The sequence below is a fragment of the Carya illinoinensis genome, chromosome 3, assembly GCF_018687715.1.
Source record: "Carya illinoinensis cultivar Pawnee chromosome 3, C.illinoinensisPawnee_v1, whole genome shotgun sequence".
Classification (NCBI taxonomy): domain Eukaryota; kingdom Viridiplantae; phylum Streptophyta; class Magnoliopsida; order Fagales; family Juglandaceae; genus Carya; species Carya illinoinensis.
The window spans coordinates 51,880,095-51,950,999 of NC_056754.1; the positions used below are offsets into that span (position 1 = coordinate 51,880,095).

The following is a 70,905-nucleotide window of genomic DNA, read 5'->3' on the forward strand; positions in this document are numbered from 1 at the left end:
TGCAATTATACTTTTTCTTAAAAAATTATTTGTATCTTTTATTATTTATGTGTCAATCATCTAGCAAAAATCTTTGTGCAAGGGAGCGAATAGATTGACATGATTGTGCCACGTTAGGCCTAAACAAATGTTACCGTGTTATACTACACATCCTCTATTATCACACCCGAATGTAATAAAAAAATTTATATTTACAAGTCAGTATAAAAAATACACCATGAACAATATTTAATATAATATGATTTATTTTTAAGTTAACTTTAAAAATTTAAATCTTATAAATTAAATATTAACATATAAACTATGTACTTGCATCAAATTATAAGTAGAATAATTAAATAAATAATATATGTTATCATATCACGAAGGTCTTCGCATAAAGCCTGGCCAAGTGTAAAAGCTTGTGTAGATCCAGACAGTACCAAGTCACTGATTGGACCCAAAGCTCCGAATGTAAAGCCCGGTGCACAAGGAAGTTTCCTGCTCTCTGTATTTTCCTTCTAAAAAAACTTGAAATACGAATCCGCTCTATATAAGCCGTTGCTTTGCGCCTCCACGGACCACTGTATCTTCAGACGCTCACCACACAAGCTGAGGCTGTAATCTCCTCGAAGGCTTCGGTATGCTTTCAATCAAAGCTTTCTCGCGATTCTCTTTTCCTCCTTTTTCTTTCCAAATCCCATCTGGGTTTTATCAAAATTCATGTTTATGTGTGTTCTGTGTTCTCTCTAGCTCTCTCTTTTTTTGTCTTTCTGATCATGGAAATTGTCTGGGGTTCTCATGTGCTTTGATGGGATCTGCTGCTGCTAAAATCGGTTTCGTGTTCTAGTGCCGATAACGCCTAATACGAAATTTCTATCGAATTACAATCACTGTTATGGGAGATCTTCATGGCCAGCTTTTAAATTTTTTAGTCTTTATTTTTCTCTAAATATATAGGGATTGTTATGATTGCATCAGATTAAGATCATTGAATTCTTATAATTTTCTTGTTCAGGATTTGAGTGTCGATATTGTTGGCTGTTTCAAAACTTTTTTCTTTTTAAAACCATAATAGTAATTTCTTATAGTTGACTATTGTTTTATAAATAAAGCGATAGGACTGCCTGTCTCAGCCTTCTCCTTCATTGACAAGCACAAAACCAAACACTCCACGTCGCAAATGAAAAAGCGTATTTTGTAAGAGCACTTACATTCAGATTCAGGGATTTGCCTTTTGAGTTTTGTTAGTAGTATTGTAGTCGTTTTTATATTCTCTGTTTGGTGTTGCATTGTTGCTTACCTTGATTCAATCGTGCACATAACTCTTGTCAATTATGAGACAAAACATTCAATGTTGAAAGCTCCTTAATTGGTGAGAAATTGTGTTGTGTGGGACGTGAATACTGTTGGGGTGAATATATTTCTATGAAATACTTGATTTATAGTGGAAATTGATATTTATTTAGAGACTACATGGATTGATTTTATTTTCTTAAACCACATATCTGTTTGGAATGCCTCTAACTAATTGATATGTTCTTGTGTTTCGTTGGTTTTAGACCTGAATGTTGTTTTCAACATCTATTTTTAGTTCAAAGTGGTTTGTTTCTGTTTCACAATCTAATGTTTTTGGTATTCTTTCATCATCTTCTTAGGGATCACGCATTCAGTGGATACTAGAGGAATTACTTTCACACATTGAAGAATTTTAATTACACCGTAACATTATACAATGCCGAAGGACAGAAGAATTCGATCCATGCATCATCATCAATCTAGGACATGTCCTGTTCCTTCATGTTCCAAGACTGCCAAGCAAGACAAATACAAAAACCTCACCGGACTAGACAACGATGCGAACAAGGATGTGAATGAATGGGAAGAAGTCAGGTGCCCCATATGCTTGGAACACCCTCATAGTGCTGTCCTCCTGCGATGTTCTTCCTATGGAAAGGGTTGCCGCCCCTACCTTTGCAATACAAGCTACCGCCACTCGAACTGCCTCTCGCAGTTTTGTGCTTCTTCCAGTAAACAGCAAGAAGCCCATCCCTTGAGCAAGTCCAAGCTTGTATGCCCTCTCTGTCGAGGGCAAGTCAGTGGTTGGGATGTCATAGAGCCTGCACGCCACTTCATGAATTCCAAAGCAAGGAGTTGTCCATATGAGGCGTGTGATTTTTGTGGGACTTATGTACAACTCAGGAATCATACAAGGCGAGAGCACCCAGTAAGTTGGCCATCGCAGGTTGACCCTGCTCGCCGGCAAGAGTGGATAAGGTTGGAGCGTGAAACGGAATTGAATGATGCTATATGTCTATTCCTATCACAATTCCAATACATTGGATTTGAGGACATGTTACGTATACATATACTGCATTCTGGGTTGCTTACACCAGTTGAATCTCTACCATGAGGCTTCTGCACCGTGGAGATCAGATATACGTTTATGCTGAAACATAATAGAAATTTGTCAGCACTCATTTGGAAGGCATTAAGTAGTTTTCTTTTCTTTGCTTTAGTGAAAACAAGGCATTATTTTTTATACGCTATGGTTGTCACTAGTCGAAATAGATAAATTTGAATTTTCGTCTGATCACTTTGCTAATGTTTATTTTCTCGAAACTCAAAGTTCCATTAAGAATCTAAGATAGATGGAGCAGGCGGGAACTCTTATCAACTGTCACTTTTGTAAAGAGGGCACGTACCGGTAGTATGTCTGAGCACTTTTAGAACTAATTATTTTATTCCGACCCTAGTCTAATTATTTTGTACAGAGAGGTCTAGTTCAAATTTTAAAGGGGAAGAAAAAGGAAAAAAAGAAAGAAAGAAAGAAATGACTTACCAGTAAAAACAGGACGAATATAAGTATATAACCTGCAGAAGGGATTGTCACCTTGGTCTTAAGACTCATAACATATTGTGGAAAGCTACATTTTATACTTGCAAGAGAGATTTTTACCTCATGTATTGTATATATTAATATGAACAATGCAAGGCAATAAGATATCGAGTACTCTACATTCCCTAAGATTCAACACGAGGACTTCAAAAAGATTAAAGATTCAACACCCTGATATTCAACTAAAAATTATCAGCAGCTAACGTTGGGATCAAGTGGGGCAACTATGTACACACATAAACCTGCTCTCACCCATCTCAAGGGAGTGTTCTCAAAAAACGACTCCTCACCAACATGTATAATTGGCAATTCCTGAATCCCGCCTGCATCATTGCACGCCAGACCATGTTTCTTTCACTATCAACTCTTTGATATTTTCCGGGGTTATGTCTCTTGGGGTGAAGCGAGTGCCATCTTCATTAAGAATATCTATGGTAAAAAGGAAAAGGAAGCTTTATGAAACAACATAAAGGTATCATGGTAGATTTCATCCAAAGAAATGAATCTTGTTGGGGTTCAGTGGCTGATGCCAAGAGGTTTTGTTACCCTGGCTGCTTGTGGAAGCTAAAGTTCAATCATCATCAAGTCTTCTTTTTTGACGTTATTCCATGACTGAATGTGGGCTGTAAGCAGTGTCCCGTCTGCCTCTTTCCCCGACTTCTTTATTTTCGTGAATTTCATATGGTTTTTTGGAGATATGGGTGTCTCTCTTTCATCGGAGGTTGAAAGCTGGAAGAAAAGCAAGAATCTTCCCCTTGGTAACAATCAAGAACATTCTTTTATTTTGGTCGCATCATCTGGGACCACAGTTGTAACAGCTACACTTGCTCCTCCTAACCCTGATGAAGAATCTACCCAGAAACTGCCCTCGCGCAACTGAAAATTGACACCATTCAAGAAATCATCAAGATATTAAGATGTGGAGGCACAAACAGAGAAGAAAAGGACAAGACAATTTACAAATGTCAAATTTGTTGTCAGAGCTTCGGCTCCTTCACCAAAATAGAAAAAAAGTAACCTTTTCCTTATGAATGTCAATAGTTTCAGCTGTGAAATGATACTTAAATAAACAAAATTGTAAACTGCTGCAGAATAAGGACTGAAATTGTGAACAGTTTTTTGTCCACAATCAGCTTTTTACCATTATCCAAAAACACCACGGTCCTAGTTTCATAACACAGTTTGTGGGTCTAAAAAATCTCACCTTTGAAATTGTGATACTCCATATAATAAAGATAATGATAGATAGTGTATGGGATCTCACATTACTTAGGAAGGAGAAATTCTTGCTCTTAATAATGTTCCAATGGTATCATTGATTAGTCCTTTTGGAGTATAGGCCATGTGATTTGGGCCTTCCATTGGGGCGTTACAAATGATACTAGAGCCTATCCCAACCAGAAATATGAGTTTTGAGTTATGCCACCTACAACAGATAGACTCGATGAGAACGTCGGGAATTTAAAAGTGGTAGATTGTAATACCACATATGATAAGGATAAGAGTAGGTGGTGTATGGGATCCCACATTGCTTGTGAAAGAGAAATTCTTACTCTTTATAATGTTCCAATAGAATTCCAATTGTATCATTGACTAATCTTAGTATAGGCCATATGATTTGGGTCTTCTATTGGGACGTTACAAAGTACCGCTCAATTCATCCAAGTATTGAGGGAGATGCCAAGGCTTTGACCACAAAAAACATAGGTTTACTTGCACATACTTAAGTCATAACATGTACTTGGGCTAGAAATTATGACGCTAAACTGCTAAGCAATTGCATACATATTGTTGCAAGGTATCTAGTGCTTCCGGTGTTTCACTTTGACAAGAAGCAATATCAAGTTGCTCTTTTCTTTAGCATCAATCTAGTGACCTTTCTGAAACAAACATTCAAAAAGGAGTATCCAGATGCATCTGAAGTTTTGAGACTGATCTTCCAACTCGAAGTTGGACATCATCATCATTATTGGTCCAAGGTCAAAATTTAGTATCAGAGATTCACCCACTCCATATCAAGATTTTTATACGCCAGAACATCCATTCTGATCTATCAAGAGAAACAAAGATTCGAAAGAATTTATCCAGATGTGTTTAGTTTAACTGTCATTTCTTCTTTATTAAGTACGTATTCAAATAAAACATCAACCTTCCGCTTTTCGGCTTTTAATTATTTTCATTCTAAAGGAAGATTATTCTTAAGAGTAACCTGAGAAAACAATGATTGTGCACTGTGTTCATTCGAACCATCATAAGCTCATAACCCGTTTGAATCACGATCATAACTCATATTGTTTCTTGAAAGTCTTTACATTCCTTGTACTCTTTCCTAAGAAATAAAAACTTGAAAAATGTCATGATTTTAGTTAATAAAGGTGGTGGGTCTAAACACATCGATGTAGCAAGAGGAATCAGAGGAAAGGTACCAGCACTGAAGACTGCAGCAGTCGTGGATCCCTCGGAGGCTCTGTCAAACATATCATCAAACGGCTTCTATATCGCTTGATTTTGACCAGTGACGACTGAAATCTTGTTCAAGCCGAAAAGAAAGTGCCAGAAACAAAACCCATCTTAGTTACTGTTAGTGACGGACGTTCGGAGGAGGCGTTGATAAGGACAGTACCAACAGTTCGGTGACGAGTCTTACTGCGCCGGAGATGTAAGATTATCCGAATACCCGTGTCCAGGCCCGGTTGATCTTTAAAAAGAAAAACACTGTAGGAACAGATAATTTGACCGATAATTTGTCCTCTTATTTTGGCTTATAATATATTAAAGAAAAAATAATATATTTAATAAATTTATAAAACGTGATTTAATCAAAAGTCTATTTCTTTTAAAAATATCAAATTAAAATTTTTGTTGAAAAGTTCGCGTAAATAATTGTATATTTTCAAAAAATTAATATAAATAATTTTAAAAGTACATACATATTTAATAAAATATAAATAACTCTTAAAATATAGGATTTATTATTTAAATTATAATTTATAATATCTAAAATTATAAACTATATTTTTCATCCCAATACCAAATATTCACTTAATCTATAAGACACACTAGCTGTCACTGCTTGGTGGCAATTTTCTCCTAATAAATTAATAGTTCCACTACGTACAGTCTGGACGTGCAGCCGTGGAGTAAGCGTGCAGGTCACGTCAGTTGAATTGAAGAAAAGAGGACAAAATTAAAAAGTAAACAGAAATAGAAGAACTGAAAAGGAAGTTCGTGACCTTCGTCTGAAAACTAGTAAAAGAAATTCTGAGAGGATGGCAACAGGGGGACAAGGGTGGGATTGGAACCAGCGGAGAAGCGGATTGTAAAGCATGCCTAAGGCGCCGATGATGGGTAAGTTGCCGGTGTTACCGATGTCTCTGACATTCTTGACGCCTGGGAGTAGTTTAGGGTGGGAAGGGAATGGAAGAATTAAGGTATAAATGGAGGGATAGGCAAAGAGGAGAGGGGCGAGGGTAGGGAGTTTCTTAGGGGTGGCCAAAATGGTGATGGAAAGTCCACGGAGGGAGAGTTTGTGGGTGAGATCAAAGAGTGGGAGCATGTGTTTTTTTTTCAAAATATAAAGATATTGCGCACTACAGTCATACTGCTACATAAATCGCACCACAGAATTCCCATTCCTTGTAGCGCAGTTGGCGAGAGAGCAATCTTTGATGTATTGTATGAATTTTTCGTAAACGTATTAAAGAACTGAGTATAGACTCGTGGGCGGTATTGATTTTGGGTTTGGATTTGGATTTGGATTTGGATTTTGGGGATTTTAATGTAATTTGGAGGTTGAGGATTTTGGGATAGCAATCTTCGCAGGGAGAGTTTGATGGGTTCATGGGTTCAAAGGTGGAGAGAGTGAAGAGGAGGAGGGTGATGAAGTTGGAGCTGCTGCTTCTTCTAATTCCAGATTTCGAAGAAGAAGAAGAAGAAGAAGAAGATGTAGATGAGAAAAGCTTGTGTTTTCCATTAATGGAATGGTTGTCCTTAGGGAAGAAGCCTAGAAGCTTCTTTGCCTTCTTGTCACTGGTTCGGCTGATGGCTTCTGGAGGAGCAGGGGAGAAGGAGAGTGGAGGCGAAGTGGAGAAGGTGAAGGAAGAACAAGAATGGAAAATGAAAAGGCTTCCTAGGAGAAGAAAATGGTAACAGGCAAAGGGAAGGAGGAAATGAAACGCACCGTTTCACGCTTACAGTTTCATTAATCCACGTAGGACATGACTACGCCCCGCTTACTTATGCCGATTGAATTCAACATTTTTCATACATTAATAATGATAATTATTTTCAGACAAGTCCTTCTACGGGGTTGCTCTCTATACAGTCTCCCGACTGACATGGCAGTATATTTATTTTAAAAAATCAGTTAAGGAGCAAAAACGTAGAAATTGATCTAAATCCATTCCGATATACATTCGAATTCGTAGCCTCTGCTTGTTTCAAGGTTGACGTACTGTGGGAGGAATTAAAAATGGCCTTTCTGTTTCTATTTCAAGGTTTTTAGCCTCTGTTTGTTTGCCAGGAAACTGTAGGAATAAACGCATATATCCAAAATAAATAAAATTATGGGTTTAATCAATGAATGTTGCTTGATAGCTGAGAGAGCCTTAATTTTATGGTTGGGAAAAAGTCACTGCAAGTTAAATCACATGCTAATAATGGTGAATTGGAGAATAGCTGCTCCCTTGTTTTTATTTGTTAAATCTAGACAGTCGCCATCTTACCCCTCATTAGTCATTATCCAGATTAATTCGAAGACATGGATGATTTTGAGGCCTCCATAATTCCATTCTTCCCGCGGAGATGGAGTAGCCATGCGAAAAACAAAGCATTTAGTATCTAAAGGTTGCATATTTTCAAATGTTGTTATATCTTGAATTTAAATAGATAGACGCAACTCTTTTACCCACGAGCTTCAGCCTTATGTTAAAAAACTGGGAGGTGTGGGGTTTAAGTGCGGCACCAAATCATTACCAAGTTGGTTGTCAATTACCAGGAACACCACCTCAAGATACGTGTACAATAGTTTTCGGCGATGTGGAGGAGAGAATGACGGGAATGTTGACCGTTTCTCACGGAGACCGTTCGTAGGAATGAATCTCCAACTCCCATTGATCTTAGGAGCTCTTGAAATGGTCCACATCTAAGTTTTTATTACGTTAGAATTGCCCATGATAAACTGAACACGTGGGACACATAGCCACCAAAGCTTGATGAAAAATTTGGCTATAAATAGTATGGTTTGGTCTCCAAACTCACTTAACTCAATCCCTTTAGTCTTACACCATTTAAAGTAGGTTTAGTAGAGTTTGGAAGTGCCAAAACGAGAAAAAAAAATAGTAAGAAAGTGTGAATAAACATCAATAGCTGGAGGTAAGATTTCTTGTTTATTTTCAATTTTGATTCTTATTAAGTGTTTAATTCTGCATTATAGAATCATTATTAGCTTACAGGGAAGCCTTCAGGACGATGTGAAGTCGAAGAAGGAACTGGGATGGGAAGCATTTTGGACTATGTGGAAAAAAAAACCCAGGTCTCTAGCAGGAGTTGGGATGGAGGATTCGAAGAAGGCAAGAACACGGCAGGAGTTAGGGTTTCATTATTTGGGAGGAGTTCTTCTACAGGTACACGGGATGGGTAAACGGGGGGAATCGGCAATGCCATGTCAGCCGGTTTATCTTAAAAAAAAAGTGAGGCAAAAGCACGTAATGAGAGTGAAAGTGTAAAATGAAACTGGGAAAGAAGCCATTACTCTGTTTTTGCTGAGGAAAGCTAGATCGTCCAGAACACAATCCAAACCAGCCGAAGAAAGCCACCAAATCTGGGCTGGTGGTCGTCGTTGTGGGTGGCCGAAGCTGCGCCGGTAGTGATCGTCGTCTCGTCGTCATGGGTAAGCTGTTTATAAGCAGGTTCTTCTTCCAGAAATTGCTTTCATGCTTTGAGAAGCTGGCTCTTTGAGAATCATGTCTTGTTTAGTATTTTTTACATTCTTGTGAATTTCTAGTGTGTTTCTTACTGTTGATTCTTACACTTGATATTATTTGCTTTGAATTTCAGGGATTTGGGTTATTCTAATATCTGTGGCAGTTTAAAAAGTGCCCAAATAAACAAATAGAGACAGACGCGTAAGAGAATCTAGTTTCGAAAGTCTCCAAAGAAACAAATGCGAACCTTCATCAAAGTCTCCACTATCGGAGGCTAACAAGCTATTCTTCACAAACTCGGAATCCTCAAGCTTGGAAGGAGAAGTTCTTGCAGAGTTACCATTTGATCCATCCTTTTTTTTGTTTTTTTGATGATTGTGAGACCCAATGAACTTCATCCTCAGCTTACTTGGAGAAATAATACCAGTCTGCAATTGAAGAAACCAGACCAAAACAACCTATTAATCTAAAACTAATTTAGGAAGCTTCAAAGCTTGTCAAATTTCAAACAATTCATTTCTTACTTATAAAACACCAAGTGTCTCGGTATTCTTGTGGCTTTCCTCCTCTATTGAAAAGCAGAGTAATGGTTTACAAACAAAAATGTAAAGAAAAAACTTGGGGCGACAAAACTCAAGATTCTTGCTTATTTTTATTTTAACCGTGTATGTATGTATATCATATATATCCATTTGTACATAAAGAGAGTAAAAATCATTCCATCATTATAACCAGGAAAAAAAATCCATATTTATGAATAATTTAATTAACCCAGACTCCTTAGCTTCTCCAATGGAAAAATTCAATCACCCACCCAAGTAAATATTCTGAGTTGAAGAAAACCTACAACTCATACAAAATCATATTTCCCAAAGCCATTTCAAGACCAAACCAAGTGCAACAAATGCCATGTTTTGAATCCAAATCCAAACATTTCCAGTCCAACCCCATTTTATACAATGAACGGAAAAAAAGAACAACTTATCCCAAAACCCACATTAATGAAAGCACTTTCAAATTGAAAGGCAGAACTAGGGAAAGAAAAAGATTCAAAATTTCAAGTCCATACCTGAACTTTGTGTGTCCTCTTGTACTCCATTAGACCTCTCCCTCTCTCTCTCTCTCCAAGTCTCTGAACTTTCTCTCTCTAAAATTTAGCAGGGGAGGAAAGGGATCTAATGGCAGATGTCGGTGAAGACGTTTCAGAGAGCATTTGATTTTGATTTGTTAGGAGCTTAGAGCATTGGTATTGGATTATCCAAATGCCAATGAAATGCAAAATTTAACTCAATTACACATAAAATCATCTGCATCGGATTATCCAACTGTAAAATAAATGACTTTGAGTTACAGTAAATCAAACTCTACGGTCATATATGCAAGACTACTGTACAAAAACCAAACCTTATTTTTATTCAATAAAGTACAGCACCGGTTACTTTTTCCCTCGAAAGTTAGTTTCCTAAGGACATAATCGAGCTCCCTCATTCTCTCCTCTTCCCCATTTTCGTTCCCACTCCATTTCCTCTTCAATATTTTTGTTCAACCCAGCGTCCAAAAACTCCATTTCCTCTTCAATATTTTCGTTCAACCCAGCGTTCGAAAACTCCATTTCCTCTTCACCATTTTCGTTCAACCCAGCGTCTGAAAACTCCAAGAGGGATTTCACAACATCATCGTCCAGGTGTGTACATTTCATTTCTCTCTCTGATTTTCTGTGCTTCATTTTCGTTTTGGGCATTTGAGATTAAAAATGGTTTATGTCGCACGGTGGCTTGATGTTTCATTATCTAGGTTTTGTTTCTTTTCATCAGATTTGTGATAAATGTTGCTCATTTTCTTGGTAGTACTCCATTTTGTGGGGCGATTCCCTTGGTTTGTTCTATATGCAAGACTACTTTATATTCCCTTTTTTGCTTTCTACTTTTCTGTTTGCTTTTTTGATTATAAGCTTTTTGGTCTTAGCTTTTGTGATTGTTTTAGTTGAAAACCATTTTGTGGGGAATTTCCCTTGGTTTGTTCTATATGCAAGACTACTTTATATTCCCTTTTTTGCTTTCTACTTTTCTGTTTACTTTTTTTATTACAAGCTTTTTGGTCTTAGCTTTTGTGGTTGTTTTAGTTGAAAACGTTGTTTCAAGTGCTATTTCACCTTCCCTTGGATGCTGCTTCTCTTCAACAATAGAAAACCTGGCGAATAGCATTTGCTTTCTCCAAAATTGCAGTGACTTTGACATTTGTAGCATGTCCTAGTGTATGAGTTGGCTTTGGTGTCATTGTGCGTCTCAAGTTAAACGACTGAGATAGTATAGAAATAGCAGAAGTTAGGCAAAGCAAATAGTTACTGTTAGGATGTGTCAAATTTCGATGTTATTGTTTATTTGTAAAAACCACATCCATAGGTCAGTGTAATTATCCCCTTGTAAAACAGAATACCTTGGGGTTCATGTTCATTGGATTAGAGGGAAAATGAAAGTAAAGTGTAGCATTGCTAATTTATTCTGCACACTATCTCGTGCCTTGTTAAATAAGTTTATCATGTAGAGTCAAATTCTCAATGGGGTGTCTGTCTGTTTAGTCGTTAAAGGCAGCCACTTAATCAAATATGGTTATTAAATGTGGAGGAAAAATAATTAGTGTAGTGTGGTGCTTGTAAGGCCAGTGGGAAACGTGTGAATTAATTATATAGTACATGAATCTTTACTATTTCAAGTTTATTTCACTTGCATCTATCTGCCCTTCGCTTAGAGTTAGCTTAAACACTTGATAATTTGCCATTGCAACTGAGGTCTCTCAGCTCCACAGATGGCTCAATTCAAGCTCTCTCCAATTGATTTAGGGAAAGTTTTTAATCTCATGGATACAAGATGATTTGCAAGATAGATATAGATATATATATATATATATATATATATATATATATATATATATATTCAAGGGAGGGGATTCCCAATTCCTAATAATCGAAGTAAATTACTTATTATCCATTCTCACATACACATTAATTAGACAGCTTGGAGATAGAAGAGACTGATGGAAAACCTAAAATCAAGGATGATAAAGGACATTTATTAGGCCTTAAAGACTTGTTAATGAGCTCATGAGCTTGGAAGGTTGAGGGATGAGCTGGAATTGCTCCATTCTTTGTAGTACAAATTGCTCCACAAGCATTTGCAAATGTCAACGCCTCCCTTAGTTTTCCTTCATCCTGCATAAAAACATAAAATAAAAATAAAATAAAGAAACAAAAGAGAGAAAATTAATTGCAAACTCATGAAACCAAATCTTAAAAACTTTTTGTTTGAGCAAGCTCCTATTATTTTTTAGCAGCAGTCATTAATGGGATGAATTTCCCTTCTTGTTTGAGCAAGTTCCTATTATTTTTTCTCTTAGTGTTGCTATTATGTTTTTTTTTCCTGCTGCTGTTGTTTTTTCTTTTTATGCTATTAAAAGCAAATTCTCTGCAACAATACAAGGATGGATATTGATTATGTATGTTTAAAGCAAATTTTCATGCTGCTGTTTGTGATTATGTATGGATATTGATAATGATGCCATTAAAAGCAAATTTTTCTGCTGCTATTTTTGCTTTTTCTTGCTGATGTTTGTGATTATGTATGGATATTGATAATGATGCTATTAAAAGCAAATTTTTCTGCTGCTGTTTGTGATTATGCAATTTCTTAATATATGTTTAATAAGTTGATGTTTATATTGATGTTTTATGATAAATTTTAAACTATTCAAGGATGGAGCCTTCATTTGATGCGGATCCCTTTTTCACCACACTATTACAAAGTGGTGGGCAAGGGGAGGGCAGCACCCCATTCAATAGCATACATGGTAATGTGGTGGTCCAACTATCACAAGCTGAAAGTGAACGAAGGCCACCTACTAAAAAATCTTAACGAGGTGTGTCTTTCACCACAGAGGAGGATAATCTCCTTGTTTCAGCTTGGCTAAACATTAGCCTTAATGCTATTCGGGGGACTGACCAAAAATCCATACAAATGTGGGAAAGAATTTATGAATACTACCATGAGCATAAATAATCAAACACTCCTGAACGTTCGATTGCATCATTGACTAATCGATGGCAATCAATTCAAAAATGCACAAATAAGTTTTGTGCTGCTATAGCACAAATAGAGTCTTTACATCCGAGTGGTACCAAGGAGGTTGATAAGGTATTAATTCTATTTTTATTTTAGTTTTTTATATGCTTAGGCTTATTTGCATACTAACTTTATCCATTTATTCATTTAAGATTGAGAATGCGAAAATATTGTACAAAGAAAATGAGAATTCTTATTTTACCATGGAGCATTAGACACCAACCAAAATGACAACAACATCAGTCAACATTGTCAACAAGGAAGAAACCACCTAGAAGACGTCTAGCCGGTGCTAGCTTAACTCTAGAAGGCGACAATATGTTGGATGACAATGTGGAGGTCATCCATGAGAGACCTCCAGGAAAGAAGGCTGAGAAAGAAAGAGGAAGTCTAGAGATGAAATAGATGTTGAATTTAACCATGCTTTAGCTCGCTTGAATACTGACAGAAATACATTCAACGTGGAGATAAAGGAATTTTACAGCAAGGCGGAGCGGGATAGAGATGCAAATCTTGCACTAAAGAAGAAGAAGTTTGAAGCTAAAATGATGAAATTAGATCTTGATAGGATGAAACCAAAGCAGCAAATATATTTCCAACATCTTGAAAATGAAATTTTCAACGCTTTAATGAAAGCGTCTACAATCACATCGTCATATGAGGACCCATCCACACCTTTTGGAGGTGTGTAAGTATTTGTCTAGCTTATTTTGACATTGTAATTAACAGTAGTATATATTTAACGTATATTTTGTCTGATTTTAGTGGTCGTCTAGTCACATGTAATAGAAATACATGTGACTGGACAACAACTTTGTTATTGGACATTGTCTACATTTTTTGTGATGGGTAGTAACATTAGTGATTGGCTGACTTTTGGCTGACTTTTGGAGGTATGTGTATTTTTGTGATGGGCTAACTTTTGGAATGGTGTATATTTTTATGATGGACTGAAATGTATAACCATCAGTTAGTGATGATTTGTGCTTTTGTCAATGGTATTTTTTTGAGGTGAAAACGTAATGGGCACTTTTTTTTTCAATGGTGTTGTGATGTAACTGAATGTATTTGTGATGGACAGAAGTATTGTGTTCAGTGTTGGTATTTTTTGATTTGTAACTTAATGTATTTGTGGTGGGCATAAATATTATAATTGAATGTATTTATGGTGGGCATAAATATTATAATTGAATGTATTTATGGGCTGAAATGTATAATGCCCAGTTAGTAATGACTTGTACTTTTCTCAATGGTGTTTTTTTGAGGTGAAAATGTAATGTGCAGGTTTTTTTCAATGATATTGTGATGTAACTGAATATATTTGTGATAGGTAGAAATATTGTGTTTAGTATTGTGTTTTTTGATTTGTAACTCAATGTATTTGTGGTGGGCATAAATATTATAACTGAATGTATTTGTGGGTAGTTTGGTTTCAATTAATAGAAAAAAATTAAAAAAGAATTATTAAATTTGTAATATTTTATTATTATTTTAACTAATAGATGAATAATCTAATATGAAAATAAATTTTAAGTGCAATAGTCAAATGTAAAATCAAATCATATTATGTAAATTTAACATTTATATTTACATAATCTAATACCAATGCTCTTAAACACAGCGGTTGATCCAAATGCAAAAAATCATACATTTCATTTATCTACGTGGAGGCCGTGTACGCGGGGGTTACTCTCCCAAGTGCAAATAGCTTTTTTCAATAGGTTTTGCTATACAATTTCCCAACACCTCAACATCCCATATTTTTTTAATTTTTTAATATTTTTTTTGAATTTATTCTTTTTAAATTAATTTAATTTATTTATTTATTATTTATATATTAAATATTTGATAAAAAATAAAATAATAAAAATTAAAAAAAATATAGAATATTAGAGTGTTGGAAAGTTGTGTAGATTTTTTCTTTTTCAATTAGGAGAGAGGGAAATCGCGTGGGTCATGTACAACTGTACAAGAAGGAGGAACTGACTGATTCAAATCTTTTTTTAATATTTAAAAATTCTGCCACGTGGGAATGCCACATTAGTCGGGAGAATATCTCAACTGGAGCCATCGGTGGGCTTAGCATTTTTCTTTTCAGATTGCCTAATGTCTGACAACTTTGTTTTATATACTCATTTTTAACGTATTTTTTAAGCATTTCATTTATATAATTTCTTCGACCATATTTAATATAAGGAAAATGCTAAACATACTCATAAAAAATATAGACGGTTTTACATGTTGACATCATCAGCCCTTTTATTTTTATATTTTTTATAAAAATATGATACGATGGACAAAACTGTAAAGAAAGAGCATCTTACTTTTTCATTAGAAGTATTTTTCCCCATCTCTCCCATCTTTTGTGTCTTCTCTTATCTCTCGGTCTATCGAGCCATTCTCTTGATTTTTCATTTTAGCTAAAGCAAACCAAGCATGTACAACAAAATGAAAAGAGTGGTTTTTCTATCTGCACCCTTGACATCAAGCCTGAGAAGTGTATCAAGCATGAAGGCATGGGCATCACCACGGTTTGTCCTAACATTCATGCGGTTCCCAGTCTTTAACAATACAGGTCTAAAAGCTTTAAAAAACTGTCGGAGAAGGGGTGGGCATAAAAACTATGAAAAATATAATTATAAGCATAATTATACATTAATATATATATCAACTTAATGTGATTGATCAAAAAGTAGATTTTATTAAAAATAATATTAATTTAAATTTTAAATATAAAAGAATCAATTTTGATACGTAGATTAATATACAACTCTACTTGTATATAACAAAAATTTAAAAACTATTGGAGAAGGGCTGTGCTCTATGCCCACCGCCGAGGGGCTCCCGTTAGGCAATATTTATTTTTCTAACATCATTTTTCAAATATTTTTTAAATATTTTTAAAACTAAAAAGATTTATAACATTATTAAATAATATTTTCTTAATTACTAAAAAAATTATAAAAAAAAAATGGAGCGGAAGCTCCAACCAGTGGATCCCCAGCATTTTTCATTGGAGAAATGATCTCAAACGATTGTGGAGGTCTCAAACAAAAATGCCAGCCATGCATGGAATTCCAGTGCAAATTTTATTTATTTATTTAATAATTAAAAAAATATTTTTGTAATAATATTATAAAGTTTAAAAATATTAAAAAAATACATAAATATTTTTGTTTACACTGTCGGAATCCGAGTCATATTGTAGGGACACTCTTTTCCAAAACTCTTTCGTCCGTCCAAAGTCTCTCTCCTTCTCGATTTTCCCTTCTACCGTACTTCTTTTTCTTTATTTTCCCGTGAACTTGATCTCCATTTTTCCCTCGCGCATTTTCTCTTATACTAGGGTTTCATGTTCTTACCTTTTCTTTCCTGTCGTGATCTTCCAGGTAATAGAAAAACACGAAAGTCAAGCCGAAAACCAGCACTGCAGGAGGATATTTCTTCTCCGTTTCTATCATTTACCCCCCCCTCATCAATCTCAAATATGTTCTAGAGCTTTCTATGTTTCATTTTAGTCTTAGTTCCTTGGTTTTGTGATTGATTTTCTTTTTCTTTTGGTTTCTTGAGAAAAAGAAATCCTGAAATTTTGATTCTTCTTGGGCAGAACAATCATTCTGGTCTATTCAAAGTACTTGAGAGGATCTGGGCCTTGGTAGTCTGAAGCAATTATGCGATTTTGTGGTCTCTTTGGTCTTTGCTTTGTTTGGTACGGGCCGTATGGCTTGTGTCGTGCTTAAATATCATTGAACTTTTGTGGAGTAGGAGAGGCAGAGATAGAGGAGAAGGTAAAGAAAGTACATCATGTTTTCTATATTTATGGGATCTTGTGAAAAAGATGAGCTCTGTCTCTTACGTCTGTAGAATGTCAATATGCATGTTTAAAACTCATGCTGGAAGGTGCCTTAATAAAATGTAATGTTAATGGTTTGGACGCTCACTTGTTCTTTAAGAATACTTTTTTATAACTTAATTCTAGTAATTTATTTTTTGACAAAGAGATGGAGATGTCAACCTCCACCATGGAACATTGTTATTTAATAATACTTTTTATTATTCATTGAGACACCAATAAAAATGGCAGCAACATATGTTAACGAGTAAACCATCTGTTAACTCAACTCTAAATGGAGACGGCATTTTGGATGACAACACTGAGGTCATCCATGAGAGGCATCCAAGCAAGAAATTTAAGAAACTAAAAAAGAGAAAAGGAGAAATAGGAAGTCCAGAGAAGGATTAGATGCTAAATTTTATCATGCTCTAACTCGCATGGCCAATGACAGAAAGATGTGCATGCTGGAGATAAGAGAAGCAATCACCAGGATAGAACGTGATAGAAGTGAACAACTTGTACTTGAGAAGAAGAAGTTCGAAGTTGAAATTATGCAATTAAATCTTGTTGGCATGAATACAATGCAACAAGTTTATTTCCAAACTCTTCAGAATGAAATTTACGAGGCTTCAAAGAAGTTTGCAACTACAACTACACCTAATGATCCATCCACACCTTTTGGAGACGTGTAACTTTTCATCCAGCCTATATCGACGTTGTAATTAACATTAGTAGATGTTTAACGGACACTTTGTTTATTTTAGTGGTTGCCCAACCACGTGATGGAAATATATGGCTTGGTTGCAACTATGTGACCATATATGGTTTAGACACTTTTAACTTTGTGATTGGGCACTGTTTTTATTTTTAGCGATGAGCTGATTTTTGGTGATTGTGTTGATTTTGTGAGGGCAGAAATGTTACAAACAAAATATAACATTTTGTAATTGCCCCTAGTTCAGTCTGATTTTGTGCTGAAAATGTAAAACCAGATGTGCTGATTTTGTGATTTTCCACAGTTCACTCTCTGTCAATTGTCTTTGTTTTTAATTTTTGGTGATGGGTAGTGTTTTGATTACCTGCTGTGGATTGTAACATTGCTGTGAATTGTGGAATTGTAACACTGATCTGCCATTCATGAAAGCTTGGACTTGTTTTTTGCATCTGCTATTCTATTACAGGAAAGGTAGTGAAAGCACTTTGGGTCAATATAAGTTCAAAGCACTTTGCTCTGTGTGTTTTGTCAGTGTAGTGTTCTGTGTTTTGGGTGTTGGAATTGGAACGCTACAAAGAATTGGAACTGGAATTGGACTTGTATCTTGCATCGAGTGGGTTTTATTTTTGGGTCCACTGGATGAAATTTAAACACTTTTTTTCTTTACAAATACCCAATACAACGCAAATTCAAAATAACTGGATTTCGTCCGCCAATTAAATGAAATCTGTAAAATATGACAACTGACAAAAATAAATTAGAAAAAATATGTTATTATTTTAATTAATAGATAAATAATTCAAACCGGGAATAAGTTTTGAATGAATGAGCTAAATGTAAAGTCACGTTATATCATATAAATTATCACGCAGACTAGCTATCTTACGCTATCTTCGGGTGGCGGGTAGCGAAGGCTCTGTAGTCGTGAATCAGTTCATACTTTTTAAGGATAATTACTACTTTAGTATTGCTCATTTATTATTTATAAAAGATTTAAAGTTTTTTATTATTTTTTTAAAAAATATTTTTTTAACATCTTTAATTATTAAAAATAATAAAAAATATATAATTTTATTAATAATTACTTCTTTAATTATTAAAAAAATAATAATTAGATAATAGAAAAGTTGAACCCATCATTTCCCTTCTTTTGACTGGATGGTTACAACTTACATCACTGAGTGTATCGACTGCCGGGTCTTTTCTTGACGGCTGCTTTACGTTCCCATCGTAATCCTTTTCATCAATCATCATCATTACCTGCTATGTAACCATGCCGCCACCCTCGAAAATCCCATGCCCAAGCTATCGCGGCAGCGATCCCACTCCGAGCTCTGCCCCCAGGTTTCTCTCTCTCATCTTTTTTTCCCCGAGTATTTCATGTTCGGTTGTTTTTTATTGAATTGCATTTTATATTTCTTTTCTAACTTTTGCTCGATTTGCTACTGAAGTTCGGATTCATGTGCATGTTTGTCTAATCATATGCTCTTGAATTTCAGATTCTTCTATATTTGTCATTGGAAGTTGTCTTCTCCTTCTTTTAAAGTTTGAGATATATATATATTTTTTCTTAAGAATTTTTAAAGGTTATTTTATTTTAATTGATAATTGTAGACATTTCATTTGTATTGGATTTGGGACTCACGTTTATAATGACATGATCAAAGTTGAACACACACAGGTCAAAATATGTTGAAAAGCTAAACATGAAGTATTTTCATATTGAATCCTTTTAATTTCCTAGTCCAATTCTATCAAACCTATTATATTCAGGAATCCTCTGGACAGAAATATTACCAACAAGGAATCTCTGTGCTGCCCTGCCCACTTAGGAAGAGTGAGTCATGCCCATTACCCGGGAGGTGAAACACGTTGAAACTTACACTGTGGCTTGCTGTTCAGAATCCTTGATACTTCATCACGTCCTGCTTTATAAATGAAAATTTTGGATAGTACTGAACATTTTAGGGTCATCAGTAACAAGCTAGCTCGATGCTTGTCAAACAAATGTATTCTCTTCTGTAATATTGGACATCAATTCAGGTAAAAATGTCTATGTACGTGACCCTGCAAGCCAACCAAGTCCACGCCCAGCTAGGATTAAGCATGCATATTGCAGAGCAGGAAGTGATGTTACCAGCAGCTAAGCGTTCACAACTTGGGAGAGTTGGGTATGACAAGTTGGAGAGAGAGCCTTCAACCAGGATGAAATTATTTGAATTGGGGGGCACCATCTCTACACAGTTTATTGCGTTTCATGTGGCCTCTTGAACTGCTTGGTGGCGAGCATGAAAGCTCATCTTCCGAATATTTTTTGCAGAAATAATTGAAGAGAAGAGATTGATTTTGTAAAGAAACAAGGAAAAATAGTCTAAATGGTTTAAGAATGAGAAATGATATTTGTCGTCATAAAGTGCATAAACGTAATGCACTCATTTTAAAAAAAGTGAGTAAATATGAAATTCACATAAAAAAAAATAATCTTTTAATGTTGGACCCTACTTTTTAAAAGAAGTGTATGATGTTTGGATAACCATCACTGTATTTAGCATTACTCTTAAAGAATGGTAAGTGGATTGGGAAAAAGAGGTTTTTTCGTTTTATTTCCATTTCAAGGTGGGATAGGAAGGGGCTAGTCAAAACTTTGATCAGTTGAGAATTGGCCAAAGATATTAGGGCATGATTCCCAGTTAAGCCTTTCCCTCGCTTCCCAGTAACCCCCAATATAGCGGTAGGTATTGTTGCTGCTGTCCTTTTCAAACCATCTTGGTTTCCAACCCTTCTCTTGCATTCCCCGTGCCTGCAAAGTCATATTTGACAAGATTTCCATATTTTTATCATGTATGGTTTGAAAACAATCATATATAGATAATCTGGATAAATACACTTTTCACCCTCATACTAACTTGAGCATTGCACCCCAAACTGACAGATTGCCCTCTCAAAGCACTAAAAACTTATACTTTGCACTTTTATTAAGATCTGAGCATCAAGATTGCGTATGTCAATGGCCATAATTGAATTGGAGCACAAGGGTTAGTTTTTGATAGTTCGAGTGTGAAATGTCTTGGTTTTGGTAGTTTGATGCACAGCGTATAAAACTCCTAGTAGGGTGGTGTAATTTTCCCTAGATAATATTTAAGATAGACATGAATTATATACCTGTCGCTGTCTCTGTTCTAGCCGCAACTTCTCCGCATTGGCCTTTTCATACTCCCCATTTTCCAAATACCTCTGATCAGGTCTGAGTCTTGAGTCTGTTGGTGGCAACTTCTCCTGTTTATCAAATTTAATGACATCGGTAATGACACTATAATTTGTTCTTCCCATTACAAAGGGAAGAGGAAGAAACAGAAAAGGCAAGAACCTTAAGTCCAAGTGTAAGCTCATTCAGCGTAATGGCAAAGCGTGTTAGGTTATATCTGGTTGGATATTCGGATGGCTTGCTCCGTTTCCATAGCAAACAGGGTTCCAACAATGACCCTGACCCTTTCCCTTTCCCAGGATTATCGCCTGTTACATAGTGCATGCTCTCATCCCATTTTCCGATCAAAGTTGCCGTTGTTTTACCATTCTTATCTTGGACGGTACCTTGTACCTGCAATGCAACTTAAATTACAAACAGAAATAATAACAATGCTCTAGTTTTGCTAGAACGAGAAAATTATGCAATGCAGATGCTAACCAACTCACAAAGCAATGGAGATACATATTATATTGGATGCCAAGGAAACTTTACAGCCTGTGTCTTGGATCAAAAATTTTCCTCAAGCTTGTTTTCATAAGGTAATACCTTTTCTTGTTTAAGGGAAGATTTCATCAATAACATCTACTCCCACATCATCTGCTGACCTCTAGTATAGTTAAATCACCAATTCCATTTCTTCACTTTCTTCCATACCTTTTCGCATTCTTTTTTTCCCCTCGTTTTCTTCACTTATATGCTTCCAGCGTGCCAGGCCCCCTTTCACATCTTATTAACAAATACCAATCCCAAGGAGAAACAAATTATCTAATAAAAATACTCCCATTCACATATATGCACGCTCATCAAAACACATTGAAAAATCTCTTCACACATGCACAGACACATTTGCACTAACTTCCCAAACGCATGTGCACAGAGAGAGAGAGAGAGAGAGAGAGAGAGAGAGAGAGAGATGCACCTGGTGCGGATTTCTATCAATGATCGAGTGCTCCTTAAATTTTAGTTTACATGAGTAATCACAATTCCCCTCTATGCGCATTGTACCATAGTGGTCGCAGTAGTGTTTTCCTATAATGAGGTTGTAAATCGAAGTGGTTACCTGACAGTAGAGTGTCAGCTATTAGCAGTCAGCTTATGGAAAGTGGAACTGGGCATCTAAAGTAAGAAGAATACCTTGCTCCACTGAAAAACTTCACCATCATCAAACTCCAAAGTCAACAGACCAACAGGATCCAGCTGAATCGAACGACCCCAAAATTTACTTTTTAAATTGCTGTCTCCCCAAATTCTCCAGTTGCGCCCCTCACAATGGCATGCAATAATCATTGGGTGATGACTAACCTATCTCAAGATGAACAGAAAAAATGATTGAGTCTTAAGTACCAAGAGATAACACCAGAACATTTTACTATTTTACCAGATGAACCATAAAAAATGCTAGAAACAAACTATTTAACACAGTACAAATGAAGATACCAAATTCGTTAAGGTACAATACGAGTTTAAAACCTCGTTTAGTCATATAGATAAGATGAAATGAGAGTTGAAAATTGAATTAAACATTGTTAGAATATAATTTTTTATAATTATTTTTGTTTTGGAATTTGAAAAAGTTGAATTGTTTATTATATTTTGTGTGGAAGTTTGAAAAAGTTGTAATGATTAGATGAAATAAAATGGTTTGTGTAACCAAACAAGGCCTAAGAAAACACCTGCTGCCAAATATGCTAAACCAATTTCTTTATGCTATAGCAAATAAGTGGCACGTGATGAAGGAGATATTATGACATCTATGCATGGTTACAAAAAATCATTATTTTTTTATTAATAAAACAGAATTAGGATTTGCAGAGACATAATAATGAACTAAACACAAACTACATCAATTACTCATATGCAACTTTTTCTCTTAAATGTTTCGGGACACAAATAATTTCCCATTGTCGTTGAAGAAGATCAATCTTGATTACATTACTCACGAATACATTTGGATGTTAACCAAGTTGTCTGATTCTTAAAAGATAATGAAAATCGGTATATCCCCTAGTGAACTTGAGTCGTTGTGCCCTTAGAGTTTTTCTAATAATACATGATATTGTTAATTCTAAAAAAAAAAGATATTTAAATTCTGCTTGCCTCACAACATCACCAGTCCGCTCTAAGCAATCTTCTGACTCATAACTATTTTCTAACACATAGTTGACTCAACATCCCATCAAGCAATAAACTGAAACTCCTAATCCAGGGCTTCCATGATGGTTGATCCAGATATGTATTGCTGGTTTTATGTTATGTATATGATATTTCCTAATATATATAAAAAAGTATCATAGTGAAATGTATGGAACATCAAGAAACATTCTAACAGTGAAAAAATACCTTCTCGGAGATGAAACGAAGGCCTTTATCTGGAAAATCAGCTTCGTATGTCTCACCCAGTAACGGATTAAATGGTTTGCAAGTTCTTCCATCTGTAGAAGCATATCCTGATACTGCAAACGCTGCTACATTTAGAATCCTCATAAGGCCATTACCCTACATGTTTTTACCAAGGACGTTAAAGAAGTCCTGGAAGGATATAAACTGGCTGCAACAAAGGCATCACAGGGTTGTGCAAAACAATAAAAGTAACCAGTAAAATTAATCAAGCGAACAAAAAATGAGAAGTTGGACTCTTAAAAAAATATAAATACCAAACAAAAAAATGAAAGATGAATTTGGACTCTTGAATAAAAGATCAGATTATCAGAACCCATAATATGAACAGAAAAGAGCAGGCGAACATCTTGCCAAATTTGAAGGATTGAAGCCACCCACCTCCAAGGCTCTAAATCTAACAGCTTCAGTAATATGTTAGTTTTATGATTAGACAGTTTTTACAAACTTTCAAATGCTGCAACCGGCTGTCTGTAGCTGTGCACAATAACTAGCACCAGTAATGAAAAGAATCTAGCACAAGGGAGCCTTCTCACTTTTCTAGTACATTCAATACTCAATGAATGCTACTAGTTTAAGTATTAACAAAACGATGTACCAACATATAACTATAGAACACATGGAGTTGTTTGCAACTAAACAACTTTCAGGAAGGCAAGCAATAATAATATAAGTTTTTGACTTAAAAAACTTACCATTTTACCCCATTCATAGGCACGATCTAGCAAGTATGAGTATTCCAGATCTTCATAACATTTCTGTAAAGAAGAGATGGGCTCATTAAAATAAACTGGAAGGCAGACTTTGGCAAGATCCTTCCCAATATTATCTTTGATCATTGACCAAAGACTAATACCCTTTTCTTTTTCAACTGGTTCAGGCAATTTCTTACGGCGCCTAACATGAGGATACTCATGTCCAACTCTACTGAAACAATCAATGCCATATAGATCCTCTTCGTCATCAGAACCAAGTGGCGATTTCTGAAAATCGGATCCATTACTTCTAATAGAACTGGAAGAAAGAAAATCTCGAGTATCAAAAAATGCATTGTCTTCATCATCAGTTTCTTCGTCTCCCTCATGTCTGTCAATGTCATCATAAGAATCACTTGCACTTCCCTCTGAAATACATTTCACAAAAACATGCTGGGAGTTGTTAAAGTTTTGAACACAGAAGTACTTACAGGATGAGTAAATATAGCATACAAAACAAAAGAAATAATGCACGAGTCTATTATGGTTTCTCTTCTACAACTTTTAAAAAACAAGACAACGGGTTCGTCAGTTTATAACAGCAACTCATCAAACAGAACTCGGTTAAAAAGGGTAGCAAAACAATATAGAAAGAACCCTCAGAATGTCAAAATGTAACTGCAAAAAAAGGAGCGATTAAATGTATACAGTGACAAGACAAGCTGAACGGATGCCACTAAACATATAAGAGGCATACTCAGAAAGCAAGCTCTCTTGTAGACCCCAAATTTATGTTGAAGGATGAAACTAAGTGAACAGAGCATACTGCGAGAACTAATTCCTCTAAAATCCAAGTTAATTCACAAGACAATATATTGGAAAGGGAATCCAAACTCACTTTTTCTAAAGAATCATTTTTGTATAATTTTACTCCAATTCCTCCAGCATGAGTACATGCTAACGGCTTCAGATTTCCTACCTGAACTCCAAGGACTAGAGTCGAGAGAGATAAACAAACAAAGAGAGTCCCATAGTATTTACTCAGGTAGGAACTCTGGGGGATCAAAATCCCATTCTAACTATGTAAAAGGTTTTAAAAAACCCTAGAAAATAAAGTTAATGTCATACCGCTGTACTTCTCTTGCCTTGATCTAAAGGAACTTACTGGCTCCAATGCTTGCCTTTGACTCTCATCAACAAGCGTGTTCTCCAAGTCAACCTTTTCTGTCTAGATGAAGCAATAGATAAAAGGATTTAACAGCAAAAAAAATTGAAAATAAAAGACCCTCATAGAATCACCTCATAAGTTCTATAGATGAGAGAATGCTGATTCAAGAAATGGATTTCAGGTATGACAAATTTATATAACAAAACATCGAAGACATGAAAAAAGAATGAACAGAAAAAAGTAAAAATAAAAGAAGGGATAAAAATCAACGTCCAAAGGAGAGAGAGAAAAGTTCACCATGCCAAGCATTTTGACGATGTTATCTATAAAACGGTGGAATATTAAAAAAAAAAAAAAAAAAAGACACAATTTTAAGGCAGATGACAAAATCTTAGATTGGAAGATGGTGTCACTTTATCTCATTTTATCTTATTTTATAATTATAATTTTTTTATATTTTTACAATATAAAATATAATAAATAATTTAATTTTTTCAAATCTCAAAATAATAATAATAATATTTTATTTAATTTTTATCTAAAATCATTTTATCTCGTCTCTCAATCTAAATCGGCTGAATATAGATTTCTTTGAGAAATGGAAGAAAAAAAGGTTTAAAAAAACTGGTCGAAGTAGACATTTAATTACTGAAAACAATTTCTTCTGTTTTTTTTTAAGAAACATAAATTATCCATTCTGCATTCGGAAAAACCCACCCTTCTTGTTTTGCAAAAACCACGCAAGTACATATCACATTCCCGCCTGAAAGGAAACTAATGCAACTAAAATGTTTGCAGTCGCCCCACTTGTGACGCTATAAAACAAGCGCAATAACCCAAGTGAATGAAACCACACCACCCCGCCCCCCACAACAACACCAAACAAAAAAAACGAACAAGAGTGCAACATAACACTACTATGCTTGGTAGGGAAGTCTTTTGTAGGATGGAGAGGAGTGAGAGGTGACAGTAGAGGAAGAGAACATCAGTCTTGACGACGCCAACTCATGATCTACAGAAAAAACTAGAACCCAGGACCAAAGTTGACTATAAAACGAGTAAATTGAATCTCCACTAGCAGCTAAACCACGGAAGCATTATTTAGACACCCTAAAATCACTATAAATTCAGAAATGTAGCAAGGGTTGACGAAACATGTAATCAGGGCAAAAAGGGAAGACGTCAAGGAAATCCAGAATTTACATTCCCATTTACATATATTCAATAACTTTCATGTCCAGATTGTGTTAGTACATACTCTTGTACAACAAAGAAATAAAGTAACTTATATATAACGCTGATAAAACTGCGTATTATGTCCAGATTTGGTTCGAAATTTCACGCTAAATGATAAATGATGGAGTTGATTTTGAACAAGATGCACCGAAAAATGGAAAATAATAAAGTTAAAAGGCAGTAATTAAGTGAGATTGAAGAGGACTGATTTGGGATGAGTCAAGAGCACAATCTCAGATTGAGATGTCAAACCCAATCAGAAACTGAAAATGAGAATAAGTCTGTCAAGTGTAGATAATGCTACCTCCAAGTGACGCAATGTGTCAATGAGTAACAACTGCTTCTGCTTGAGGACCACAAGGTGCTTATGCATCTCTGAGAGCTCACTCCTCATAATGGTCTCGCTATCCTGGATGGCGACCTCGCTCACCCCCTCCTCCAACAGTCGCTGTCTCAACTTCTCCGTCGAAAACACCGCATTCTCCGCAGCGGGCGCCATCAGCTCAGCATTCGACACCCGCGGAAACATGTCCTTCACCGCCTTCAACGCTTCCACCCACGATGCCCTGTCCTCCCCACACTCTGCCCTCAGATGCAGCCTCTTCTTCGTCCCCGTGTACACCGAGAACCTCCTCTCGTCCGACTTACTCTCCCGAATTGAGCACACCTATGAACAACACACACACACACATCATCATACATCATATATATCACATCACATTGCAACAAATTTCCATTTGATATTGTTTCCGAAAACCGCTGTTTAATTAACGAAAACTGCTTCTAATCAGACCAACCTTGAGGTGGATTTCACCGACGGGTTTACGGACTCTGGATTGAGAGCGGGTTCGGCGGGAGAGTCGACGGATGGAGTCTTCGCCGATAACCTTCGATCCTCTTTCGGTTTCGTGATTGATCGTGATCTTATTAGGGCCGTGGATTTTGAAATAGGAAAGAACACCGTCCTGGAGAACGAACCACCGGGAACGCCATCCCCGGCCGTAGTTGACCCACTTGTACAGAATGCCGGAGATCCCATTCCCGACAATGTCGTTGATCACGACCCCCCGGTGATCCCGAATGGACAGCTGCCTAGAGAACCACTCCGACGCTGAGGATTTGGATCGCTGGATCAGACGGTTGTCGTGGTCGTCGTCGCCGTTATTGGTAGGGATGCGTAAGCTATGGGAGGACCCAGCGTTGCGGCTAGGGGTGGGTAGCGATCGAAACGACGTCGACCGGTGTTGCATGTTCAGGAATTCCGATGAGGAAGAGGAGGACAGATGAGTAGCGGCGGCGGCCTGGGTAGTGCGATCCGGTACGGGCGCGACGCAGCAGAACTGATACATGTTCTGGATCCGACGACTAGAGAATGATCATAATGAGTTGTTAACGGTGGTGGCTCGCCGCGAAAATCGGGCGGTAATTTGTGATAATCTGTTTTCGAAATTTCTCTTTAAAGTGATAACTATGGTTAAATTTCAAAAGTAAAAATTATAGATATATATATACACACATATATAAATATTTGATTAATTAAGAAATTATCAGGAGATGGCGACTCCGAAAACTCCGACGGAGAACGAAATGGAATAGAAGAGTTGGGGGACGCGGTTTGGATTTGACTGGTTTGCGACGACGACTTGGCGACGTAAGCAAAATTCCTCCGCATGCATGCGTGGGGGAATGCCAAAAGCCAAAAGGTCTGGTCTCTATGTATGATTCTAAAAGACCTGAAAACTGAATGCTATGAGCAATGTCACTTCTATCTTTACTTCATCTCATTTTTTTCTGCGAAAATTATACGAATTATGAGAAGTGTTATTTGATATCATGCACTCTTGACATAGTATAATCCATATTCTCTTATTCATTATAGATCAAGTGACTAAAGAATTATACAATTAATGTATACCATATCACTTTATTGGATATACTTTACGCACTAGTTTGAAAATAAAGTCTTTCTTCCTCAAAATATAAATTGGGTTTGCCTGCCTTTTTTTAATTCTTATTTTTTCTAACTTACAACTGGGGTGCATAGATTGGGCTTTTTGTCTTATTTGCAGACCATAAGATATAAAGTCTTTTAGATCACACGTGGACTACTCGAAGTCTCAATCTCGTTTAGATAGGCTTTTAGACTGTTTTGAGGCATTTTCTGGGCATCTTCCTTTGTTGATCATGGGCCCATTTAACCTTTGTGCTCGAAATGGCTTTCCAGTCCAGCCCAAAATTCTTTCCACACATATCAGTTATCTTAATCGAGAGAGAGACATTTTAGTTAGGCCTGAAAACTGATTCCATCGGAGTCAGTATGCCCAATGCTGACTCTGACTTTATCAGAGTAATCCAAACTCCGAATCCGACCCTTGTAAATTCTGCTTTGCCAAGTCGAAGTCGAATCTATAACCACCTGGCACCAAATCACAGATCTGTGAACACAAGATTCGCAACACCCAATCATAGATCACAAACAACCCATCACATATCACAACTAGCAACCGTGAACCACCCAATCAATGAAATCATCCAAAAAATAAACCAAAATGCATATGTAAAATCGGATTAAAAGCAAAACAATAAATCCAAAAAAAATTGACACAAATTGAGACTGAAGAAACTAGGATCAAGAGGCAGAGGGTCTTCTTGATGTCTGCACGACGGAGGAAGAGATCGAGAGATGAGCGATGGGTGACGAGTTGGAGGCTAGGGTTTTTTCAATGAAAGTTAGAAATTGAGGGAGTGAGGTTTTAGATGGGTCGAAGTCAAAGGGGTATTTGAAGGATGACTTTTTGAGGAGGAGGGAACAATAGGGGTGAAAAAAAAATTGGCGAATCAGTAAACCATAACTCATTGGTCCCATTCTAAATCAGTTTGGTCTTATACCGATTCATTTTTTTTCAAAACCGATCGAAATCGATCCGATTCCGGTTGTCATTTTTTTAACACCGAGCCAGATCGATTCATATAAATATATATTTTAATTTTTTATATTATATAAAATATATTTTATATTATAAATAATTTTATATCTAATATATGTAATTATGTATAAAATAGTATTGTATTATATGCTAAATTACTAATTAAAATAACATTAGATTTTAAAATCTTATATAAATAACTATATATTATCACTATAGTTTATAGTATTAATAGTTATATTAATACAATATCACTATATATTATAATATACTACAATATATTATTACTATATTGTTATATATTAGAACATATATATCATATTATATATGCTATATATATATATATATATAATATACCGAAAAATCGAATCGAATCAGACCGAAACTGGTAAAACCAGAAGTACCGGTTTAGGATTGTAACTGATGCAGTATCGATTATTCAAATCTCAAAATCGATATATACCGGTTCGGTTATAAAATATGTCCAAAACAGGACCGAACCGGACCGATTACACACTTAGGGAAGAGATTATGAGGCGATGGGCGATGGGCAACATGCTGGAGCCTAGAGGTTAGAGTTTTTTTTTCGAAACAATGAGGGATTGAAGGAGACTGAGATTGTAGGGGGCAAGGGGTTAAGATAACATATTAAAATATATAAAAAAAATAAAAAAACAATGCCGTTTTGCAAGGGAAGTAGAAATGCTAAAATATTCAACCAAAACGACGCTGTATTTATGGTAAAACAACGTCGTTTTGACTTTATTTGGGCTTGCTGCATCAATTTTCGGCCATTTTGAGCTTCTAAACCCAATTTCCCCTCCCCCCCCCCCCCCCCCCCCCCCCCCCCCCCCTTTGTTTCAAGTGTTTTGGGCCTTTTTTCCCCTAAATTCTAAACTGATAACACTAAATTTTATTTTAATCTTAATTTTTATTTTAGGTTTTTAAGTTTTTAACCCTAAGTATTTTTATTTATGGTTTTTATAATTGTTAGTATTGATTATTATTAGATATTAATTATATTTATCATATTATACTTTATCATACTATTGTGTCTAATTATATGTTATCAACTTATACACCTAAAAAAAAAAACTTATCATTATATTTATGATTTTTATAATTTTTTCCTTCACTCAATTTAATTGTTAGTATTAATTAATAACAATAATGATTTAAATTGACTTGTACTATATTATCTAAAATTTCAATAGAATTATTATACTAGTGTAATTATACATTGGTATTGCATATACTATAACTCTATAATCTAATTATACATTATTATAAATAGACCTGTACGATAGGGTTTAAATAAACAACAAAATGGCCTTTTGCAACCACTTCTTTTCCCACGACAAACCATAGTGAGAATTCCTTTTGTTATCAAACCAAGCTTGTTTGTGAAAAGTGAAATGAGATGTTGCAGCGACATGCTCAGCCATGAGAGTGTCTGTGGTAAAATTTTCCTTTTACAGCGAAAGTTAGTCGTCACAATAAAATTTCCTTCAAATATTCACTGACTATAAAGAGTAAAGTTTATTTAGACGAAATCATTTTTGTAAACAAATCTCTCTTATGTTCAATCATAACCCTTTTTCGCGAGGATAATAGAGTCTTCCCTCCCAATCTCATTCATTTTGGCTTTTCGGTGCAAACCAACAGAAGATCTACTACACAGTCAGATGTTTGGGCTGTGCAAATTAGGGTTGAGGAAATTAGGATTGATCGATTGGGGCTTCGACAATTTTGCACCGACCAGAGAGTTGGCGTCCACGACTTTGGCATCTCCCACGACTAGCATCCGCCCTTTTAGTTCCTCAGAAGACACGACCCTCCCTTCCATTGTGGCTTCATATAAACTTCGTCTCTTCTAAATTTATTCCCTCCCCTGTCGTGATATCATTGACGTGGAGATAAAGCCAGATTTGAGGTTTCAACAAGGCATAAAAAAGTCATCTCCTTGAAGAGGTAGCTCAAAGCCCACTGGTACTACTTGGTAAATCTCATTAATTTTATTTCTTCCTTACTCATCTTCTAATATCTTCTACATTATTTCAACTAATTTCATTTCAGGTAGACTCCCTTCACTTAGCTGTAGAAAAAGATTGCATGCAGTAACTAGTAGAGCTAATGAATGGGTCTGGCCACCTTGCTTCTGCCGACATGTAATAACTCAGGTAAGGAATTCCCATGAAGTGATGTTCACTATGATGTTGTCAAAACTCATGAATCCTTAGTGTATCTCTATGAGTGTGTTCTGTGGTGGACCCCAAGTTTCATCACTTACGGTGTTGTGATGTACGCGTTACGTAGGGAAGGGAAATTATCTATGGCCTGTGACTTGGCAAGGGAGATGATTAGAAAGGGGTTTCTTCCAACACTAGTTGATATTAACTTGCTAATTCAGCCTCTCGGTTGAGAGGGAAAAAGGGATGAGGCTAAAAGTTCATGGAGGCATGTCTGAACAAGGGATGTGGTAAATTTTACCACTTTAATTCATGAGTTTTGTCATAAGAATGATTTGGATGCTGCTCTCTCATTGTTTGATGATATGTCTTTGAGCAACAAACATCCTGATGACCCATGCTAATAGGCCTGCCAACCTAGTAGTGATGACCTAATAGGCTCTATTCTATTAATCAAAACCATAGTCGAAAGTATTACGACTTCGTCAAATATAGCCCACCACCTTCTCTAAAAGTCTGACTATTTTTTCCCAAAGGTGAAGGGAGAGATATGGAGCATACAAACAAAGACATTTTGCATTTCAAGCGCAAGAAGCCCTCCACCTCACCATTGAGTCTCTATCTTTCTCTCCAGTGGTTTGTGAGGCCAACTTGACATATATGTATCTGATTTTGAATTCCTTGTCTAAGTCCATGGGTGTTGGTATTTTGTGCAGAGTCCATACTTCTTGTTTGCAAAAAAGACTCAGTCGCTCATCCCCAGAAGCCCCTCCCTAATGGAAAGCCCCCCAAATGCCAAATGGATGAGATATTTTCTTCACTTGGTGTACACCACTAATGACACATGATTTGATATCACTAGCATGTATGTAGAAGAGTAAGAGATTGGTTCCAGCGAAGTAATTACTCTAAACTAACAGAGTAAGTTACCAACTTTGCTATTGTTCCTTAGTTTGTCATCTCTGAAATGCATTATAGACTTGTATTTGCCACTTGATAACTGGTTGCTGGATATAAGGTGTACATTTTAATTGGGTTTGGTCATTATATAAATAACTATATATAGTTGGACTGAATTTGGGTTAGCCAAAGAGTTTGTATTCATAAGGATTTATGGATATTTCATTGTAGTTTGGTTTATGTAATTAATGAAGATAGAAGAGCATGCTATGCCTTTATACATGCTTGTATTAAAAAATGCAAGTAAAAAAAAGGGTAAATGCAAGAAAAATGTATGGCAGAAAACACTACTTTAAAGTATTTTGGTTATGGTAGGTTTGTATGAAAAATCTAGTTATTATTATGATCCAGGAGTCCGGTTATTATATAAATAAAAATAAAGATTTTAATAGTGGTTGGAGTATGTTTAAAATGTGCTTGATGGTGCACCTTAGATAGATGTAAAAGATGGTCCAATTATTCGTTCTGGAATTAGCCTCCCATGGAGTTCAGTAACAGTTTTAGTGACACAAATACTATTTGTTTTGAGTTTTGTGGTTGTATGTTTGATGTGATAAATTTCACAGGAGTCATTACTTTAAAAAAAAAAAAACTTAATTACAGTCATGATATCATGGTTTCTAGTATACTTGTGGCACAATAGATCTTAAGGTGACGTTGTAAAGCATACCTTAGAACAAGGTTAAAAAAAAGAGTGTTCTTATATGGATAACACATTTAGTGGGCTTAACAGCAAGATGTATTAATTGATATACTAATATGGTTTTCTGTTAAACTGGTGGAATGTTAAACTGTGATTTTATATGGTTTTCAGGTACTTAACAGCATGATGTTGTGCGTATGGATGAAGAGCTTTGTTTGCCCAAAGTTTTACTGGGAAGATGAATTGAAATTGGATCTTGTGAATTCCTCATGTGTTTAGAACCCAAAATATTATGTATACATGGATTTTATTAAGCATTTTGGATTGTATTAGTTGATTACACAGCTATGACTTGGAAAAATGTAGGCTTCCCTCTTTAACTCCCTACCTTACAAACATTGATGTATCTCCAACCATGAGTTGATGTATTTCAATATTGGAATGATGTTTTTCAAAGTGTTATATATATATATATATATATATATATATATATGGGTGCAACTAGAGAATTTGGATCCAAGTACTTGGCATTAGTGTTATGTGTGTGTGTGTGTGTGATGGAAGATTCAATAATAGCCTACAAATCTAGCATTTTGATATAAGCATAATATTGTGAGAAAAGACCATTTTAGAAGAGTGAGAAATGGTCACTTCTAAAATGGTAAAAAAAACTTACATTTTGCTGTAGTATTTTTCACAAATAAACAGGTGACAAAACTCTATTCCGACTAAATCATATACCGAGAAACTGTATTCCAACTAAGCCACCAAATACAAGGGTGGCAAAATATCAATTTCAATTTTTTTTTTTAAGTGAGCAAAATTTTTTTCTCCCAAACAAATATGATGAACAATACTTTTTACTGACAAAATCAAATAGTCCGAAAAATTATATTTCCAACTTTTACTCACGATTGACAATGATGTGGAATGTATGTATTGCCATGAAATAGTGTTATGTAAAATACTCTTTACCCACGAGGTCATTAGGTTTAGTGTATTTTTGTCCATTATTGATGAGAGCCTTTGGTCAAGAAAGATGTATTCACACGAAATGCATTCATGAAATATAAATTCCACCAGGACATTTCGTGGCAAAACTAGTATTTTCCACCAACACAAACTAATTTGAGTAACCATTTGCCATGGAATTTATTGGCTTTTTCCACGATCTAGTTGGTGGGAAAACATTACAATCTGTCACTAGTTCACGAATTAGTGGGAAAAAACACTTAGTATCATAAACTTTAAGTCATTAGTCTCTCACAGATAGACTTAATGGAAAAATAGCATTTTCCACTACAACTATAATTTTTCCGAATAAATACCCTTGCGACAAAAACCAACAAATGTTGTAGTGACAATTGTTAGTAGTTATACTTTTACTGTAGTATTGATTGTAGACGTACAATTACATATTGTTATACTAATAGTATTACATGTCATTAACTTGTTATACTTGTATTATATTAGACTACTAATGTCTAACTTATTCCTATTAAAGTCTATAGACTTTGTACTACAGTGATTAACTACATATTATTATATTAGTTTTTAACTTATTTTTAATTTAATGATATATTAGACTCAGTATTATATGTTATTATACTAGAGTTATTATATATTAGTATACATGTTAATATGTTATTATACACATTAGTATTACATGTTATGGGTCAGGCTACTATGCCGCCCAGGCCATTATTTTTTCAATTTTCTTTTTTATATATTTTTAATATATTTAAATATTTTTAAAAAATAAAAAAATACACCAATACCATTAAAATCACTTCTTTTAATCACTAAGTAAAAAATAAATAAAAAATTGCCGAGTAGTACATCTTAGGCGGCATAGTTTCTTTTCCCTACATGTTATTATACATTATTAGTATAGTGATTTTTAACAATTACTCTCTAGCTAATGTCTAATTACATGTTATTATACTACAGTATTACATGTTATTAAATATTAACTTAGTATAATATTTTATACTAATATTTAACTTATTCTTATTATAAACTTATACTATAGTTTTAATTACATGTTATTATATTAGTTTCTAACTTATTTCTAATTTAATTATATACTAGACTTAGTATTAGATGTTATTATACATTAGTGCTTCTATGCTTGTACATGATTAGTATTACATGTTATTATACATTAATGTTTATACATTAGTGTTACATGTTATTATACATTGATTATTATATATTACTCATACATGTTATTAAAATTTTGTTGTTAAACATTAGTATTGCATGTTATTATAAATTTATATATTTGTGTTTATACATAATACATAGTATTAAATGTTATTATACATAGTTATTATATATTAGTATTACATAGTATTATACATTAGTGTTACATGGTAGTAATAGTATGTTGTTTATATATACTAAATTATTATAACTCAATTTAGTCTATTTATACTATAGTATAGATAAGTGTATTATTTTAGATACATTTGTTCATACTAGTATTTAACTAACTATATAAGTTATAGTTATATAAAATATATATGATTAATAAATATAAAAAGTACATCTATTTTTATAAAAATATGTATAATATCAGAGTCAGGGGATAAAGACGGAGTTGGACATGAGTTGGAGTCGCTATACCACAATCTCTAACTCTGAGTACTTTTTGTGGGAAAAAAAAAATTCTGACTCCAACTAGGACTTATCGGAGCATAGTCGGATTTTTAGATTTTTGTTTAGTCCTAATTTTAACCACAAACAAATTTATCAAAACTAAATTCATAAATTGGCATGGCTTAATCTAATATATTAAATTATAAAGCTACTTTTATTATTATAAAGTAAATTTAACGTATTATATATATGAAACTATATCAATTGTGGGTTTACTTTCGATTTCTTTGTCATTGTAGCATTTATCTAATCTAGCTACCACCATGGAGAAATTGAAAAACAAAATCATCCCTGACTCATAAATACAAATTAAAAACATAATACGTACACACACAAACAATGTCAAAATCACAAACAATCATTGCCAAAATCACAAGAAAAAACAGTAGAACCCTTTTAAGGCCCTTATTCGAATATTCCCGGCCATAGTCATAGTCGTAATTAGGTTTAATTAATTAATCTGATTACTGGGGAAGCTTGTTGAGTTTACAATAAGCATAGTCCTTGAATTTCTTGACCTTGTACTTGGGAGGGTTTGCTTCATTAACAAGTTGAGGAAGAGGTCCGACCACGCATTCCCTAGGTGGCTCCAAGAATACAGGCCAAGACATCCTCGCCTTTTCTTTATCCACTGTGGTACGGTGCAGCACGCCCTTGTATATACCGTTGCTGAGAATCTGCGTGCCAAGTACGTAATTAAGTACCATGCAGGATGAGTACTGTCTGTGATCTCAACCGTTAATTAATCAACTAAATATCTATCTCTATATATAATACCAACCAAAATAAGTTGACCATTTTTAAACTAAGAGAAATGATATTTAAGTGTAATTTTTTTTTTTAAAAAAGTAAATAAATATGAGATTTTTATAAAAATTAATTATTTTTTAATAATAGTCACTACTTTTTTTTTGAAACAATGCGCAATGCTCGCACAACTTAGGACGATTATATTTAGCATTATTATTTGCAATGCGTACTACATGACTACAGACGACCTGATCACCCAATTTACAATCGAGTACATGATGTATTGATAAATTCTTAGTTGTCAACCAAGAGATCACTGAAAAGAAAAAGTGAAAGAAAATTATAACCTCAATCTGGTCACCAATGTGGATGATCAGGGCATTGGGAATATACTTGGCATCGATCCAGTATTCATCCTTGAGAACTTGGAGTCCAGGGACCTCGTTAGGGACGAGAATGGTTATGGCGGACAAATCAGTATGAGCAACCACTCCCAGTGCGAGATCAGGGCGAGGACATGGTGGGTAATAATTTATTTTCAGAAGGTATTCTATCTCCTCCCCACCGGCTGCTTCTTTCAGTACATGCCTTCCAAGCCCTAACCCTAATGACAGGCTCTCAAACAGCTTAGCCGCCACCTCACGCATATATTTTGCATACACTTCGTTCGCCTCTCTGCACCACGCAGAAAATTAGTCAATTTATTTGCTGTCAGTTATTTTCTGTCAAAATAACTATATATTTCATGATAAAATGAGAGATTTTCATCTTAAATAAACTTTTCGTCGTAAATAATTCGTCGTAAATATTTTCTTTTTCTTGTAGTAATATACGTGTATATGTAGTGTACAAATACAGTGCCGTGATCATAGGCCGGTTATATGCATGCACCCAATATCATTAATGCGATGATTATCAAATAAGTAAAAAAATATCAAATAAGTTTTTAATCTTATTAAGAAATATATATGGAAGAACTATTATTAAAGATCAGATCATAATAAATACTGATAAATTAATAGCATTTCTCGAGAACAATATAGACCTGTAAGAAGGAGGGTTCTTTGGCCAGAACTGGTAGTTGATGCATGTCTGAGGCCAAATCTTATGGAAAAGATGATCCACCCAAGATTTCTTGCCGTCGAGATCTTTCTGCAGTTTGGTTCCGTAGCCCTCAATGCTCTGAGAGGATGAGGGCCGAGCGTACACTTCTTTTTCTTCCTGAGGGAGTTGGAAGAACTCTCTTCCAACAGCCTGTAATTTGCTTATAACATCAGTAGGAATGCCATGGTTCACAACTTGGAATATCCCCCACTCCTTGCTGGCATTCGCAATGGAGCGGACTAGGTTTTCTTGATCCGGGTCGCCGAGATCGATGGTCGGGATTTCCGGGACGGGTCCCCGGAATGTGGTGATAGCAGGCTGTTCTTGCTGAGGCCTAACGAATTCTGCAGGGATGGTATCAGTGGCAAGAGCCAAGGAATTAGCAACAGCTTGCACTCTCTGCACCTCCATTGCTACCTAGCTAATCCCACTTTAATTTTCTCTTTTTGGAGTTATAAATTCCCACCAGCTCGTAGCAAATTATAACGTCTGAGTTGATCAGTTTATTACATACTAGCTACGTGTGCGTGTTATATAATTAGTGGGGAGTCATGAAACTGTGGTTTTGCCGCAAGAGAAGAAAGGGACGGGGAAAGAGAGCGAGGAGGGGGAGAGAGAACGTGTAGGCACCATGTTCACTCGATATTGGAACCAACCACGTAAAGGACGTGAGGTTATCATGTATGTTATATATGGTTCGGTTGTCCTTTCTGAAGAATTCCTTTTTCTTTTACTTTGAAATTATTTGAAAAGAAATGTTATTTTTGATCATCTTCAACTAATTATCAACTTCAATCGTGTTAGTTGTGTTATATTTTAAAAGATACTGGTTTTGGCCTTGATCAAATTGGATAGGAAAAAGTTTCCATCTCCAAATTAGGACAGACATATATGTATATACATGATTTATTCTACTCAATAGTCCTACACCACGTACTGACTCAGGAAAATAATAAAAATAAGTGAATAGTATAGGGTTGCTGAAAATAATATTTTTTTATATGTATATATGCTAATTTTTAAAATTAGATTTTTAAAAATATATATTTATCCCATGCTCAATGGACATTAATTTATCATTTTTATATTAGGTTGGAAGACAGCCCGATTTGAAAGAAAATTTTATCATTCATTTAAATAGCTGATATATAAAATTACTTACAATATATTATAGCAGCTAATATTATAAAAAGAATTAAAATCAAGAATAATATTGCTTGAAAATAACGTCTTATATATAGTTTACCTACCATTGAGTTTCTTCCCTTTTCCTTCCATTGAAGTAGGTGGTACCTGAAGGGGATAGAAAAGCAGTCTAGATATATTTCAATAGGTCATTATAATTAGAAGACAAGTGGGAAAATAAAAGAAGGGACAAGACAAAAAAAAAAGTAAAGTGTCAGAGGAAAAGAGAGAACTGACAAAAATAAAATAAAATAAGTTAAAAGGAAAGCAAGTCATATACATAAAAAAAAAAAAAAGTGACATAAAGATGAAATTCTAACCAACAACTCAGAAGGCCTTAATAAAAGGAATATAGGAAGGAAAAATTGATAATCTTCAACCTCATGACGAGATTTTCAAAAATATTATCTTTTCCAAGCAAAGGAATCTCCGATATCCATTATATAGAGAGAAACACAAGACCATGAGAAACTGTAAAATACATATATTATAGTAGATTTGTTCTTCAAATGACCCATAGACATAGGTCATGTGTCAAACTACGTAAATTTATGTGTCTTTATTTTTATGTATATTTTTAGTATTATTTTTTTATTTACTGTTACGGATGCTGTATTGACTCCTCAAACTGCCACCATGGCATTCAGACCAATTTGTCGAGACCAAGACCACCTCTGTGGGTTGGGAATGATTCTTTCTCCCATTTCAGTCTATTGTACGATATTTGGTGTTGACAATACTAATTCACATTTAAATTTTGAACCCAATAAACATGTAATTAATTAAGATAAATAATATTTGTAATCGTGGAGTCATGTGTAAGCGTTACACAATTCTTTTTAAAAAAATTAATAAATATAGGACTTACAAAAAAATAATAAATTTTTTAATTATAAATTTTACTTATTTTTAAAAAAATTACATGATATTTACGCATTTCATAAATATATTTAGAATTATATGCCAATTAAACCACCTATTTATGATCATCCAAACCATCGATCCTCAGACAGCGGCCTACACTACTAGCTAGCTAGGGAGTTGATCCTTTGGGTCCGCGTGCTTAGAAAACAAAAAAAATTAGGCAGGCATGCATGCATGCATGCATGATGGCCGAGTACTACTTTTGTCAGTTTGTGATACACCTATAACTATATATTTTATAACTTTACATAAAATGGAGGGTAATTTATAATATTAAAATTTATTTTTAATGGAATGTCATGATTGCGTTAGTTGGTTAAAACTAAGCTAGGTAAAATAATTGTAAAGAAATTGTAAGATTTTGGTTGTGAATATGTTACATTCTCATGAATATATATGTTGCATCACAAAGAGAAAGACAGAGAGATTTCTCATGACTTGAAGCTTATACTAAATTTAGGTGAGATTTGGATAGTGAATTGAGATCAAATGAATTGAGAATATGAGATAAAAGTAAAAAATTGAATAAAATATTTTTAAAATGTTATTTTTGAATATTATTATTATTTTAAAATTTGAAAAAGTTGAATTGTTTATTATATTTTTTGTGAGAATTTGAAAAAATTATAATGATTAGATGAAATGAGTTGAAACCATCTTTGTATCTAACGTAACTTAATTTTCATGTCCTCCAACATATTGGTAAGAGAATGTTAGGTTCATTATAAGAAATACGGCCTTTTCCCAATGAGGGGATTCATGGCAAAAAGCCTACTTTTTGTGGGAAAAACTCTATTCCCACAAATTGTTGTTGTGGGCAGCTCGTGGCGTAAAACTCATCGCAAAAAGTATTATAACCCACAAAAGGTTTAATTCATGGGTAATACATATGTTTTCCTACGACGCATTTCGCAGCAAGAGCCAATGTAACTCATTGCAAAAGTACATCTATTTTCATTTATGCTTGTAGGAGTAGGAGTAATTACCATGAGAGGTACTGGTGAGTATTAGTATTACCCACTAGAAGATTTGTGGGAAAAGTTTCTCCCCGCCAAAAAAAGAAGTATTTGCCGCGAGTTGTCTTCGTGGCAAATGCTAGAAGAATTCAGAAAAAAATAAAATAATTATAAAAGTAAAAAAAAAAAATGAGGTTGAGTAAAAAATGAGCATAAAAAAATGTCAAATATAAGACAAAAATATATATACAAACCTCCAAGATTCAAATTGACACTAATAACACTTTCTAAAAAACAACTAGTTAATTCTTCTAACATGTTTACAAGAAAAACCTTGCTGCCCACGTAATTCAATCCAACACAAGTGTATAATCATAAACTAAATTCACATATCACTAGACTGGTCTGCTAAATAACTGGAGATCTTCCTTTAATCCACAAGACTCAGTTCAAGCCAGCCAGTTCAAGTCAGATGGAAGGCCTCTTCTGGGACTAAAGGTCTTCAAAATGGAGGCTCGATAAGGGAATGAATATAGAAGACATAATTGAGTGTATTGAGTCAAGTTTAGTAAATACAAAATTACAAGTGAAGGGATAGTAACCATGTAGTCTTAATTTGTATGACCATGATATATTGTACAATAAATCATTCAAAAAGTGGAGCTTCAAAATTTCACAAAAGATCGCTTCATTTTTTAAATACACATGCTCCAATTTACCAACTTGAAAACTCATAAATGCACAACAGCCCGAAAATACCACCACACACACAAACTTCAAGCAAAAGCAACCACACCTCCCGATAATTAAAACAAACCAATCAGCCATGCATACTAGCCTAAACAGCCACATATAACAGCCTAAACAACCACACTCATAAAACCAACAACCACATATCAACCCAAACAACCATGTATCAACCCAAGCAGTCACATAGCACAACCCAAACAGGACAGCCACACATTCCATCAGCTTGAACTACAAAAGTTATAAGTTCAATCATATCTACAATTTTAGGTCCAAAAGCATTGGTAGGTAGATTAAATGCATTATCTACTCATCAGGTTCAAAAACTATATATTAGGACTATCTAAAATATAGTATTAAAGGGAAAATGAATAATATTGTCATGTAAAAGATAATATAAATTACTACAAGTATGACCTCCTAAACCAAGGTAATGTATAGATAACTCACTCAGGCATTCATCATAAAATCCATAAACCTGAGTAATCTGCCAAAGGGAAAAACAAAGAGATAAAAAAAATTATTAGCTCAAAGTATTATAGACACATTACTTTTTCTGAAACGAACGTGTAGGTCCAAAGAAAATATTCATGCATACTAAAAAAGGTGGTAAATATTCATGCTATTATCACACATGGTTCCATACCTACATGCTAGAAACATAAAAATTAACTCTAACATAAAATCAAACCATTGAAACTATTTATAGATTTTTTTTTCTACTAATATGAGTGAGAATTCAACATATAAAGAGAAGCATCTAGGTTACCATCATAAATTTAAGACTAAAATTCAGAAACAAAGATCAGTAAGGTGTATTAATGCTACACCAAGCCAATGCAATATGGTAAAAAGACATTTTTAATGCCATTCCTCATTCTTATGCTGTATAGACAGCTAACTAACATTCTAGGAATTGATATTGTCTCTATCATAGTAACTTTAGCATTCACAAGCAAGGAAAGGAAACTATTAGGCTATATAACAATTACTTTGAATGCTAGAAACAAAAAAATTAACTCTAAAATAAAATCAAACCATTGAAACTATTTATAGATTTTTTTTTCTACTTATGTGAGTGAGAATTCAACATCTAAAGAAAAGCATCCAAGTTACCATCATAAATTTAAGACTAAAATTCAGAAACAGAGATAAGTAAGGTGTATTAATGATACACCAAGCTAATGCAATATGGTAAAAAGAGATTTTTAATGCCATTCCTCATTCTTATGCTGTATAAAAAGGTAACTGCCATTCTAGGAGTTGATATTGTCTCTATCATAGTAACTTTAGCATTCACAAGCAAGGAAAGGAAACTATTAGGCTATATAACAATACTTTGAACAGAAATCTCATATTTTACACTTTTTCTAGAGCCAAGGGTTGTAAGAATTCTAGCACACAAAAGACTACTAAGATAATGTAGGAGTTCGCTAAACCAACTAGCCTTTAGTTGAACTAAATAGATGTGTATTTCAGCATTGATAAATGTACTTTGAGACCATGACAAGGTTTCAAAGTCATCACCATGAACATGAATGAAATAACAATTAAAAACAGATCAATTGACCATATAACTTATTTAATGGGAAAGATAATTTCATATAGCAAGACAACAAGCATAAGAAATGAGGAATATTACCCTCGATCTACATATTCCCCCATGAAGAGGTAATTGGTGTCTAGACACTGTCAACAGAAACAAAAACCATATAATTTAGATATAAATTTAATAAGAAATTTTGTAATTTAGATCTAAACTTAATAAGAAGAAACATACATTAAGAAATGAGGAACTAATGAAATGTTTTCTTTCATAAAGAATTTAATGAGTACGAGATGATGGAAACAAAATTAATTTAAAACTACATTGATCTGGCACTAATTATGAAAGCAGTTTCTAATTTAATTAAGTTAAATAGACCAATTCACATTTAACAAAAAGAACATGATTGAAGCAGAACCCTTTTCACGAAAGCAAATGACATACAGTCGTTACCAATCATCAGATTTTGCTTCAAGGAAAAGGAGGTCAATAGAATGAGTAGAATAATCACAGTGAACTGAATTAAAAACAAAAAATGCAGCGAAATAAAAGAACAGTTCCTTGACTACTGCCAATTTACTCCATAATACCTTTGGGGCACTTCAATCTTCAAAAGCTTACACATGACAAGAGAGAAAACTAAGGCAAATAAAGGGAACCTACTCTTAGCGGTCTAGTGGAATATTCTTGGGTTGTTGGCATTGGGGGCCTCGGTTGGATCTCACCGTCTCATGGTGGAATATTCACAGCGAGGGAGGGACGGTGTTGTAGCTTGATGGAGGCGTTGGGAGTGAGTGTAGGTTGATCGACGTAGGGGAAAGTGAGAGAGGAATGTGGAGGAGCTGTAGGCGACCATGATGTCGTGCATGGAGATGGCAGCGGCGGAGCCCTAGCCTAGAGAGAGACAGAGAAGAAAATGGAAGGGAGAAAGATCTAATAGAGGGAGAGTCAAACCGAGAGGGATGAGTGGTGTCTCGTGGTGGTGGCGCTGCTTTTGTGGTGGAAATTGAGAGAGAGAGAGAGAGAGAGAGAGAGAGAGAGAGAGAGAGAGAGAGAGAGAGAGAGAGAGAGAGAGAGAGAGAGAGAGAGTTTTCGATTTGTGGGGGAGGGGGGAGATATAGCATTTGGACTTTGGAGGGAGGGGGTAATCAGACGAGGGGAAATATGGGAGGGAATTGGGGATCTAAGTGATCCAAGGGTGGAGATTTAAAATCTCAAAAAATACTTATTTGTGGCAACTTGATTGGGTGGTAAAATGTTTTTTTATTTTTCACAAATTTTTGATCGTCCAATGTGATTACATCATAAAATGTTATTTTCTTTTTCCGCGGATGCTGTTTGTGACATTAGGTAAGTATTTTCGATCAAATCTTGCTCGTGGATATGATCTCGTAGGAAAAAACATATGTTTTTTCCTACAAATAGTTTTCATGTTATAAGTTAAGTATTTGCCATGGATGTAGAGCTTGGGAAAAAAATTCATGGTAAAAGCCCATATTTCTTGTAGTGGTTTATAAACATATTATGATACGTCAAATTTATTTTGCACTAAAAATGACTTTATAATTTAATGTATTATATCAAATCAGATCAATTTGTAAGGTTTTTGAAGATTTCTTTACAAAGCAAGTATGTATGCCTGATCATGATATGGTATTAATCTAAAAATTTGTTCTTTTTTCTGGTTAATATCTTTTAATTATAACTTATGTTTTAACAAAATGATTTTCACATATATCCTTCATTAAAACAAATGTGTTTCTCATGATATATTCAAGAGGTAAGTACGTGACAAATTTATAGATGGCTGGGGTTGCATATATATTACCGAATATTTTTTAGAAACTGAATGCATGAAACTTTCTCCTCCAACTCCGTTTGGAGAAAAGTTCTCTCCATTAAATGGTGGTGTTTTTATCGCGCCACAAAGACTTTCCATGATTACAGAATATTTTTTAGACTTTTGGACATAACATTTTTTAAAAATACATACATGAATTGAAGGGCAGAATTTCGATAATTAGTAACGTTTTTTTCTTGTAGCACATAGATGCATATATAATTAGTAACATATTAATTTTTCCAATGTCGGAATTTAAAACTCTGGCTCAAATTAAGAATATTGAAACTCTGAATATAGCTCTCATTTTGATTATAATTAAGTTGATATAGTTTCAGAGTAAATCTATTCATTATCCATTTTCTCACCATCCCATAATGTGAGATTAGATAATAGATTTACAAATAAAATATAATAAATAGTATTCAATTATCTAATGCCACATCATGAGATTATGAAATGATTATAAGAATTAGGATGATGAGTAGCGTTCCTTTGTGTTTAGCTAACTAGTAGTTTAAAAATCTAGTAGTTGTAGCATATATATAATACAAATTTTGATTACACGAGAAAAATTGAGCAAAAAGTAGAATATTGGCTATAATCTATAATAATCTTGTGTAACCAACACGGAAATTAAAGTAAGAATTGTAGGGATTTGAAATAGGCTTGTATAATATTGATTCAAGTAAGAACAACTCTCTTCGAGGCGAGCACCTCCAACTGTAATAGAAAATTGACAATCAAAAAGTTCTAGTTGCTTCTCTCCTTCCAGAGGCTACTATTTGTACAATAATAGAGAAATTACTAATTTAGCCCTAAAGCCCACAGGCTACTACAGATACTAGTGTTGCTTACAATATTACTACCAATAATAGAAATGGATTAATGAGAGAAATGGCCCACGGGCCCAATAGAAAGGCCTCATGTCTTGTACTTGACCCGGCCTTGAATCCAACCCTTCTCAACCTATCGCTAATACGACCCATTTTTCCCATTAAACCTCAGCTAACTAGGTTAAGCTACAGTTGTTGAGTTCCTTGTAGTTCCTTCTCTAACTCTAACTCCTATAGCTCTTCTTCTTCCTAGCGGTGTGTTACAGATCTCCTTCCCATCAAAACACCTTGCCCACAAGGTGGGGGTATTCTGCACACAGCTGATGATAGGGCTCCCATGATGCTTCCTTCGATAGTTGTCCCTGCAACCTCACTAAAAGCTCGAAAAAAGGCTGATTCTTTTCATCCTTCAGTTAAGCACTTCTTCTGGTTCTGGTTTAAGAGTTCCCTTTGAATCCATGAGTGGTCACGCAGTGATTGGGTTGATCTGCTGACCTGGCTTTCTTTTCAACTGTGAAACATGAAAAACGTTATGTATCTGTGCATTTTCAGGGAACCTGATACGATAAGCCACTTCTCCGATATGCTACTCCACCTGGAAGGGCCCATAAAAATAGGGAGAAAGTTTGAGGCTTTGGCGGTAGCATAATGACATCTATCAATAGGGTTGAAGTTTAAGGTAAACCCGCGCCCCGATTGTAGCTGCAATTCCTTCCCCCTTTTATTGGCATACTTTTTCATTCTGTTTTGAGCCCTAACCAAATTTTGTTTCAACAACTACCATAACTTGTCCCAATCCCGTAAGGTGACTTCCAATTCCTTTATTTTTGTTATTCCAATTGTGTAGTTCAATAGTCTTGGGGATTTATACTCGTACAATGCCTCAAAGGGTGTAGTTTTAGTTGATGCATGCTGGCTTGAATTATAGCACCATTCGGCTAGAAGGATCTGTTGAGACCACTCCTAAGGCCTATCACTCGCGCAGCTTTTGAGAGAATTCTCCACCCATATTAACAGCCTCTGTTTGGTCATCCGTTTGATGATGGTAAGCAATACTAAAGGCCAATTGGACCCCTTGTAAAGCAAACAATTCCTTCCAAAATTTGTTAGTGAAAGTAAGATCCCTATCAGAAACAAAGGCAGTGGGCATGCCATGAAACTTAAATATGTGTTTTAAGAATAATTGGGTCAATACCTTAGCTATATAGGGGTGAGATAATGGGACAAAGTGGGCATACTTAGTAAATTTATCAACTACTATCCACAGTGCATCAAAGCCTCCTAATTTGGGTAGCCCATCCACCAAGTCCATGGTGATGTCATTCCAATGCTTAGAGGGTATATGTAAGGGTTGTAGTAAGCCACTAGGTAAAGTGTTATCAACCTTTACAATCTGACATATATGACAATTTTTTAAGAATTCCTTTACATCTAATTTCTGACCTAGCCAGTAAAAAACTATTTTCAACTTTTGCATAGGTTTATCAAACCCCAGATGTCCCCCCATGGGGCTACTATGCACCAGCTCTATCAACTTAGTGATAAATGGTCGAGAGGTAGGGATATAAACCCTATTTTTGTAAAACAGTAGACTATTCTTTACTACCTAAGGTAGGGGCAATTTCCCCTCTTGATACTTCTTCCATATAGCTTGTATGCACTCATCTGTGAACTCATTTTCCACCTCTTGTCTTGATAAGGCATCAACTACTTGGTTTTCTTTGTCCTTTTTATATTCCACAAGGAAGTTGTATTCCATAAGCTTAGAAACTCATTTCTGCTGCATGACAGTACCTACTCTTTGCTCCAATACAAACTTTAAATTGGTGGTTTGTTTTGGCCTCAAAAGGCTGGCCCAACATGTAATGATACGACTTTTACACTGCAGAAACCAGTGCAAGGAGTTCGTTCTCATATGTTGATAGTCCCAAGGCCCTTCCCTTGAGCGACTGGCTGAAAAATGCGAGAGGCCTCATCTGTTGCATCAGCACTGCCCCAACTGCCTTTCCAGAGACATCATACTCAACTAAAAATGGTAACTAAAAATTGGATAAGGCCAAAACTAGTGGTTGTGTCATGGTTATTTTCAGTCTTTCAAAGGCACCATGTGCTTCCTCATCCTAACTGAAGTTGTCTTTCTTTAATAAAGAAGTTAATTTTGCTATTATTGCCCCACATCCACAAACAAATCTTCTATAGTAACTAGTTAAATCCAAGAAGCCTCTTAAAGCCTTGAGAAACTTAGGAACTGGCCATTGCACCATAGCATTCAGCTTTTCTGGGTTTGCCCGAACCCCTTGGACTGAAATTAGATGGCACAAGTAAGAAATCTCTGTACAGCCAAATGTGCAGTTGCTCAACTTAGCATAAAGCTGAAAAATTTCAAAAGTCACCTTGAGATGGGCCAAATGTGCTTCCGCATCCCTGGTGTAAATCAAAATATCATTAAAAAAAGAAAAACTAAAATAAATATTTTGAGATAGGGCTTAAAAACTTGGTTCATGAGACTTTGAAAAGTGGAGGGGGCATTGGTTAAGTCAAATGGCATAACCAAGTATTCATAGTGCCCCTCGTGGGTGCAGAATGTAATCTTTGGAACGTTTTCAGTTTTTACTCTGATTTAATGGTAACCCAATCTGAAATCGAGTTTAAAGAAAACCTTGGCCCCATGAAACTCATCTATCAACTCTCTTACAATTGGAATAGGGTACTTATCCTTAACAGACATTGTTGAGGGCCCTATAATCCACACATAATCGCCACGAACCATCTGCCTTCCTCACCAAAAGGACAAGTGAGGAATAAGGGCTTTGGCTAGATCTAACCACCCGCGACTCCAGCAACTCCTTCACAATGCATTCAATTTCATCATTTTGAAAATATGGGTAACGATAGGGCCGAACACTAGTTTTGTTCCTGGTACAAGTGAAATGCTATGGTCATGGGAACGGGTAGGGGGTAAGCCAGTGCGAAGGTTAAATATATCGAGGTATAAGTCTAGGAGTTTTTGAAATGGTTCTGGAACAGGTGGTTTTTTTTTAGGGGGGGGGGGGGCGTAGTGTCTTCCATCAACTATAAGAGTACTCCATTTTGTTAGACCCATGTATGGTGCCCTCTTCAATCAAAGTACTACTACTCAAACCCTTCAATTTTACCACAGTGTTGTGGTATGTGAACTGCATTGTTAGCCCCATAAAATAGAGCCTAACCCTTGCAACTAATGTACTTCGAGAACAATATCACACACAACCAACACAAGCACAAGCATATCTACATTGAAAAGCTAACCTTGGACAGTGAGGTTGGCCCCAATGACTTTCCCTTCGTTGTTGTGCTAGTCACCATTTGCTACCTTGACCTTGACTTATTCATTAGTGTGCATCGTGAGAGGAACCTTAGAAAGCATTGTTGGGTCAATGAATTTATGGGTGCTTCTGGAGTCAATCAAAATGGTAACTCCCTGGCAACCAATTTTACCCTTAACCCTCATGGTCATCGAGTTTAAAGCCCTAATGATGGCCTAGAGCAATATTTCTGGGCATAGTCCAGGTTTTGACAATGCCAAACTACATTCAGCGTCATTGACTTGGCCTGTGTCAAACCCCATCACTTCCTACTCATGTTTCACTTCTTCAATCAAATACAATCTAGGACTCTGACATCTATGGCATGGATTCCATTTGGAATCACAATAGTAGCATATGTCATTTTTCCTTCTATCTCTCATTTGGCTTTGACTGATTTCTAGACTAGAACTACTGTTTTGCTTTTGATTTTGGTATTATTTGCTTGAGGGTGGTGTGGGGTAATTTTTAGTGAAGCCGGCTCAGAGTAATGGAGAGGTGGGTTGTAGTTTGGGAGTCTTTTGTTGAGGGATACTTTCTATAACTATATTTTGGCCAAGGCATAAGCTGAAATCAAGTTGGTTGGGTTAAACATGACAGTAATTTTGATCTCATCACGTAGGCCACTAATAAAACAACTTAGCTTGTAGGGTTCAAATTAGCCTCTTAATCTATTAGATAATGCTTCAAATTGGGTCTTATACTCCTCTATAGTGCTTACTTGCCTTAGTTTGGTCAGCTGCTCCATAGGGTCATCGTAACTACTAGAGCCAAATTTGGTCAATAAGGCTTGAACAAATTCCTCCCACCTAGCCAAAACACCAATTCATCCAGATCTTGAAACTAAACAAGGGCCTTGCCCTCCATATGAAAAGAAACCAATCTTAAACTATGCTGAGGTAGTGTGTTGTGGAATATGAAAAACTGGTTGACCTTATAAAGCCAACTCTGTGGGTCATTCCATTAAAGACAGGGAAATCCAAACATAGAGTTCTAGTTTGTACATCACCTGAGTGCAGAGTGGATTACTATTGTTTTTCTTTGTTATCAAAATTACTAGATCCACCTAATACTGCATTGGTGACTTTGTGCAAATTAGATGCCATGAAGGAAAAATGTTGCATCATTGACTCCATGTCTCCTCATTGCCTGCATTTCCATCCCCATTGTAGTGAACTGTAAATTTGTATTTTTTATATGAGCTTATGTTGTCTTTTTGAAAGAGGCAAACATCTCCTGTAAATCTTTAAGACGAGTGCCTTCAGCCATAAGAATTTTGTTTGGATATTTTTGGTTGTTAGAGCATAATTGGGGGCTTTGGTACCACTTTGTAACGAACATGAAAATGGAAGTAAGGAATTTTAGGGATTTGAAATGGGATTGTATATTAATTCAAGTAAAAATAGCTCTCTTCGAGGAGAGCACCTCCAAATGTAATAGAGCAGTGACAATCAAAAGGTTTAGATGCTTCTCTCCTTCCCGAGGCTACCATTTGTACTACAATAACGAGATTACTAATTTACCCCTAAAGCCCATGAGCTATTACGGATACTAGTACTGCTTAAAATATTACTGCTAATGATAGAAATGGATCTTAATAAGAGAAATGGCCCACAGGCCTAACAGAAACGCCTCCTGCCTTGTACTCAAATCGCCCTTGAATCCAACCCTTTCTTGGCCCATCACTAATACGGCCCATCTTGCCCAGTAAACTTCAATTGACTAAGTTAAGCTTTAGTTGCCGAGTTCCTTCTAGTTCCTTCTCTAACTCTAACTCCTATAGCTCTTCTTCTTCCTAGTGGCGCATTACATCTTGGCGAAAACTTTCATATGTATATACACATGATATACTAATTAAGGGTTGGAAGATTTTCAAGAAGTCTATTTTTTCTTTCATGACTTCAAGTACGTAACATATGATCTAGACTAGTAATGCTAGCTAGCTGGTATTAGTCCCAAATAATCAAGTTCCACATAAGTCATTTGTAAAAAATGGATCACACTAAAAAATAGTTTTTTTTTTTTATACGTTTTTTATGGTGGGGTTCATTTTTACAAAAGGACATCACGGGACTTGTCTATTAATTAAGGCTTATACAAATCATTACTCAATGATCTATTTGCAAGTCTATTTTTTGAAACACCCAAAACTTGTAATTATAATAGATCTCATAAGAAAGGATGTATAGTTGTGTGTTGACAAATAATAAAACTTACAATTAATTAAGTTGTAACAAAACTCTCATAAAACACATTATTGTCATTTGTCTAGCTATGATTGTTATCCTTAATTAATTAAAGAAAAACTTTACTCATCATCCTTACACTACACATCTGTTTTTATTTTTTATCTTTTTATTTTTTTTACCATAATAAATGTGTGGTGTAAGGATGATGAGTAGATCTCTTACTAAAAATGAAATATAAATATTGCATGTTTAGGGAAGATTTGGATAGTAAGTTGAGTTGAGATGGGATGAGTATCGAAATTTGAATAAAATATTGTTTAAATATAGTTTTTAATATTATTTTGTTTTAAAATTTAAAAAAGTTGAATTGAAAAAATTGTAATAATTAAATGAGATCTTGATGAGATGAGTTCATATCAACTCATTAGCTAGAGTCCATGCACATGCGTAGTTGATGATGAAGGAGACAATTATAAGCTTGCGATCGGCTTCCATCATTATCACAATATTTTTGCCTTTGCAATATATGTTGTCATGAAACCTCGTTTCGCTCGAATACGTACCACGCATGCATCACCCCCACATTAGCTGCCACACCAAGATGCAAATATATATATATATATATATATACACACACATATCAACATTGTGTTTTCACTGTGACAAACATCTTCTCCTCGAATTACTCCGGCTAAACTCCTTTCATCCCTCCTCCATTTCTGAACAGATCGAACTGTATCATGTTCACAAGATTTTCACTTCATTTACGCATAGTGGCCACGTACATTAATTTTCCACACAAATTAAACCCTATATAATCCCTCTGCTTTTCACTCATGCTTTCTATCCAGGAATCACAACCCAATTATATATTATATATGGCTTCATCATACTTTTTATCCTCGTTCATATTTCTGGAGCTGGCCCTAGTAGTGATCTTATTTCTCAATCCTGCATTTTCCACGCCAAGAAGAGCTCTTGATCAGCGACAAAGTGTACTACAATCTGGATTCAGGGTCTCACTTAAACATGTTGATTCTGGGAAAAACCTCACCAAGTTTCAACGTATCCAAACGGGAGTTGAGCGTGGGCGATACAGGTTGCAAAGGCTTAGTGCAATGGCCTCAGCAACCATATCAGATTCTCAGGTTGACGCCCCAATACGTTCAGGGAATGGGGTGTTTCTGATGGACTTAGCTATCGGTACACCACCGGTGAGCTACTAGGCCATTATTGATTCCGGCAGCGATTTAATATGGACACAATGCAAGCCTTGCCAACAGTGTTATCACCAGCCCACACCAATTTTCGATCCGGAAAAATCATCTTCTTTCTCTAATATGTCATGTGAAAACCAGCTATGCAACGCACAACTCTCGCCAACATGCGAATGTGATGTTTGCCAGTATTACTATGAGTATGGTGATGATTCCACGACCGAAGGTGTCATGGCGACAGAAACCTTCACGTTCGGGAACTCCAAGACTAGCAAGGTTTCGATTGCCAATATTGGGTTTGGTTGTGGGAACGATAACTCCGGAAATGAGTTGGACCAAGGTGCAGGGCTGGTAGGGTTAGGGCGTGGATCCTTATCCCTGGTTTCTCAACTCAAGCAACCCATTTTTTCATACTGCTTAACTCCCTTTGACGACACCCCATCTGGGACACTTTTGATGGGATCTCTTGCCGGCGCGAATGGCTGCACAAATGCATCAAATATCAAAACAACACCTTTAATCAAAAATCCAACACAGCCAACATTTTATTATCTCTCGCTTGAAGGGATCTCAGTTGGAAACACTTTTGTGCCGGTCAATAGCGATTTCGAAAACGATGGCAGTGGCGGCGTGGTCATAGATTGTGGGACGACACTTACATATATGTTTAGTTCTGTTTTCGATGGAGTAAAACAAGCGCTCATTGCTCAAATGGGACTCCCGGTTGACGATTCAGGTGCCAGCGGGCTTGACCTCTGCTTTACCCTGCAATCTACCAAAGAGCCGCCGGAGCCGGTTTTAATCAATTATCCCACCATGGTTTTACATTTCAAAGGTGCTGATTTGGAATTGCCCCCCACAAACTATATTGTCAGGGCTTCAGCTGATAAGATTTGCTTGGCCATGGCAGACTCGGGGATCTTGGGCATGGGGATCATTGGCAATATTCAGCAGCAAAACTTTCTGGTGACCCATGATCTTGTCAAAGAAACCATATCGTTCGTTCCTACACGGTGTGATCAACTTTGACCACCAACTTGATTACACTGTACGTCCATATAGATATATAGACCTATATATGTTTCCGTGTTTGTATGGCCTCATCGAGATTGTACGTGCATCATAATATTATATATATTTACTTCTTTCAATATATATTTACTTCTTACAATTCGAAACTTCAACGCTACGATGTTCATTTAATTAGCTTAAAGAACTATCATGTGTGTGTATATTGTGTATATAATATATATATATATATATATAGAGAGAGAGAGAGAGAGAGAGAGAGAGAGAGATATTTGATCAAACAACGTAAGGGAAAGGGGGAAAAAACTCAAGAACTACAGGAGTACCACTGTCTTTCCTTATTTGAATGATTTGAAGCTCATGAGGGATTTCCATTCAACTACGTTTTTGTAAAAGTGTCAGGAAAAATATAATATTTAACGAAATATATATATATATATAGATATATATATGTTTGTCCCAAAAACAAAATGGGATCAAGATAGATTCCCTATATATGCTTAATTCCCATCCCAGAATGGGATCTATATAATATATAGTATATATATAACATGAGTTTTGTTAAATAAATCAGCGTGTGTTAGAGCATTCCCATTCGGTTCTCCATCCCCCCGTTTCCCTATTATTTGTTGAAAGTTTTAGAGTTTTCTCTAAAACCCTCCCTCCATCCAATTCCCTAAAATGGGGTTCTAATTTTCGGGGTGTACAGGAAATTCCCATCTTTGGGGACCTACTGTACATCCCCAAATCCCATTTCCCTATCCTGTCCCGCGTTCATCCCTCTCGACGGTTGGTGCTCCAATAATCGTCTCTCCTGCTAGGAAATCGGTATTTTACTTCTCATTTTCTCACCCTTGTTAATTTCTTGCATGTTTCTTGATGATGAAACATCTAATGCTTTGGAACCGATGTTTGGTTGGTGTGAAAAGTCATAGGGTTTTCTTGTGGCTATTTCCCTGGGTTATCCGTTTGGTTGCTGTGAAAATTTCTGTTCGGTGAAGGGAACTTTTTTCATGAGTTACCTGTTTGGTTGCTGTGAAAATAGACTGGACCTTTGCTTTGATTTTTTCCTGAGCAACCCGTTTGGTTGCTGTGAAAATGTGAACCGGGCATGGTGTAATATTTTCTTGAGTAACCCGTTTGGTTGCTGTGAAACCGAATGAGGTCTGGCTTGCGTTTTGATGAATGGTGCCCCTGTTTGGTTGGTGCGAATTTCAAAAAATGTTTGCTGCCCTGTTTTTTCTTCTGTGATTGTTTGGGAACCCCGAAAATCATCCATGATGTTTCTGTCATATTTTCCTTTGGCTATTGTTTGGTTGCTGTGAAAATGTATACTCTTTTCCTGTGATGATTATCTAGCTCACATGTATTGTTTGGTGGGCCAGAATAGATTTATGATTTTGAATCTTTGATGATCCAAGATTGGTTTTCAGTTGCTGTGAACATCTTTGCTTGATGAATTTCGGATCTAGATTTTTTTCCATATCTTTTTCCTTCAAAGCATGCTTCTTGGGCTGCTGTTTCTTGGTCTTTCATATCCAATGTTGAATTTGCCCCTAAATATTGTGATCTCTCTTCTAAATTCTGTTTTCATTATGCAATTTATAAAAATACATTATGCAATCTTTGTAACCTGTGATTATTTGAGAAGACAATTAATTCCACTATAACTACTTTCTAGATTTTAATTTTTATCTCTGATTAGAGACTTGAATGGATTAATTCCATACGTGGTGGACATTTGATTTTTATCACATATATAATAGTTGATCATACTTTTATTAAATCTTGTTGGAAATGCAAGAATGCTTTTTATGTGTAATCTTAAATTGATGGATTTTTATTGGTGCTCCAATAACATGCTGCTATTAAGAACTTGCTCTTGGTCCTTTAACATGTTGTATTCGGCCCCTTTAATTTAGTCTCTTGCTCTTGTTTGTTATTAAGAACTTGTGTTTGGAAAATACATTTTTTGGGCTTTCGGACTCCTATTTTTTAATATAATTAGAGAGTGGAATTTCTCTCCACATAACTCTATATTATGGAAGGTATTAATAGCCCAACATGCTCATAACTTTATGCTTGAATTGATGGAATATTGCAACTGTCCTTGGAATAAAATCGTTTGCTCATTTTGATGTTCAATTATGGGTCATTGCAGTGTTGCGTATCTCGCAGGGGAGAGGGTTTATATTAGGCTGTGATGATGGTGTTATAGTGCGGGTTATGTCAGAAGTGTGTATGGGGCCCCATCGATATGGTGGGGTAATTCTCACCCGAATTGCCATATTACAGTTTGTGGTACTTTCCACAAAAGGCAATCGGGGTTCGGGTGAGATTTTGCAGCCATTCGATGTTGGGCTCCTTGCTTACACATGGTGTCAATATTTACACCATTCTGAGCCTTTTTAATTATTTATATATTTGATATGGATGTAGAATCGGATGGGGATGCTCGTATTTAGGATTATTTTGTTTTGCATGTTGTTTGGTATTATGGATTAATTGAGTTATATTATGTGTAAACTAAACCACAAGGCTGTGATGATGACAACCGTTTGTGGGGATACAGGAAATTTAATGGTCATTTCCCCAATGGCTAGGTAATCAGGACGGCCAATAAGTATTGGCAACCGGTTGTTTTGGCCATTAGTGGGTGGCCAACTTTCCAAGATCATACCAAACGGTTTCTGAGCCATCCACTCGGACTAACACCCCAAACTTTCTAAATTTCATTTCTAACATTTTCAATGCATTTTTAGCAATGGATTCACAAGACTGTGGACATATGTACTTCACGAACTCCTAAGTCAAGATCCTCAACTCGAGCTCACTTATGGTGGGCAATGTGAAACATCTCCAGTGACCCTTGATGACTCTCCACCTCAACCCTCTAACGAGCCTATCGGCATTAGGAAATCAGTGAGGGGTGCGAATTTCACCCCCGAGGAAGACAAGTTACTTGTATCCGCATGGCTAAATTGTAGCCTTGATGCCGTCCAGGGAACAAATAAAAAACACTCCCAGTTTTGGAAAAAAAATTTTGAGTACTTTCAACAATTTAAAGAAACCACAAATGAGCGGACAATAAAGTCTTTAATTCACCGGTGGTCGGTGATCCAAAAGGCCGCAAACAAATTTTGTGCGAAACTAGCCCAAGTTTAAGGGTTAAATCAAAGTGGCATGACCGAGCAAGACAAGGTAATATTATCAAATCCCAAAGTCCTTTACTCAAACAATTTCTGTCAACAATTATTGATTTAACATTGGTTTCTTTTTCTCTTACAAGTTTGAAAAAGCGAAGGTTATGTACCAATCGCTAGAGAAATGCTCATTCCAATTTGAGCATTGTTGGCACCTATTGAAGGACCAACCTAAGTGGATTTGGCGCACGACAAAGGAGAATCCAAAGCAGAAGAAGACGATATCCCCATCCCCGACCCCAACTCGATATTCTGGAGCTACAGTTGATTCAGTTTTTTATCTCGAGGCGGACCATGTGATGGAGAATGAAGTTATCGAGCCCGACCGACCAATTGTAAGGAAAGCTGAGAAAGGAAAACGAAAGGCCCAAGGCCAGCATGCAGAGGAGAACTTCCAACTCAGGAAGATGAAGCATACTCTGTTGGAGGAGTCACGCGCTCAGGAGAAAGAGTTTTTTCGTCTTAAAGCCGAGAAGATGGCGTATGACAAGGAAGTGGAGGCCAGAAAATTATGTCAAGAGGACGAACGGCTTCGGTTGGAGGCGGAGAAAGTGGAGCTCGGGAAGAAGGAATCAGATCAGCGCATTATGATGATGGATGTGAGTGTCATGTCATAATTGCAGCGTGAGTTTTTCCAGCAACTCCAGAGGGAGGTCATGGCGAGACGCAGTCGGTCCGACGATTTGGATTGATTTATTTGTATTTGATTTCTTATTTTATGTTTGTAACAATTATATGTGTAAAAATACATGTAATTAATCTTTTTTGTATTTGATAATATGGGAACTATGATAGGGTTATGCAATTAATGACTCAATGACAGTTTCAGAAACAAACTTGATTACCATTAATATATTCGGGAAATTGATAACAATAACGAAATACAAATGCAAGTTCCGATTAACTTAAACATAGGTCACCAATTACATTAAGGAAATAATAAAATCTAAAGCAACCCTGACTAATATTGTGAATATAAAAGCCATTGATGTTCAATTAGATCTTCTTGAAGCTGATGATGTGCCGAGCTGTCTCTAATATCATGATGACGCTGGATGAAGTCCGTAAACTCAGTTGTATGATTGCGCGACAATTCGAGGAGATTATCATCAAGTTGATCATATTCAATGTTCAGACACTCACTATCATCACGCTCGTCTTTAATTATCATATTATGTAGAATAATACATATTTTCATTATATTCGTTAGTTCCTTCACTTTAAACATTCGGAAAGGTCCACAAATGATAGCAAATCGTTGTTGAAGTACCCCGAATGCACGCTCGACATCTTTCCTTGCGGATTCTTGTGCTTTCACAAAATTTTTCTTCTTATTCCCAAGTGGTGATGGAATCGTTTTCACAAAAGTTCGCCACTTGGGATAAATACCGTTCGCAAGGTAATAGCCCATAGTATAGTCGTTGCCAGTGATAGTGTAATTGACTGGAGGAGCACGCCCTTGGGCAAGTTCCATAAAAATAAAAGATCTCTCTAACACATTAATATCGTTATGTGAACCGGGCATACCAAAAAAGGCATGCCATATCCAGAGATCATATGAAGCAACTGCTTCTAAAATAATAGTTGGTTCACGGATGTGACCGGAGTACATACATTTCCAAGCTGCGGGACAATTTTTCCACTTCCAATGCATGCAATCAATGCTTCCCAGCATTCCTGGGAATCCTCGTTGTTCACCAACTGCAAGCAATCGGGCTATATCATTAGCAGTTGGAGACCTTAGATATTCTTCTGAAAAAACAGTTACTACTGTCTCAGTAAATTTTTTTAGGCTCTCCATTGTGGTACTTTTACCAATACGTATGTATTCATCCATAAAATCTCCAGTAACCCCATACGCTAGCATTCTAAGTGCTGCGGTGATTTTTTGCATACAAGATAAACCGAGTCGGCCGGCATTATCTCTTCTCTGGACGAAGTATGGGTCGTAAGACTCTACTTCATTTAGAATACGAAGAAATAGGGGACGACTCATCCGAAATCTCCTTCGAAATAGATTCGAGGGATATACTGGATTTTCAGCAAAGTAATCACGAAATAGGCGCTCGTGTCCCTGAACATGACCACGTCGAATAAACTTACGACGTTGGCTATTGCCACGTTGCCTCGATGACTGTCCATCCGCCTCTATGTTTTGAACATCGCTATCATCTTCAGAGGATACGTATGTCAATAATTTGCGAAAGCAAGTACGAGCCATTTGATGAAAGTAGTAGGAGATCAAAGGATACAATAGAAGTTTGGTTTGTATAGAGGAAATGAGGCTTAAGTTTCCATATTTATAGAGGAATTACTCCTATCGTTACACATAGGAGTAAAAATGTTACCGTTTGAGAGAAGACAAAAAAAGTTACCGTTGGAGAAAAGATAAAAGAAATTACCGTTAGAGAAAAAACAAAAAATATTACCGTTGGAAAAAAAATAAAAAATATTACCGTTCGAGAAAGGACAGAAAATATTACCGTTGAAGAAAAGTTGCAGAAATATTACCGTTGCATCCAATTAAAAAATTTTATCATCAATACGTGACTTTCGGTTTTTCATTAGAGATATTGAGTCCGGATCTAATTAAATTTGTCATCACGTTAGAAAATGCACTAATGAATAAAAAAAATTTATTTTAATACTACGAATTTCAATTTTAAAAAAAAAATACTATATTGGATAGTCAAAATATCAAATAAATATTTAGTAGAAAGTGATATTTAAAAAAAAACAGATAATAAGACAAAAGAGTTAGTAGTTAAGATTGTAAATGGAAGAGAGAGAAAAAAGTAATAAAAAAAGAATAGAGAAATATTATTTAAAAGAATAGAGATAGGGATGTGGAATGAGATGTATGAGGTTTTTAGAAGATAAACAAATTTTAGGGATAAATTTGAGGAAATGAGTATTTGAGTTAAATTATAGAAATGAGGATGTAAAACCGGATGAGGATGCTCTTAGTAGACCACTTATAGTGGAATGCATTATCACTACAACATATTGTGACAAAAAGCCACGAGTTTTTTTTTCCGCAGTATAATATCGTGGGAAAAAGTGGCATTTTGCCATCAAAATTATTGAAGAGAATAAATATAAGTATTTTTCCATGAGATTATCATGGTCGATAATATTTGATGATAAAAGATTTTTTTTTCTACCATGTTTATAGTTTTTGTGACTAATTTATTTTCTGGTTAATAAATATGGACATCATATAAATTTTTAGTGAAAAAATAGTTATTGTGATGAGTTAGATCGTCTTTTATCATGGAATAAAGTCGTCGCAAAAAACTATTTAATTTGTATTCTCGGCAACATGGCTTATTTGTTTTAGCGATGAAAGTATTAGCTGCCAATAAGTATTAGCGTCTTAAAAAGTCACGATTTCAAATTTAGACTTTTATTTTTCTTTCCTATCCCGCTTTTTTCTTTCGTTTTTGTAGTCTCTCTCTCTCCCTCACATTGTGCCCATTGTTGCCCCTTCCCACGGTCGTACTGTCATCGCCTCCCCTGGCCGTTATTCTCTCTCTCTCTCTCTCTCTCTCTCTCTCTCTCTCTCTCTCTCTCTCTCTCTCTCTCTCTCTCTATAAGAGAAGTAGCTACTTTAGTTTCAATCGGCATTTTTAGGGTTTCCTTTGTGATCTACAGGGAAAAAAAGAATCCCCATTCCAATCGGGATTTTTTAACGTAGCCGGGTATTATGCTCCATCCTATTACAACCATATACTGATTTTTGAATAGTTGTTTGGGTTGTTTGAACATGGAATGTAGTTGGATAAAGATGAATTATTTTGAAGTGTTGGGATTAAGTGGAGTAGTTTTGAGTTTGTAAAACATAATTTGATATTGGTTTCTAAAACTTGAATATATTAGAAATAGATAAGTTTGTAAAAACAAATGTAAATTTTTCTAATATTTTCTTTTTAAATTATTATAAGTGTCAATTTTGATTTCTAATGTTGGCATATATTTATTTAAGCCTATATTAGACTATTTGTTATGATTAGTTTTGGCTAAATCTCTCTTCTTCTTCTTCTTCTTCTTCTTCTTCTTCTTCTTTTTTTTTTTTTTTTTTGCATTTTTTTTCTTAAAATATCTTAGTTTTTGCCATGAATGTAACTCGTGGCAAATACTTTTTACCACTATATGCTCAATAGCTAATACGTATTTGCCACCAAACTGTAGACTTTCATGAAAAATGAATATTAGCAATCATACAAGATGGTGAAAAAAGATGGAGTTTGACAACTATAATTCATTTTGTGATATAACTAACACCACGAAGTCTATTACAAACATGTTTTTTGCACAACAAGATACATCACAAAAAAATTTATGCCACCATATTTTCTATGAATATTATCATGGGAATTATATTATTTTCGATCAAAAAAATTAGTGGGTAAATAAATTTGAAGGACCACAAGGGCTTAAATCGAAACAGCTTTTGCCACGAACCAAACTAGTTTTTACCACAAATTGGAATCGTGGAAAATGTGTATCTTTTCTCATGAAAAATAAATTTGGTGGCAAAAATAGTATTCGCCACTTCTTATATGCCACCAACATCCCATGAAAAATTTTGGTGGAAAAAATTTTTTTACCACTTAATCCTAGCTTTTTTCGACTACTCTCATTCTTGGAAAAAGCCCCAAAATGTTGTAGTGGGTAAATAAATTTGAAGGACCACAAGGGTTTAAATCCAAGCAGCTTTTGCCACGAACGAAACTAGTTTTTACCACAAATTGGAATCGTGAAAAATGTGTATCTTTTCTCATGAAAAACAAATTTGGTGGCAAAAATAATATTCGCCGCTTATTATATGCCACCAACATCCCATGAAAAATTTTAGTGAAATTTTTTTTTTATCACTTAATCCTAATTTTTTTTGACTACTCTTAACCGTAGAAAAAGTCCCAAAATGCTGCAGTATAGAACTTTAAATAAATCAAAACATAAATCAATTTTTAGTATAATTATTAATTAATAGAAACCTTCCCCATCAGCAGTGTCTAACTGTGTAGAAAATAAAGCTTCTAAAAATATTTTCTCACATAATATACGGAAAACCCACCATAATGGGTCCCAACAGTGGGTCCGATAGGTTTTATTTTTATTTTTTTAACTTAATAATTAAGGATGTGTTTTTTTAATAATATTGTGAATTTTAAAAATATTTAAGAGTATGAATAATAATAATAATAATAATAATAATAAGGCCAGATGGCCTTTTCGAGTGAGTAATTTGTCTGGCTAGCTAGCTACACCCTCGGTGTATGACTCTTAATATAGATTGACATACATATTATATCTATTTTTTGATAAATTGATCTAGGAAGTACCATTCAAAACGGAAGGATCGAATAACCCAACAACAGGTTTAACTAATAGTAAATAAGGTATTAGTTGTTGGATTCCAACGTATATATATCTAAACATTAAATATGCTTAAAGAAAATAAGCGGAGAGGAAAATTTAAAGAATTCCAAATAATATTATACTCCACATTTATGTATATGAATATAAGTCCGAAAAAATGCAATTTCTAACTAATTATATATATTCTACGTATTAAGTTTAATAAAATAATACTGTATATAGTTGTAGAGTACGCAAATATTATGTAATCATTTTAAAAATTAAAAAAAAAAAATTACTATTAAAAAAATTAATTCTTTACATTATAGTCATGTATTTACTCTTTTTTTTTTTATAAAAATAACGAGACATTTATATATTTTATAACTGTAAATATCATTTCTCTATTATTATATTTTTTGTCAAGATAATTGTGCCCACTTATGTGCAACATTTAAATTATTCACGAATTTTGAATCAATCGATCGTGACATATACTCTTGGAGTTTTCTGATTTTTAAAGTTTTAAACTTAAACTACTCATGACTAAAATAAATAAAATACGATTATATATGTCCACTGTTGGGCCTATTTAATATGTGGCAGGCCTCTACTCTCTAGAGGCAAGAAGCTCGGTGTATCAGTAACTCAAAGAGAGTTTTTCGTGAAGTTGGGTTGCTCGAAATTTTCTCAAACTCATTTACAAAAATCACATACCATGTGACAAGTCTATACTCTTTTAATAAAGGAATATATAAAATATATATATTTACACCACATTTTTAACTTAGTATGTGTTTGTAGCATATTCAAAACACACATGACAATTTTTTAAACTTGAATCACTTCAAACTTTTAAAATGTGTGATGAGAACTCCTCCAGATTCCGGACTTAAAAAGGGTGCAAAGAAATTGGTTTGTAATATTTGGAGAAGGCAGATACAGAGTAGGCTCAATTTATGACCATTTGAAACCATTGAAAAAATGGACAATTTTCATACTTAAGAATTTCTAGCATAATATAGTTTTAGGGGGTCTGCATGTATCGTAACATTTTTTTTTTTTTTTTACAAATAGTGAGGTTCAACATTATAAAAAAAAAAAAAATCATGTAAATCACCGTAACATTATTATTATAAATATCATACTTAAAATGGATATATTTGATATTCACCGTAACATTATCGATATAAATATCATTTATAGTGAAGACTCAGATAAGTATAGATGCTAACATTGTTTGATGATGACTCACGTGGCACCAAAAAGCTACTCTTAACACCAACCATGCTCGTGACCTAGCTTAGATTACAAAGAATGATGTCACAAAGTTTTGGGAACGTTCCCAATATTAATTGATAAAATAGAAGGTGGTGGTGCTTTTAAGGGTCTAAAAAATGTCTTGCTTGTATTACACATCATTGTATCTTATACATTTTTATGCGTTTTACAATCGGTTATTTGTTAAAAGAAGAAAGGTTCATCACACGCTGTTGATATCATTAAAGTCTACATTTATTGGTATAATAAAATCTATGTTTTGAATTCTTTTATAATTATAATGGGTCTCGTAATAAATTGTGTTTGCACACCAACTTTTAAGTAACAGAACTGTAATTATAGACCAAAAGTCGTAGTATAACTGTCTTTCTGTATGTATTTATACTTGATGCCTGGTTACACCTTAGGCAACAGAGTTTCATTAATGTAAGCTCCAACAGTGTCGTAAGAGCCAGAAAATCATGTCACTAGATTTGAGAAAGAAAATTGCGGTCAGTATTGGGCATTATTTTCATTGAGGTTATGATTATCACTTTGGTTAAATATGCAGAGTGTATTGAGAACAATAAACAAGATTTTCATATGAGAATAAAATAAAATCGAATATGAGCAGTCAGATTTTGATCCCTCTGCAAAAAGTAGCTTCTGCACGGCGTTGACACATTTCACGATTGTGTATAATATTATTTGTAATTAGCACACTTCGAGACAATGCGTAGCATTACAAGGAATTATCAGTTGTTTTTGTTTTTGCTTAGAGAATACCTGGGGACCGGTTGGGCTGTTAACCCTCAAATAACAGCCCTCCAGTTATTGGCTGCCACGTATGCGTCTCACTAACTTTATGTCTAAACCGTGATTCACCCAATCTTTGCCCATTTAATCTCAAACCCATTCAGGTTCCCATTCATTTCCCCTTCTGGTTCGAAGTCAGAGACTGCTCGTACACCATCCAGGTCCCCCCATCTCGAGACGGCTTCATCCCCAAATCGCTCCGGTGGTTCGAATCGCACCGGCAGCCCCATCCCGAGACCAAGTATAGTTTATTGTCACTACGGGAGGTTCCTTTCGAGACGGCTTCAGACGAGAAACCCTTCTCACTGCGGGACCTTCGAATCGAGACAAACGGCTTCGATTCCCTTCTCCCTGCCGTTGGTTCGAATAGTGACGACAGCCCATCTCGCGAACATGGCAAGGAGACGGGCAGATTCAACCTTGGGACGAATTTAGAAACCCTAGCGACAACTTGGGTTCTTTCTTTTCACAGATTAATTTTTTTTTTTCGTTCATATCTCTTTGCAGATTCAAACTCGTATTTTAATTGATGGTTGTTTGTTTTCTGTTAGGTTTTTGGATTCTGCTTTGTAGATTCGAAAAGTTCATTCGGTTATCTTCAAAATCCAGAAGTTTGTGATACTACTTTGTGTATTAATAGACAGATTCACTTCGTGGGTTATTTATTTTCTGTTAGATTTGTGGATTCATAACCTTAGATTTTGTAGTTTGTCTTCAAAATATTGTTATGTCCTATATTGTGGATTCAGAATGCTACCACTTGACTTGTTATGAACTGCTTCTAAATTGTACATCAAATTTGTGACTGTTTAATGTGAACTGAACTTTGCTATTTTTCATGTTTCTTATATGTCAATTTTTTGAACTTTATGGGTTATGACAGATTGGGTTTTCAAAGTAGTCATGCCCTTCTTATATAATATGACAGAGTTGTTAACAATTGCTTATAAATAGTTCAGTTATTTTGTGACTGTTTAATGGGAACTTTGAACCGAACTCTGAACCATGAACATGAGTTTCAAGTTTAAAAAGCTCAATATGCTTTAAGTGGTATAGTTGCTTTGCTATTTCTCATGGTTCTTATATGTAAGTTTGTTGAACTTTATGGGTTAGGACAGATATTTTGTGACTGTTTAATGGGAACTGCAAGCCATGAACATGGCTTCTTTTATATCAAAGTCTCAATATGCTATTTCTCATGGTTCTGGATTGCAAGTTTGACAGATTATGTTTTCAAAGTAGTTGATGCCCTTCTAAGTTTGACAGATTATGTTTTTCAAATTAGTTGATGCCATGCTTTTATATTATGATAGAAAATGAGAAGTTCGGCTTCTTCTGGTTCATCTTCATGGACTGCAAGAAGAGAAGAAGTTCCATTGGAGAGACCATTTTGCTATTGTGGCATTCAAGCAAAATTACGGATTTCTAGGAAGTCAAACAGTTTTGGTAGAAGATTTTACAACTGTTCAAATTATAAAAATAATGCACAATGTTCGTTTTTTGAATGGATTGATCTTCAAAGTGATCAGAACAACTGCTATAAGATAACATTGGAGTTAGCTGAGCAAAGGAATGAGAGGGTACTTCATCAATGTCTCGGCGTTGAACAATCTAAATTCCAAGTAATGGAGAAGAAGTACAAAAGAATATTGAAAGCGTTTATCTTATCATGGTCATTTTTTATCTTATTTTGTGTTGTAATTTTGATATCTCCAAAAAACTACAATATGTATCTGCCAATGCTACCAAAACTGTGATTTTGGATGTAATGCTTGGATTTATTTTGAATGTAAAGGCTTATACAGCCCTGTTTGACCAGATTGGTATCAAGACTTAGTGTATTTTTTGTGAATCTATGGAGAAGAAACCTGTACTACTTTGCTATGATGCTTAATTTATGTAATGATTTTGTATCCTCAAATCTTGCAATTTGCTTGTCATAGAAACAAATGCTACAACCAGAAATTTTTTTTAGCCGTGACAATTAGTTGAACCTGTGCAAAACCCCTAGCATAATACTTGAATAATAAAATCGGCTATAAAGCACACACGTGTTCCCTCTTTACTAGATCCCAGATTCAAATGTTAGCATAATACTTGAAGAATAAAATCGGTTATAAAGCACACACGTGTTACCTCTTTGCTAAGTCAGTGCTGTAAAATGTTTGCTTGAGATGGCTTTAAAAACCCAATCCAACACGTAAAAAACACAACTACTCGAAAGCTTGCACATAAACAAAAACAAATAGATATTTGACTCGTCCCATTAACAAGGTTACATGAACTAATAACAATCAAATACTTTATAAAGCTAAAGTCACAAAATCCTTAACATTGCAACCAAGTCCGGAAGTCTCCAAAATTTAACAATAAAACCATTGGCAGTACACATTAGAACTCAGCAATAAAGAAATTCTCCACAAACTCAAGACTTTGGTAGTTCTACTCGCAGACTTCCATATAAAAACTTGCAATTACATTGGTTGTGACAGGTTGACAGATGTTGGCCGAACATCCCTACATAAAACACAACAAAACACAAATTTGTCTTACTTCTTCAATTAAATACCAATGAACCGAAGCCACAAATAATTCAAAATCTACATACCTTACTGAAGGGCAATTGTTCTTAGCATGTCCTTCAGCCTTGCAAATGCTACAGCGTCTTTTCTTTGTTGTTTGCGTTTCTTTTGGATTCTTGGATCTCAAAGACTTTGGTCGACCTTTTGTTGGCACCCGTGGAGGGTCCTGAACCGTTTGTGAAAAGTTTGATACAACTTGACTTGTTAATACTTGATCAATACTGCAAGTCTCTCCTCTATTTGTATAATGTGTTCCCTCAGTATCTACGTGATCTTCCATTGCAAGTAATTCTTTATGAATCTTCTCTAATGCACGGGTGAGGAAACTGTGTTTTTCTTCTGATTGCGACCCAAGTTCAACAATGTCATAAAGTTGTATCATGGACTTGCTTTTCCTCATCGTAGGATCATCTAATCCTAGCTGAAGGAGCCCTATAGGACTTGGTATGTCAGGGACTGGCCGACTCTTAGCATTAGTAGTCCATCTTTCCAATACATAATGCTATGGCAATCTATCTAACTTACCTTTCTTGCCAAAAACACACAAGATATGCTTGCAGAGAATCCCCATAAACTCCCACTTATGGCATGTACATGTGGCAACACCTTCACCACTCTCCAACGTGACATGGTAAACAGGTGTTTCTTTACCATAGGGTGTCACCCCATAAGTCTTACTTTCACTCTCTGTGGACAATTTTCTTGATATGTACCGTAGACTATCAAACAACTCATCTTGGAAGATCATAAAAGACTTTCTTGTATAAATTAGTGCTGCCTCCTCTTCAATTTTAAGAGGTGTCTTCAATATCGCACGAGTAGACTTCGTCCGCACATCTTTCTCTTTCTCTTTAAAATAACGTGCATCTATAGCCACCTCATACTGATGAACAAAGTCACTGACCATAGTACTGGATCGAACATAGTCTTTGAAAAATTTGTTCATACTTTCACTCCGTTGAGTTATTGACATCCCGGCACAGAATGTTGAATGCAAGTAAGCCGGAACCCACTTTTCTCGTCGAATGTAAAGATTTTGCAGCCAATTATTTTCTCTTAAATCATACTTCATCAATATCGATGCCCATTCCTCTTCGAACTCAGCAATTGTAATAGTCTCATGGATGCAATGACGAAATCGAGATTAAAAGTCAGGAAACTTATTATATACATGGGCCAAGTGTTCAGGAAACTTTTGAAGAATGTGCCACAAGCACAACCTATGAGTTGTATTCGGTAGTACCTCTGCAATAGCTTTCGCCATCGCCTTATCATCATCGGTAATTATCGTTGAAGGGGCACGCCCAAGCATTGTCTCTTGCCAGGTTCTCAATAACCATGTATATGACTCCGCTGTCTCATTAACTAACAAAGCACAACCAAACATGATTGTCTGATGATGATGTTTGACTCCTGAAAACGGCACAAATGGTATTTTATAAATGTTGGTCAGGTATGTGACATCAAATGTGACAACGTCTCCAAAATACTGGTATGCCGATCTTGATCTAGCATCAGCCCAAAAGCAACTTCCCATACACCCATTTTTATCAACTTGCATGGAATACACAAATCCAGGTTCTTTAAATTGGCGATCACGAAAGTAGGAATATAGTCGTTGTGCATCACCCTCTTCAAAAACTTTTCTCCTTTTGGTGCCCAAGAAATTTTCTACATCCTTGCCAATACAGCCAACATTGAAGTCACCACCTGATTCTTTACTCAACACCGACATAATCTTCCTTGTCGGTACCCCGGACTCATTCAAAGTCATTATAAGTTTTGTTTGGACTTTAGTAACTCCCCTATGTCCACGTAGGAAACTAGTACTTCTTGGTGTGAGTAAAATATGGTTATGTCCAACCACAAACTTGTTGACTATCCAGTGTTCACCATCTTTTTTTATACCCATCAAAGCTTTACATCCAATCTTTTTCTCGTCAGGTTCAGGCATTATTCGTTCTTTTTCTTTCCGATTTATCCGCCGAAATCCTTCCCTTGTACATACATAGTCTACTGCAAGTAGTTTCTTATCATCTTTCGACAATTGAGTATGATTCGTCCGAATAGCAAATCCTTTACGCCTTGCATATGCTTTATAATATGCTTGGGCGTCTTCCACATCGTCAAATAACATACCGACATATGGCTCCAAAGGACAACTACTCGAAGAGGGCATCACATTCACCCCATCTTCGACATTGACCCCATCTTCAACATTCACATCACATTGAATGTCTACACTTTCAGCCTCAAGTTCATCACTATCAAGATTATAAAGTGGTTCCTTCAATACAAAACCACACAATCAATTAGATTGAAATCGTTTATACACCTAAGTATAAAAAAAAAACATTAGCTTAAATAATATATATCACAATAATTCAGAGCATTCACAATGTCCAAGTTTTTAATGATATGAGTTTTTCAAGAATAATGGGGATGCATTCTCTCGGTGTAACTAACTTCACTGCTAAAACAGTAAATTTTTTTAAGTGGCGCAGCCAAAACTCAGTTACCTCCTGATTTCCATTTTATTGATAGTATATTTGCATTTCCTTATTTATTTAGTAATGCTAAAACAGTAGCATTACTCTTCTTATAATTTCATATTTAAACATGATTTTCTATATTGTTTCTTTCCAACAATCATAATTTTTAATCCTCTTCTTTTTGTAATGCCATATTCTAAAAAAAAACATCTCTTCTTCCTTTTCTTTTTTTGGAAATCATTTCTTGGCAGTAGTTAGGGTTTTCAAAATGAATATTTCTAATTATTGGTCATAATTTATATCGGTTAACTTTGAATTACTAATCATTTTGTAAAATAAATTGAGATGAATACTCTCTTGTTGGCTAATTCTTGAGCCTTCCCTATAAGCAAACCAGAAAGTAAACATGTTTGATGAAAAATGATGTTTACAATCATAATATATTTTACAAAAGTCCTACGTAAAACAAAAACCCTTTGGCCATCTCTTTCAGTCATTTTGTCAAACACCTTTGGCCACTGCAAACCCTCAACAACAAATCAGTAACCCACAAATGCTTTGTTTCTTCCAAGCGCAAACCAGAAATTTAATACATCACATAAAATTACATTTCATAAAAATAAAGTTGAAAGCAATGCAGATTTTATTGTTTAAACTGCTACCGGTACTAAACTCTGCCTAAAAAAAAAATTGCAGTGAACAACTGTGGATTGGGATAGAGAAACACCTCAGAAACACCAAGCCCGCTAGAGTCAGCCATGAACGGATTGGTCCGGATTTGTGGTGGGCAACAAACCAGTCGAAGATGAGAACGGCGCTTGCTTGGGCGACTCACACGTCGGGTAAAGTCCTTTGGCCAGAATTCGGCCTGGACCAAATCGGCCAAGGCGGACGACGGGAGGACGACGGACGGATTCTCGACGGATGTGTGGTGGTGAACTGGTGGTGGAGATCGTTCGGGATTGGCTAAGGGTCGAAGTCGTCTGAAGAAGCACGGGTTCGAATAGAGGAGTTCAATTTGCCGTTAGTTATTATCCCGTGTGCATGAGTGTAGCGTGAGTTTAGTGTGCTAGCTGAGGTTGCAGCTGCTGAGTGGAGGTCTATTATTCTTTAAAAATCCGTTCGACCGCTTAGGAACTGTTTTGCTTATCATCTGTCGATCATTCTGTGACACCCTGGGACTGGGAGATGATAAAAGGATGATGGCTACAAAGACTGAAAATATTTTTTTAAGGATAGAGCGAAGCTGCTTGGAGCACTCTACCTAGGACCTGAAATCTGGTCTGAAGAGATGTAAGACAACGAGTTGTACGAGCCGCTGGTATTAGAAGTAGGATTTATAAGCCCAAATTCATTCTGATTCTGCTCGCTCGACCCTTCCAATCTTGATATCTCAGTGAATCTCCGGCCATAGAACCGCAAGAAGTTCAGCGACTCGACCCTTGGCTCAACTAAAGGTGATCCACCTTCCAACATTGAAACAACGTTAGACATGGCCGGTCTCCGTGCTGGCTCCTCATGCAGACAACACAGGGCAATCCGAACCAGCTTCTCAACCTCTTCGCTTGTCACTCTTCCCTCCAACCTCTGGTCTGCGAGCTCTGCATACCTTCTCTTCTCATGCATTTCCAGAGCAAGTAGAGGGAAATATATTGGTCTGGATCCCGACCCAGATGAGGACGAGGATAGGCCATTTCCTCCACTGCTGCTATTCTCTCTGCTATGGCTCAAAGTTTGGAAAGAGCTATTCTTTCTTCCCCTCACAATCTCTAGCAATACCATTCCATAACTGTAAACGTCACTCTTGTCGGAAATGGGGGAGTTCGTTAGCCACTCGGGTGCAAGATAACCTCGTGTTCCTCTCATGGTCGTGAATAGACCGGATTGTTCAGGATTGAGCAGCTTAGAAAGCCCAAAATCTGAGATTTTCA

The 70,905-nt window shown here is 35.5% G+C and overlaps 7 protein-coding genes, 5 long non-coding RNA genes and 1 pseudogene across 13 annotated transcripts in view; 7 read left to right on the forward strand and 6 right to left on the reverse strand.

The window, feature by feature from the left end:
- The first annotated feature begins 417 nt into the window (after positions 1-417).
- On the forward strand, positions 418-2,607 carry LOC122305232. The gene is made up of 2 exons (XM_043117607.1): positions 418-620; positions 1,638-2,607. Exon 2 carries the CDS (start codon positions 1,715-1,717, stop codon positions 2,390-2,392), a length of 678 nt encoding a protein of 225 aa, XP_042973541.1. The 5' UTR covers positions 418-620; positions 1,638-1,714; the 3' UTR covers positions 2,393-2,607.
- On the reverse strand, positions 1,657-5,615 carry LOC122305233. Of its 2 annotated transcripts, XR_006241056.1 has the most exons (4): positions 5,305-5,615; positions 3,131-3,754; positions 2,822-2,853; positions 1,657-2,428 (listed from the first exon to the last, which is right to left on the reverse strand). It is a non-coding gene; the product is annotated as an uncharacterized LOC122305233 (long non-coding RNA). The 2 variants fall into 2 exon arrangements; XR_006241057.1 differs by lacking the exon at positions 2,822-2,853.
- A 2,534-nt stretch (positions 5,616-8,149) lies between these two features.
- LOC122303103 lies at positions 8,150-9,220 on the forward strand. The gene is made up of 3 exons (XR_006240599.1): positions 8,150-8,251; positions 8,332-8,768; positions 8,936-9,220. It is a non-coding gene; the product is annotated as an uncharacterized LOC122303103 (long non-coding RNA).
- Positions 9,221-16,141: 6,921 nt separating this feature from the next.
- On the forward strand, positions 16,142-17,886 carry LOC122305767. The gene is made up of 2 exons (XR_006241228.1): positions 16,142-16,705; positions 17,204-17,886. It is a non-coding gene; the product is annotated as an uncharacterized LOC122305767 (long non-coding RNA).
- Positions 17,887-18,619: 733 nt separating this feature from the next.
- Positions 18,620-19,880, forward strand: LOC122305235. The gene is made up of 2 exons (XR_006241058.1): positions 18,620-18,811; positions 19,511-19,880. It is a non-coding gene; the product is annotated as an uncharacterized LOC122305235 (long non-coding RNA).
- LOC122305234 (oxysterol-binding protein-related protein 1C-like) lies at positions 19,359-27,764 on the reverse strand. Its single transcript, XM_043117608.1, has 10 exons — positions 27,008-27,764; positions 26,515-26,877; positions 24,935-25,034; positions 23,807-24,234; positions 23,055-23,210; positions 21,849-22,016; positions 21,634-21,774; positions 20,835-21,065; positions 20,630-20,743; positions 19,359-20,267 (listed from the first exon to the last, which is right to left on the reverse strand). Exons 1-10 carry the CDS (start codon positions 27,557-27,559, stop codon positions 20,100-20,102), a joined length of 2,421 nt encoding a protein of 806 aa, XP_042973542.1. The 5' UTR covers positions 27,560-27,764; the 3' UTR covers positions 19,359-20,099.
- An 8,098-nt stretch (positions 27,765-35,862) lies between these two features.
- On the reverse strand, positions 35,863-37,959 carry LOC122305768 (flavonol synthase/flavanone 3-hydroxylase-like). The gene is made up of 3 exons (XM_043118318.1): positions 37,386-37,959; positions 36,688-37,015; positions 35,863-36,267 (listed from the first exon to the last, which is right to left on the reverse strand). The coding sequence occupies exons 1-3, from the start codon at positions 37,853-37,855 to the stop codon at positions 36,055-36,057; spliced, it is 1,011 nt and encodes a 336-aa protein (XP_042974252.1). The 5' UTR covers positions 37,856-37,959; the 3' UTR covers positions 35,863-36,054.
- Positions 37,960-45,609: 7,650 nt separating this feature from the next.
- Positions 45,610-47,645, forward strand: LOC122305236. Its single transcript, XR_006241059.1, has 2 exons — positions 45,610-46,157; positions 47,367-47,645. It is a non-coding gene; the product is annotated as an uncharacterized LOC122305236 (long non-coding RNA).
- Positions 47,646-51,833: 4,188 nt separating this feature from the next.
- On the forward strand, positions 51,834-53,412 carry LOC122305237 (annotated as a pseudogene).
- A 152-nt stretch (positions 53,413-53,564) lies between these two features.
- LOC122305238 lies at positions 53,565-57,301 on the forward strand. The gene is made up of 2 exons (XM_043117610.1): positions 53,565-56,458; positions 56,547-57,301. Exons 1-2 carry the CDS (start codon positions 56,441-56,443, stop codon positions 57,075-57,077), a joined length of 549 nt encoding a protein of 182 aa, XP_042973544.1. The 5' UTR covers positions 53,565-56,440; the 3' UTR covers positions 57,078-57,301.
- Positions 57,302-57,421: 120 nt separating this feature from the next.
- On the reverse strand, positions 57,422-58,681 carry LOC122304941. Its single transcript, XM_043117201.1, has 2 exons — positions 58,140-58,681; positions 57,422-57,926 (listed from the first exon to the last, which is right to left on the reverse strand). Exons 1-2 carry the CDS (start codon positions 58,679-58,681, stop codon positions 57,422-57,424), a joined length of 1,047 nt encoding a protein of 348 aa, XP_042973135.1.
- A 7,693-nt stretch (positions 58,682-66,374) lies between these two features.
- On the reverse strand, positions 66,375-69,734 carry LOC122304942 (protein FAR1-RELATED SEQUENCE 5-like). The gene is made up of 5 exons (XM_043117202.1): positions 69,702-69,734; positions 67,726-68,769; positions 67,008-67,599; positions 66,509-66,821; positions 66,375-66,417 (listed from the first exon to the last, which is right to left on the reverse strand). The coding sequence occupies exons 1-5, from the start codon at positions 69,732-69,734 to the stop codon at positions 66,375-66,377; spliced, it is 2,025 nt and encodes a 674-aa protein (XP_042973136.1).
- LOC122305239 (G-type lectin S-receptor-like serine/threonine-protein kinase At5g35370) overlaps positions 67,627-70,905 on the reverse strand; it is a 5,480-nt gene continuing 2,201 nt past the window's right edge. Inside the window, exons 1-2 of the mRNA XM_043117611.1 lie at positions 69,702-70,905; positions 67,627-68,769 (exon numbers count right to left, since the gene is read on the reverse strand). The exon at positions 69,702-70,905 is cut by the window's right edge and continues 2,201 nt beyond it. Coding sequence (XP_042973545.1) covers positions 70,235-70,905 — 671 coding nt within the window. The 3' untranslated portion in view covers positions 67,627-68,769; positions 69,702-70,234. The remainder of the gene's footprint in view (positions 68,770-69,701) is intronic.

What these genes read in the sequence shown, in the direction of transcription:
- LOC122305234 (XM_043117608.1), bottom strand. Translation starts at nt 27,559, where the DNA reads ATGTATCAGTTCTGCTGCGTCGCGCCCGTACCGGATCGCACTACCCAG. An exon ending in TTCGTTTCATCTCCGAGAAG is followed by an intron (nt 22,017 to 23,054) that starts GTATTTTTTCAC and finishes ATCTTGAGATAG; the next exon opens with GTTAGTCATCACCCAATGAT. An exon ending in TTGATAGAAATCCGCACCAG is followed by an intron (nt 21,066 to 21,633) that starts GTGCATCTCTCT and finishes GTTGCATTGCAG; the next exon opens with GTACAAGGTACCGTCCAAGA.
- LOC122305232 (XM_043117607.1), top strand. Translation starts at nt 1,715, where the DNA reads ATGCCGAAGGACAGAAGAATTCGATCCATGCATCATCATCAATCTAGG.
- LOC122304942 (XM_043117202.1), bottom strand. Translation starts at nt 69,734, where the DNA reads ATGGCTGACTCTAGCGGGCTTGGTGTTTCTGAG. An exon ending in GCGGGCTTGGTGTTTCTGAG is followed by an intron (nt 68,770 to 69,701) that starts GTGTTTCTCTAT and finishes TTTGTATTGAAG; the next exon opens with GAACCACTTTATAATCTTGA. An exon ending in GTGTGTTTTTGGCAAGAAAG is followed by an intron (nt 66,822 to 67,007) that starts GTAAGTTAGATA and finishes GGTCGCAATCAG; the next exon opens with AAGAAAAACACAGTTTCCTC.
- LOC122305768 (XM_043118318.1), bottom strand. Translation starts at nt 37,855, where the DNA reads ATGGAGGTGCAGAGAGTGCAAGCTGTTGCTAATTCCTTGGCTCTTGCC. An exon ending in AAGAACCCTCCTTCTTACAG is followed by an intron (nt 37,016 to 37,385) that starts GTCTATATTGTT and finishes TGCGTGGTGCAG; the next exon opens with AGAGGCGAACGAAGTGTATG. An exon ending in ACATTGGTGACCAGATTGAG is followed by an intron (nt 36,268 to 36,687) that starts GTTATAATTTTC and finishes CTTGGCACGCAG; the next exon opens with ATTCTCAGCAACGGTATATA.
- LOC122304941 (XM_043117201.1), bottom strand. Translation starts at nt 58,681, where the DNA reads ATGGCTCGTACTTGCTTTCGCAAATTATTGACATACGTATCCTCTGAA. An exon ending in GGTGAACAACGAGGATTCCC is followed by an intron (nt 57,927 to 58,139) that starts AGGAATGCTGGG and finishes TTTTATGGAACT; the next exon opens with TGCCCAAGGGCGTGCTCCTC.